A 60,948-nucleotide genomic window follows, 5' to 3' on the forward strand; every position below is an offset into this window, starting at 1 on the left:
GAAAAACAAGGTCCCCTGACGCAGGCACTTGCCAAAACACGGCCGGCCGTGCCAGGCCAACAATAAAATTTATAACTAGAGTGTGGCTCCAGTGACAACCTCTGCCTTTTGCTGTTTTTTTGTTGTTGCTAGTAGTCAGCATTTTTTTTAGCTGATGGCTGCCGCAGTTTCGTTTTATACCCAGATATTTAATGGCTGCCAGAAGTTAATCTGATTCTGGGTACTCAGACAGCTATCTGGGCAAGTTAAGGCAGCTAGTTTGCTGCTGAATTATCATTGACTGGGCCCAATGAGTACTAGTTACCCAGTTAACAAGTGCTGCTACTCAAATAATTAATTTTGTACCTGACAGTAACTCACCTTAAACTACTGAGACAGACATGAGCAGTGGCGTAGCCACAGGTGGGCTTGGGTGGGCCAGGGCCCACCCATTTATGGCTCAGGCCCACCCAACAGTAGCACGTTTAGTGGTAACTGGTGGGAATCCCAAGCTCCGCCAGCTGAAGATTTCCCCCTGATGGTAACAAAAACGCTACTCTCCACGACACCTGCGCATGCTCAGTTTTCAGTGCATTCCTGCTGCCAAGGTGGAAAGAAGCATTTTTCCACCAGCTGAGATTTTTTTTTTTTTTGGGAGGGGGGAAGAACACTTGGTGCCCACCCAATTCTTGCCTAGGCCCACCCAAAATCTGTTGTCTGGCTACGCCCCTGGACATGAGCAACTTGGCTGAAGTAGATAAGGCGATAGAACTAGAGGATACGAATTGAGGCCCCATTTTAGGTTGCCGGGCAGTAGACGGAGGAGTAACGTCAGGAAACATCTTTTTACAGAGAAGACAGTGGATGCCTGGAACGCCCTTCCAGGAGAGATGGTGGGGTAAAAAAAAAAAAAAAAAGTGAAGGAATTAAAAAATGCATGGGATAAACATAAGGGATACAGAAAACGAAAAAAGATGGCAACACAACATGGCTGTTGAGGGGTTATGTTGGGCAAGAGTAATGGGAACTAAGGCCAGTGCTGGACAGACTTCTATGGTCTGTGTCCCACAAATAGCTAAGACAGAGAAAGATTTGTCTGCGTATCATGTATCACTTTATTATCACATGCAACTCAAGGGGGAAGGGAACATGTTGAAATTAGCAAGTTAAATACTAGAACAATACTTTTACTTATAATACATATCGTCCCAGGACAGCATCATATTTAACTGTCTATATACGGTTGGCATGATAGCAAATTGGCAACCAGTGTTTAATCAGGAATTACTATAATCTGCACACACACCCACATTCTCTTCTTTTGTAGTAACAGTGTTAGTTTATACTATATAGTTTCCCAGGAAGAAATACATTCTATTGCCCTTTGTCTTCTTCTTGGGTGGGGAGGGTGATTATCTTTCTTGGTTTGTATGAATGCCATGGAACTAGTGTTATAAACCTTTTTTCCACGTGAGCTGAAGTCTGTGAACAGGATCAGAGGTGTACAGATGGTGCAAGACAAACCTGCGGAATATTTCACAGCTACATCATGGTCTACGATGACAAAATGCCTAAAACAAACTTGGAGATAGGTATGATCTAAATTTTTTATTGGACCACCAAAGTACAAAATACTGTTTTGGGATAAATACATCATATAAAAGCCAGAGCATTATTTGTGCGATTCACAAACATTCTAACATTCTTCTTGTGCTTAATCGCTCTGTACTCCCACTTCCACCCTGCCCTTCCAAAAATAATTTATTTGGTGGGGGATAGGGGATGGCAACAGTGGGAGTACATGCAGGGCCGGCCAGAAAGTATGTGATGTCCTAGGTGAATCTTCAACTCTGCGCTCTCTCCCCCCACCAAATCCATCATCTGTCCTTTCTTTTTCTACCCCTGCAAATATCCACATCTCCTCTTCTTTTCCCTTCCCCCCCCCCCTTCCAGGTATCCAATACCACTCCCCCTCTGTTCCTACCCATTGCTGCTGCAGTGGACTGCCGCTGCCATAGCCCACCAGCACTAAAGTGGAGGAGAGCGACTGCTATGGGGCCTTGAGCAAATGGAATACAGAAGATATTGAGTGTGGTGTCTCACCTCTGAATTTGAGAGGGGGAATGACATGGCAGGGTTTGCTCACTTTGTCAAAGGGTTGAACCTGAAGTGCTGCTGATTGCCATTCTGGTGCCAATGCCCGCAAGCCCTCAGATTTGAGCCACCCTAGGCATATGCCTAGCTGCCTAGTGGTACGTGGTATAAATTTCTTCCGAGTTGACTCCCCCAATATGGTACAGTCCTGTCCTTTTCCTACTCTGCTCCACGCCACCATCCCCACCCCATTTTAATATAATCTTTTCACTCTTCCTCCTCTTCTTCACATCTACTCGCTTCACACCCCCATCTCCTCCAGTTCCACACTCCTACCTGCAGCCCACCTTCCTCCCCCACCATATGCCTCTCACCTCTTTACCCCCAAGCCCTCACTCTCTCCTGCTCTGCTCCACTCCACCATCCCCGTTTAATGTAATCTTTTCAACTCTTCCTCACATCTGCTCCATCCATCCACCCCACTCTTCTCCAGTTCCACACTCCTACACGTAGCCCTCCTTCCTCCCCCACCATATTCCTCTCTCTTCACCACCAAGCCCTCGCTTTCTTCTCGCCCCCACAAGTCTCTCATTCTCTCTCCTTCCTCCCTCCACCCTCACAATCTCTTTTCAGACATCAGTGCTTCATCCTTTTTGTGGCCTGTCCTTTCCAGTGCCCCCCAATTGGGATATAGGAGCCCAAGCAGTGCAGGCAACAGCGGAACTTGGGAAAGGGTTGCTTTTGCCACCTCTCCTTCCTCCCACTACCACTCCCAGACCTGCCCACTTAAATGCACTCACCCTAGTATTTATTTCAAAACCTTGGTAATCCCTACGTAAAAATACACTTGTTTTAGCTCTTGCACCTTACAGTAATGGTGTGAATTCTGGCAGCAGGAACTTCAAGTCTCAGCTGTTAGGACGAGAGATTTATCAGTATCTCAGGCTATTCACCTCTCTCTCAGGCTCTGTGTTGGTGATGTAGTTGTTCATTAGATATGATCTCCTAGCATGGTCTATACTTAGATATTATTGTAGATCAAGCCTTAAGACCAGGTCCTGCCGATACAGGCCCCTGCTGAGATGACAGTTTCATTCTTTAGACATTGTACTTGTGAGGTGACCCAGTTCCTTCTGGAACTGACCCAGTGATATGACCTTTGGTCCAGTCAGGTAGCTTGTGGCTTATCAAAGTGGTTAGGAAAAAATAAGGAATCGGCAAAAGCGAGCTTCATTGTGGTTCAAGAGTTGAAGTACTCCAAGCACTAATTGGCTTAAGAGTTTAAAGAAAGTGTATGTAAACCTGTTCAGCGCTGTTTGATTTTTTTCCATTGCAAATATAGTTTTCCATCATCTCTTTCACAGTGATAAAACAATCCGTTGTTTTCAGATACTGTAGCATTACTTCCTTTTTCATATGGCCTTCCTTGTCTTTGAAATGAAGAAGGTGATCAACGAGGACTCCACGGATCTCTCTGGTTCTCTCTTGTACCCCATACACAATAATCAGTCCCTTGCAATTCGTACCTATGGAGGTGCAGAAGTCCTGCAGCTTCTCATAACGTCTCTTATTGGTTCCTTCCAGGTCTGTTATGGACTTCTCCATAATCCTTTCATAAGGATCCTGGTCCATTTCTCTGACTTTGTACGTGTCCCCCAGCTGCACTGTCTGCACAGCAATCTGGAAGAGGGTTTGTTTGTCCCCTCCAGTCAGATTCCAGATCCAGTCCACTCCCAGGAGGACCTCTTGCTGCTTGGTCATTTTGCTGGTGGAAATCCGATCCTCCATCCCTTTCTCTTTGCAGAAGTTGATGAAGCTCATCAGAAACACCTCATTTAAGGTCCTGGTGCTCACGTACAGCTTCTGCTGGGGGTCCTGGAATCCCAGATAACCTTTCACCTTCTCAGCAGCATACAGCAGGGTTTGGGTAAAAATCTCACACACCACGTCAGGCTTGTTATCCTGTGCCAAGAGCACAGTCTGATTTTGCCCCATCTTTCCAATATGAAAATATTGTTGAGTCTGAGCTGTTAACGTTGTCGTTTGATTATTCAGGCTCGAACGCTCTGGCAGTGACTTTGACTCTGGAGAAACAGAGGCTGCAGATAGTATTTTTATATCCACTTTGAGAAAAATAAATCACAATCAAAAGGTGCATCGAGTCACAACAGAACAGTCAACTCACTTGCTTATAAGCATCTATCCTTCTGAAAGTGTAATTAATTTACCTTTTGATACCAAATTTCCAAACTTATCTCAGAAACTAAAAGTTAGAACAAGCTAATACAAACGCTGGCTTTCTGTCTCTTGGCAGCTAATACGGGCCTTGCAAACAAAAATCCTTGGGATCTGCTTTCGCTGTGTTTCTTACCCGTGGTCAGTTCCATTTCCTGTTACTTGTTGGAGCTGGCAGCAAGTCTGGCTCAGCCTCTCCCCAGGTTGGTTTGTTCCTCTCTATGATGTCACATAGGAAATTGTTTAGAGAGGTTTGGCAGCCGTCAGCCGGACATCTGACACCTTCTCTTTCCACACAGTATTCAAAGTGGGTGAGTCTGCAGCTGGTGCATGCTGCTGGTTCAGTTAATACATAAGATAAGAAGCTCTGTAAAGGACGGTTCTGAATAGTGAGGCTGGTTGCATGTAGTTTTCCTCAGAACATATATTTTATCCAAAACCACCACTGTAAAGGTATGTCATTTGTTAAGCATAAATTAACAGGTTATATTTCAGAGATGTAGCTTCACCACCCCACTAAACTTCTGATCTAACAAGATGATAACATATCTAGATTAGAGAATGACAAAGGGACAAAGTTTGTCCCCATCCCCGTGGGTTCTGTCTCCGTCCCAGCCCCATCGCCATGGGCTCTATCCTCAGAAGCCTCAAACACTTATGATTTTATATTTAAATCTTTTTATTAAAGTATAAAATGGAATATGCTATGCAATTGTTTATAAATCACAAGTAGAAAACAATAACAAGCTATTATAATAACCCCACCACCACTACCCTCTACCCTTCTAAGCCCAACAATAGCTGACTTCTACTACCTCAAAAAATCCGAACCCACACTGTTAAAATGTCTAGGGGTGCAAAATACAACCCACTCCGTATACCCTAGCTGGGGAGAAATATGCCCTATGAAGCACTTATGATTTTCTTTTTAATTTGCAGATGAATAATAAGCCATCAACAATCTCAGGATTCAGTCTAGCTTTCCTATCAGCCACAATCCATCCTGCAATAGAAGATGCCTTCTTAGAAGATGTGCTGGTAGCAAGAATGTACAGCATCCCCCATGCAAAGTTTGCTAGTTGTGGCCAGCATATTTGCTTGTTTTTCCAAAAAATCAAAATATCTTGTCTGCATCACTCAAACATAAATACAGTCCAGGCTTCAAAGTAGAAAATGACACAGGGACAAAGTTTGTCCCTGTTCCCACGGGCTCTGTCCTCGCAGGATGTGTCCATCCCCACCCCACCCCCTGTGGGATCTGTCCCCGCCCCCGTGTCATTCTCTAGTTATGAGAAAAAAATGGCAGGCCAGGATTTTATTAGAGATGTCACCATTCTCTCTAGATTTACTATCATGAGCTGATATTTTGAGCCAATAACCCCTGGATTACAGGCCGAGGTTGCAATTTATTTTTACTCATAACCCTATCCTCCCTGTGCACACCCTTCACCTAGAGCAGCTGAATACCACACTTCTACACTAGAGAGCTTCGCGCAGTGATTAATCTGGGACGTGAAGAGAATTGGGAACACTAGGCACAGACTGTGGTTGCTCTGAGAAGGAGGCGAGACTAAACTGAAATCTGACAGTATACCAAGCCTGGAAGTACGGTTCATCTGTTTTGCAAAACTGGAGTGGTGGGGGGGGGGGGGGGGGGGGAAGGGGGAGTTGGATCCAGGGAGGGAAATACAAAAAATTGGAAAAACTTTGTCGTTATCTATATTGTTCTATTTTTCAATGCAATTTTTATCTCAATATAATCCCCCATTGTAATGAGGATTACTAAAATGGTGGAGACCCCTCCCTAGAGTCACTGGAGAGAGGAAAGTGGGTTGAAAAGGAAAAAGTGTGAAGCCCAGCCCCAAGGGGAGTGTTTATGGGAAAGTGCTGAGGGAAATGTTTCTGGTTGTTGAATGACAGGGCTGGAGTTTGGAGTTAATAAATGTTGTTGGGGAGAGTGAAAAAACCAACAAAAGTGGAGAAACTAGATCCGCTACAAGGGGAAAGATACAAAAAAGTAGGGTGATCAACACGACACTTCCAAAACACTGTGGAGGCGAGTTAGAGATAATCAACCTTTATTAAAAAAATGTTTAAAAAAAACTTAAAAGACTCGACACGGAGCCGTGTTTCGATGAAAAACGCCTGCTTCAGGAGTCTACAAATTAAAAGGAGTATACAATTACAATGCGTAGAAAATGACAATGCATAAAAATATATGCGACTTATTATAAGAATATGAAACGTAATGACTAATAAAACAAGGAGTTTTTTTTTTTTTTTTTTACAAAGACATAAAAGGCATATGCTAAAAAGAACACATAGTCTTTGGTTGCTTCTACCCCCCCTCGGACCCTTGTGAAGAGGGGGTTTCCTGGATGGGTTCAAGAAATTAAGGCAGAACAAAGAGGCACTTTCTGCCAGTATCAGCATTAACCGTGACATGGAGGAGTACTACAGGTAGGAAGTAGGGAAATCCAGCCTGGGAGCAAGAACAGGAATGAACCTATTTGGAGTCCAAGGTAGTAGCACAGAAAGGGGAGAGAGTGGGCAGACAGGGAGGTCTGATCCAGAGTGGAGATTGCTTACTGCACCAATGCTGCAGGCACAACCTCAGACCGTTTCACGCAGAAGGGATGGGTATGGACAGGAGGAGCTGTGCATATGTACATACTGTAGAATCCACTAAAATATATAAAGAATATCTAGGGTGTGGAAATATACAATCGTTAGATATTATCAAACTACATTGATTTCCACTGGATGAAAAAGAACGAGTCGGGATCGTAGAATTTCCTAAGTGCTGGCAGTTTGAAAGATAAGTGTTCTTTCGAACCCTATATATTCACTGTATTACTGTGTAGAGCAGTTTGTTAAGAGTGTAAACACCAAGAGTGAAACTTGAGATCAAGCAGTGCATTTGATCCTTGTGTAACTGTGTGAAGGATATTAAAACACCACACAAGGTTTTTTGGCCAATGATGAACAGAGGACCTGTACAGATCCGTTTAAGCTCCCATAGATGGTCATAGTCTAGGAGCTCTGTGAGGCCTTTTAAATCAATGTAGTTTGACAATATCTAACATACTGCAGAATCTACATATTGAACTAGAAGATTTACACCAAGTCCCCAAGTTGGCTTGTGATTAATTTGTGCAAAGATATCAAGTTGGAGTACACATTGACTTGTTTATTCCAGATGGATTTCAACTGCCTGTTGCAGTATTTTTCAGTAAAATTCCTGTTTCATAAAAACCTGGACTACAGTCTTTTCTTTGAGTGAGAGTAAAATTACTTTACTCCCGGGCGATCAAAGAAAAGTGACAAACAGTGAAAGACCAGGTTTTAACACCCTACAGCCTTCCAGAGTAAGTCCGGCCCTGGCCTGCGCCCAGCGGTTAAAAAGGAAGTTGGGAAATTGTGTTAGGAATTTTGTGGCCTAGGTCAAGGTTGCCCAATCCTGAGAGGTAGTCGGTGCCCAGGACACTGGTATGAGAATGAGACCTGGGTTATAGCATTAAAAAATATATAAGAAAACTGAAACCTGAAAATGTAGTCGCAAAATAAATAAGTATAACACATACACACCTCATCTACTCTAGAATTCTTTCACAAACCTACTGAACTTTTTTAATCCCAAAGGCAGATAGTAGTGATGTCACACTGATATCATAAAAGAACAATGTTTACATGGGACTGTCTGTGAAAAACCTGAGGGTCCCTGTCACAGGACTTAATGGTACAATGTGATTCAACTGCAAGACTGAGGGCCCGATGCGCAGGTGAGGGTCCAGTAAGTTAGCCAGTTTTGGCTGCGGGGCTGGCATGGCCTTCCTGGCAAAGATACAGAATCTCAGCTACCTACTGACTGGAGGGTACCTGGGCAGGATTGTCACTGCTAACAAAAACATTTCTCTCCCCCTCTCCCCTTTTAGGACTTTTCTTTATCGGTGTACCTTCTGCTTGCTGTTGCTCCTTTCCTTGCTCTTATTCACTTTAGTCTGCAACCCTTTATTCCCTTTATGGAGTGGAGGAGTGGCCTAGTGGTTAGGGTGGTGGACTTTGGTTCTGGGGAACTGAGGAACTGAGTTCGATTCCCACTTCAGGCACAGGCAGCTCCTTGTGACTCTGGGCAAGTCACTTAACCCTCCATTGCCCCATGTCAGCCGCATTGAGCCTGCCATGAGTGGGAAAGCGCGGGGTACAAATGAAACAAAAATAAAATAGATACTATTGGAGATTCTACATGGAATGTTGCTATTCCACTAGCAACATTTCATGTAGAAGGCTGCGCAGGCTTCTGTTTCTGTGCGTCTGACGTCCAGAAGCAGAAGCCTGCGCGGCCACATTAGTGATCTGCAAGGGCCGACTTCTACATGGAATGTTGCTAGTGGAATAGCAACATTCCATGTAGAATCTCAAATAGTAGCAACAGTGGAGGAGTGGCCTAGTGGTTAGAGTGGTGGACTTTGGTCCTGAGGAACTGAGTTTGATTCCCACTTCAGGCACAGGCAGCTCCTTGTGACTCTGGGCAAGTCACTTAACCCTCCATTGCCCCATGTAAGCCGCATTGAGCCTGCCATGAATGGGAAAGTGCGGGGTACAAATATAACAAACAAATAAAAAACCTTTATTCCCATCACTCTCTTCAGGACACCATCATGAGCAGTCACATTCCTCCCAGCTCTTAGGCTGTGTACATTTAAACCCCTTCTCTTGTGAACTCTCTCCTATGGAGCTCCAGCTAGTGCAGGCTTCTTGGACACGAAGCTGCTTGTATAATCTGTTGTGAAGTCTACAATGTTCTGATATGGAGGCTGAGTAGAGAAGCAAGATGCATTCTAATTGTTGAGATTTTGAACATAAGCTCAGCCACTCTGAGGCAGACTGATGGTCCATCTAGCCTAGTATCCTGCTTCTAGAAGCGACCAATCCAGGACACAAGTACCTGGCAGAATCCCAAATAATATCAAGATTCCATGCTACCACTCTCAGCAGCAGCATTCCCCATTTTTATCTCAATAGCAGTCTATAGACTTTTCCTCCAGGAACTTATGTTTGTACGTTTGGGAAGCTTGCCAGGTGCCCTTGGCCTGGACTGGCCGCTGGGCTCGATGGACCCTTGGTCTTTTCCCAGTGTGGCATTACTTATGTACTTAACTTGTCCAAACCTTTTTTAAAACCCAGATACTCTAACCACTGTTACCACATCCGCTGGTAACGAGTTCCAAAGCTTAACTATTTGTTCAGTGAAAATATTTCCTCCTGTTCATTTTAAAAGTATTACCATATACCATGGAAATGACACTGTCCAGAAATTTATTTTGTTTTCTTTTGGCACAGGATAGATTTTTAAAATATAGATGGCGATTGCAGCTGGTCAAACCTTTCACCTTATATTTTCCCATTTTGAATCACCATCATGAAGTGCCTTCATCCATAGGAAAGTTGGAAGCTATGCTGCATCTAGATTCTCTGCGCTTTGCCTCTAAAATCAGCTACCTTGCCTCCAAATCCTCTGCTTACACCACTGGTGAATTTTGTCACAGAGATGCCAAGAGTGGCCCATCTCAAAGAATGAGATTGAAGGTCAGTGACTGAAGTTTTCTAGCAATGCCTCTGGGGCAGTGTTTCCCAAACATGTTCTTGGAGGCACCCCAGCCAGTCAGGTTTTTGGGATATTCACAATGAATATTCATGAGAGAGATCTGCATGCGCTACCTCCACTGCATTCAAATCTCTCTCATGAATATTCATTGTGGATATCCCAAAAACCTGACTGGCTAGAGTGGCTCCAGGAGCAGGTTTGGGAACCACTGCGCTAGGGTATAAATTTGGAAAAAAAATCTGCCTGTTTTGCTTTCTAAATGCTGCTGAGGCTTTACAGCAGGGTTTCTCAACCCAGTTCTTGGGGAACCCCAAGCCAGTCTGGCTTTCAAGATATCCACAATGAATATGCATGAGATCAATCTGCAGGGTGCTTCATAACTGGTGCACTTTTCAGCTTGAACAGATAGGCGGTGTTGAAACAGTGGGTCGAAGCCGCGCTGCCGTGCACAGTGAAAGATGGTAAGATAATAGAACTGCTGAAATAAGATGTTACCAACAATCAAGATGAAAAAAGCACCAGTGCAGAGGGATAGCAGATAGTAAAAAGCCTTCCTCAGTCTTGGCATGCTTTTCAGCTTGAACAAGCAGGAAATGATGACACGGAATGGGTGGGGCCACGCCACACCGCTGGAGATACTGCTGTGCACAGTGAAAGATGGTAAGATAATGTCGCTGTTTTCTTGAGATGTCTGAAGCCAGTAACTCCTGGGAACTGGTTTTCTTACTGCAAGCACCACAAGGCTCTGAAACGCACAGAAAAAAAATAAGATAGGTGAGACACCAGAGTCTGCCTCATTCATGACTTTGTTTAAAGGAACGAGGCATTCTGAACAAAAAAGAACCAAGCCAGGAATTTACAAACTTAAAATACCACGTCCTGTTAGGCAGGCACACTCTGTTCCAGCTGGCTAAATGTAGCCTGTATCAGTTATATCTGCTACAGCAAACTGAGGCTAACCACAAAACCTTCCTACAAGTTGGTAAAGCTACATGGTGAGTGGCTCTAGCTGGAGACCCAGTGTGTCCTTGATGTCTCCTTACTGTAGTGGCGACAGATGTACCATGTGAATCTGTAACTTGGTAGGAGATTTTATACCAGTAAAGTTAAACATCCTTTAAACTTCTGTCAAATGTATAGTCAAATACGGTTCTGTGAAATATATTTTTTTCAAACCTCCAGTCACCTTTATTAACATTAAGAAGGAAGTCTGAGTGTAGATCTTGTTTAAGGTTTGTGTCTGTTGTAAAGCTAAATGCTCCTGGAACACAGTACTTTTTTGCTATTTGTTTGTTTTATTGCTGACATTTTATTTCTTCTTAATTTTCTGCCTTGGTCTTCCCTCCTAGTGTGGGCTTGATAGATGCTATTGAGATTTCTTTTTCGGTATTATACATAATTTTATTTATAATAACTTGTATCTTTAGGGAAGGGAAATAGGACTTGATATACCACCTTTCTGAGGTTTTTTGCAACTACATTCAAAGCGGTTTACATACATTCAGGTACTTATTTTGTACCAGGGGCAATGGAGGATTAAGTGACTTGCCCAGAGTCACAAGGAGCTGCAGTGGGAATCGAACTCAGTTCCCCAGGAACAAAGTCCACTGCACTAACCACTAGGCTACTCCTCACTAGCAACATTCCATGTAGAAGCCTGCCCTTGCAGATCAGCAACGCGGCCGTGCAGGCTTCTGCTTAAACAGAAGCCTGCGCGGCCGCATTGCTGATAGTAGCAACATTCCAGAATCCCAAATAGTAGCAACAGCAACATTCCATGTAGAATTTAGAATCTCAAATAGGGAAAGAGAGATGGGACTTGATATACCACCTTTCTGAGGTTTTTGCAACTACATTCAAAGCGGTTTACATATATTCAGGTACTTATTTTTGTACCAGGGGCAATGGAGGGTTAAGTGACTTGCCCAGAGTCACAAGGAGCTGCAGTGGGAATCGAACTCAGTTCCCCAGGATCAAAGTCCACTGCACTAACCACTAGGCTACTCCTCCACTAGCATTTCTGTACAAATGTATACTGTAATATGTAAATTGCATTTAAAAATAGAACAAAACATTGTCCACCTCCGACTGCGCTGGCATCTGTGGCAGGTATTCATGCATGTTCATCACTTCTACAATGTTTATCTTTTCACCACATTTCTCCCCCACCTTTTGTCAGCATATCTGCTGTTCTTGCTCATCAGTCAAGTTCACATTGACTACGAGTGCATCCCTTGAGTGATGGGGACCATCATCTGAGAAACACCAACAATTTTGTTTTTTTGTAGAACTCCAGGGATATCTGTCCTAGACTATCACTTCCATCTTCTTCAGTGCATCCTAGAAAAGAAAGGAAAATGAATATTAAAATTCAGACAGCAAAAATATAATAGAAATATATCAATATAGTACTTATAAACCACTAATTTCCCTAAAAGGGTTCATTGTGGTGTACAAAAAAATAATAAAAAAAACATAGCAACTTATTGTCCATTACATAGCCATAATATAAAATCTTCAACAACTAAACAACATCCTAAGGTCCCTCAAATAAAAAAGTTTTAATCTTTTTCTGAAATACTAAGGCGCTTTCTATTTGTGACATTTTTATCCCACATTATCCCAAACAAGTTTGAGTTCAATGTGGCTTACAATAAACAGTAACATAGAACATAACAAAGAATAATGCATAAGAAAGTAATTTGTTGTAAGAATCCAATTTTACAATACAGTATCATAAACATACTGGGGTAGCTATGGATGTTTAACATTTAGAAAATCTATTATGAATGAGAAATTGTACATGAAGCAAAGAGAAAGTTAATGATAAATAGAGTAATAACCAATTCGGGTAATAATTAATTGAGATATGCTTGTTCTTTGTGAGGGTTTGTTTGAATAGGAACAATTTGAGGATTTTGCAGAATCTAGTATGTTCCTGTATATTTCTTATTTTGGGTGGTAAGGAGTTCCACCATTTGGTTCCTAGGTAAGTTAAGTCTGCAGAGTGGACAGTTTTGTAGATCGCATTTTTGCAATTTGGGAGGTGTAGTCTCAGAGAGTTTCTTGCCTCCTAATTAGTGTTTCTTTGAGGTAAGTTTATTAATGGTACCATATAGTCTGGAGCTGTGTTATTTAGTATTTGAAAGATAAAGGTACATAATTTGAAGGTGATTCTCGCTTTGATGGGAAGCCAGTGTAATTTGATTAATAAACAAAGCTGTGCTAGCGTTTCCAGCTCACGGTAAAAATCAGTTCGTAAGCGCAAACACCCCCATAGGACTATGATGGGTGTCTCAGTATTTACCGCCAGCAGATTTTTACCACAAGCTAAAAACACTAGCGTGGCTTTGTAAAAGATTCCTTAGTATTTCAGGAAAAGATTAAAACTTGTTTATTTGAGGGACCTTTGTAAAAGACCCCCTAAATAATTCATTGCTGGATTTCCAGTAAACTATACAAATGACTACTAGATACCCAATTCAGCTTCCTTCTAAATGTTTGGCTTATGAATTTAAGCCGGTCATTATAGCTTGTCTACATAAAGGCTGAACAGTGCTTCTGCTACATTTTTATTATATTTTGACAAATGTTGAAGACATGTTGCATGAAAAAGACCCTCATCTAAGTGCTTCCATGGCCCTTTCCAATTTCTACTAGTTTACATTCTGTTTTGGATTTACTTAATGAGTATGTTTGCAAATGAAGTGTTATAATGGATTCCATGACCTGTTTGCACAGATGGGAAACTCTACTTTACCTTGAAATCTCCCACAGCCTCTCTTAGTGCTGTCAAGTTCATCAGAAGACGCTCACATAAGTAAACTCAAAGTCAAAATCCATGTCTTGTGTTTCCACTGTCCCAATGGAATACCCCAGTGCTCTGGAGGAGGAGGATGGTGGGTGAAGCAAAGTCAGCACTGTTGCCTCAATCTGGTGACTTTCCACTGACATCTCCAGCACTTCTGGACAATTCATCTTGATATTATGTACTGTAGGAACCTTCCCTCTTGACAAACCTGATCTGAAAATTAGAAAGAGTAAGAAACTCAATAAATATTAAAATAAACTGAATTCAGTGGCTTTTCATAAGCAAAGGATGGAACATCGGCACCTATCTACAATGATGCCTCTTTAACATTCTTGGGAAATTCTTACATTGATCTAATAAGAGATATTTCACTGCCTGCAAAGAACTGAACAGCAACAAATTTAAGAACACAACAAAAAGGCAAATCAGCCAAAAGAGATTTAAGGCCTGACCACTGTCTTAAAATGAGAGAGAGAGAAAAAAAAAAAAGCTTTAGTAAGCCAAACCAATGAACAAGCTAAGAGTAAAACAAATGGTAAAATTTATTCATACCTGTTAATTTCCTTTCCTAGAGTCCTACTAGACCAGTCCATACCAATGGGTTAATTCCCTTCCTGATCAGCAGGTGGAGGTACAGAAATCTGAACTATTCTCATAACATCACTAGTGTAAGGTCTGGTGCCTGCCAGAATCCTTCAGTATTTGCTTTGCTCAAGCAATATAGTATCCAGACCAAACTTTCCCTGTAAGGATAAGCCCTACAGAACATTATAATAACCATAATTCCCCGCTTCATGCAAAGAAGGAACAGAATGAAAATCCTGAACAATCCCTAATATAGCAGTCTACCAGGATAGGATTCATGGAAAGGAAATTAACAGGTATGAATAACATTTCACCTTATTTATTGTCCCATTAGACCACTCAACACCAATGGAATGTACAGGAGCAGTCCCGCAACAGTAGGAGGTAAGACAAGGCCCCCTGAATGAGTGCCCTACCAGGATGACTATTTTGTAATGCTTTACGAAGGAATGTAGCGAAGGTTGTCGCTCAGCAGGTATCTATTTGTGGAATGGCCCAAGCCTCTCCCCAGGATGCTGCCTGGGCTCAAGACAAGTGAGCTTGCAGGCCCCACCACAACAACTTTACATCTCACTATGTAGGTTGCATCAATGACCAGTTTAATCCGGCAAGCTATAGAGGCCTTGGATGCTGCCTCCCACTTGTGCAGCTCCTGAAACAGGGCAAAGAGCCTGTCTGACTTTTGAAAGGGACTAGTCACCTTCAAATAGCCTAGCATCCCTGTGTGCACATCCAGTTTATGGACCTTGTTGAAGAAGTCAGAACCATTGTTCTTCTTGAAGGCTGGCAGAACAACTGCCTGACTGAGATGAAAAGAAGAGATCACCTCGAGTAAAAAGGATGGAATAGTCCATATCGAAATAGTATGCTCCAAAAAGACAGGAATGGATCCTTACAGATGGCCAATCTGGCCGAACATAGCACCTCTAAGTAACACCATCTTCAGAGTAAGATCCTTCAGGGTAGCATGCTTCAAAGACTCAAAGGGGGGTGCAGGGGGGGGTCCACCTAGGACACTGAGGATAAAATAGGTCCCACTGAGAAGGAAGGCTGATACGTTTGACCCCCTGCAAGAATCTCACCACATCAGGATGAGCCCTGGACTTTCTCCTAGAAGCTAGAGAAGTCAGGAGTCCCACAAGGCTCTTCATTATCTGCCCTTTTATTTAATTTGTTTCTGGTTCTAGTATGTAAAACTGTTGAGAGGGTTGGGCAACAGTTATTGTTTATATGCTGATGACCATCAGTTTTATTTCCTGTTTCATCGCAAATTGGGGAAGGGGCCCAATTGATTGAATTTTATCTTAGAGCGATATCAATCTGGATGAATACCAATTCACTCTCTTTGAACATTGGCAAGACTCAAATTTTGTGGTTATCCCATTCTGGTGAAAGATGTCCGGTTTCCACTTTTCAGTTTGAAAACATATCCCTGTCTATATTAAGTTCAGTGAAAAGCTTAGGAGTGATTTTGGATACTGCTTTGTCGTTTAAGCAACAAATTTCTGCTGTTATTAAAGTTGTGTTTTTTGAAATACGCTTGGTAGCATGACAAAGGTTTGCTTTCTGTGGAAAATTTTCAGTTGGTAATGCAGAGTTATATTCTGCCCCATTTGGACTACAGCAACGCTGTTTTGTGAGCTTCCCAAAAATCTTTGACGGCATTGCAGGTAGCCCAAAACTCTGCTGATTGGTTAACTGGGGATATGAATAGGGTTGAACATATGACTCCCCAATTTCAAAAGCTTCACTGGTTGCCTATTTTTTGGTGCATCAAATTTTGTTGATGGTTTTTAAAGCCTAACAGAGTGAAGCTCCTTTAATCATGGCTCAGAGCCTTAAGGTTTATCAGCATTAAAGGAAATTGAGATCTCAGGGTTGTAATCTTTTGGATGTGCCTTCTGTTTATCAAGTTCGTCTTGCTGAAAATCATGCTCATATATTTCGGTTAGCAGGACCAGTTATGAGGAATGCACTTCCATTAGAAATGTGTCAGACTGTGTCATTACCAATGTTTTAAAAAAACAGTTAAAGACCTTTTTGTTTTGTGAGGCATTTTGCTGATTGTGCTAGTAAATTTATACTACATTTTGTTGTCAATATTGGGGATGTTGTATGTTCTCTGTTTTATTGTATAGTGTGTTTTAGTTTTGATGTTTGCTTTATTTTTATGAGTGTATGTTGTAACAAATTTAGATGTATTGGATAGGCAGGATATAAATTTGATAAATAAGCGAGCCGCCACCTGGACAAGGAGATAAAGGCCGATCTACCATTAGTGACCTGTAACATGTCAATATCATAATCCATGGTACCTGAAGATTGTAATAATTGATGTTATATTGGCCACCATCCAAGTGTTCCAAGAGTGATCCGGGAAATTACAGACCGGTACTGATGTCAGTCCCGGGCAAAAAGAATAAAATTAACAAACGCATAGACAGACATAGTTTAATGGGACAGAGACGACATGGATTGCGCAAAGGGAAATCTTGCCTCACCAATTTGCTACATTTCTTTGAAGATGTGAACAAACATGTGGGTAACAGTGAGCAGGTAATCTAGATTTTCAGAAAACTTTTGACTATGAGGCATATTTTCAAAGCACTTAGCCTTCCAAAGTTCCATAGAAACCTATGGAACTTTGGAAGGCTAAGTGCTTTGAAAATATGCCTCAAAGCCTCTCATGAGAGACTCCTGAGAAAATTAAAAAGTCATGGGCTAGGAGACAATTTGCTGTTGTGGACTGGGAACTGGCTAAAAGATAGAAAACAACGAGTAGTGTTAAGTGGCCATTTCTCTCAATGGAGGAAGGTGAACAGTGGAATACCTCAGGGGTCTGTACTGGGACTGGTGCTTTTTAACATATTTATAAATGGCCTGGAAACGGGGGGTTGCGGGGAGGGATATAGAGGTACGAATAAAAGAGAAATAGCTGGGAGTAGGGAGGGAGGAAGCTAAAGAGAAAAGTGATGGCTACCTCTATGATATGATTACAAGTTGTTCATTTGTTTCCTGATGTATCTTGAACATAGCGTATAAATATTGTATTGTTTGTGATAGGTCATCAATAAAATTATTTAAAACTAAATGGCCTGGAAACAGGAATAACGACTGAGGTGATCAAATTTACCGATGACTCAGTTATCCATAGTTAAATCACCAGATGGTTGTGAGAAATTGCAAGACCTTACAAAACTGGGCATCCAAATGGCAGATGAAATTTAATGTAGACAAATGCAAAGTGATGAACATTGGGAAGAATAATCCAAATCATAGTTACTTGATGCTAGGTTCCACCTTAGAAATTACCACCACAGCAGGCCAGGACTGGTACACGGCTTCTACAGAGAAGGTGTGCAATTGCACAGCTTAGAGAAAACATTGATGTGTACTTACACATACATAGCAACACTTTTTTTTTTTAATAAAAGTCATTTCCACGTGTGGAATACGACACACACAGAAAATGCTTTAAGAAATTACATTCAAAGTGGTTAAAAAGGGAAAATCCTGTTTTCAAAATTACAGTAACAGTAAAATAAAGCTACAGGCCATAGAAAGGTCATGCATTTTCATATTCCAAAGGCAGTTAATGTGAGAATGTAGAATGCGTGTGCAAGTCCGTGCATACGTGCATAACAAGAGCAATACAGGAGTCTAGGAGATGCCCTTTACTGGCCACACACACAAGACCTGCAGCTTGGGAACAGATAGGAGCTCTCTCCTTAGAACTATTCAAGGGCAGGTCCTGCGCTTTTTCTCCAGGCAACACCCAGACAACCCCAACACAGGGATTCAAGGAGGTTAAAGTTGTCTCCTAGGGGCCGATACTCAAAACTAATGCCAGCATTAAAAAGCTGTTAGTGCTTGATTTTCATGCACATTATTGAATGCAAATGAGGTCAACCAGTATTCCTTCCCAAAGCACAGAAGGAAATAATGGCCAATAATGCTGAAATTTTAGTGTAAAAGGTTTTCAGGAGAAGATTTCTTGTCAATATTAATTTGGAAGAATGCATGCTTAGTAAATGAGTCTCTGCCAGAGCCTCTAAAGTATTCTGTACATGTAAGGGTTCAATCTAATTCTTTGAACAATATATTGAATTTTTGCTCAATCTAATTGACTGCATTTTTCACTACATCAAAATATAGAAGTCTTCATGCAAGCAAGGCAGATCATATATAAAAAGAAAGAAAATTTATCAGAGAAAAGTGGAAGAAAATGTAAGTCATTGCATAATGCAACTGCTTAAGAACATACCACTACCAGAATGAACCACCAGAAAATAAGGGTTAATTTATCAAGAAGTGTTATGGCCTTAATGCACATTTTTTTTTATTTGCATTTAAAATTCAAAAATAACATCCAATGTTAATCAGAGAAAATAAAGATAAATAAATCCTTAATGCACATTAAGGGGAATTAGCATACAACGTATGGGCTTTTAGCACACGTTATTCCTTTAATGAGGGTTAAGGACATAACACTGCAGTTAGTATGCACTCTTGCCACCTGGATAGAACTATAATCCGAGTAGGACCAATAACTACAGCCAACAGAACCTGACACTGTCTTTGCCTTTATCAATTCATTTTACTATTATTATTTTATAAGTTATTTCTTTCTGCACCATTTTATGCTCATATTTAGTGGTTCTATTCATTTAAATTGCTACACTCATTATACATGGATAAACTGATAGGACTGCCAGCCAGTCTATTTTAAAGCATGCAAATAGATGTTAAAAAATAAAAAGAATAAAGTGATACCTTTTTTTTTTCAAATCAAACTAACAATCCATATAATCAGTAACTGTCACCATTCATGCCTATAAGGTAGACCTTTTATTTAGTTGGCTTGTTATATTCAGTAAGTAGCTTAATTTCTATGTTGCCGCCTAGTCTGCCAAAGGATGTAAAAAGAATTGAAGCGGTGCAAAGAAAAGCTACGAGAATGGTAAGGGATTTGCGTTACAAGACGAATGAGGGGAGACTTGATGACCTGAACATGTATACTCTGGAAGAAAGGAGAAACAGGGGTGATATGATACAGACGTTCAAATATTTGAAAAGTATTAATCCGCAAACGAACCTTTTCCGGAGGTGCGAAGGCAGTAGAACGAGAGGACATGAAATGAGATTGAAGGGGGGCAGACTCAAGAAAAATGTCAGGAAGTACTTTTTCACGGAGAGAGTAGTGGATGCTTGGAATGCCCTCCCGCGGGAGGTGGTGGAAATGAAAACGGTAACAGAATTCAAACACGCGTGGGATAAACATAAAGGAATCCTATTTAGAAGGAATGGATCCTAAGGAGCTTAGCTGAGATTGGGTGGCAGAGCCAGCCGGTGGTGGGAGGCGAGGATAGTGCTGGGCAGACTTATACGGTCTGTGCCCTGAAGAGGACAGGTACAAATCAAAGTAGGGTATACACAAAAAGTAGCACATATGAGTTTGTCTTGTTGGGCAGACTGGATGGACCATGCAGGTCTTTTTCTGCCGCCATTTACTATGTTACTATGTTAACTATCCAACCAGCATAAACTTAAAAACAAAAAAAGAATAAAACAACTCCTGGTGCATTATTTAACACTTACGGGTTTGATGGCAAACAGCACCTGTGCAACAAGTTCTCCCAATCCTCGCTCCAATAATTCCAATTCCAACCCAGCCGCACTTGCGCTCTCTGCTGCCCAAGAGGACGCAAGGACCAGCGACAGGCGCATGGGTGTGGCCACCTCCACGACAAGCGTAGCGATCTGGCGGCACGTCGTGGTGGAGGTGGCCAGTGCCACACGCTTGTGCCAGTAGATCAGGTGCCCTCTGGTGGTGCTGGGGCACATGGATGTGACATTGTGCTATACACTACTACTTAACATTTCTAGAGCGCCACTAGGGTTACGCAGCGCTATACAGTTTAACAAAGAAGGGCAGTCCCTGCTGGAAGCAGCTTACAATCTAAAGGACGAAATGTCAAGCTGGGGAAAAGCTCTTTTTGATTATAATCACATCAGCACACCGTACTGGTGAGTTTCAAGCGCTGAGTCATATCCTCAAATATTGAATAGTAAGATAGCCCTTTGGCAACATCCAACATTTCTTCCATTGCATTTAACTCAATCCATAATATTTCCACTAATCTGGCCACCCTAACCTAACGTCGATTGTATACTTTAGATTGTGCGCGAGCACTTACCATTTATATTAAGTCGCACGTGCCCAGGACGTTTCTTACGGGAGCGGCAGGTGCGTCAACCGGTCACAAAGCTTAATTTGTCGCAATGGACAGCGGCTTGTACTTTGTTTTTCTACTCTGAAAACGCAGATTCCTCAAGACACAAAAGCTCATCCCCTTCGGACTATGGCTACTAGTAAAAGCGCATCTTCACACGGAGCTTCCCCCATAGAGAGCTGTAAAACAGCCACCTGGGTATATCCTTCCTTGCACACTTTTACGGAGCCTTAACTGCACCAATGCTGCTTCGTTCGTCGTCAATGGACTGCAGTTTCAGAAGCCCGGCACGCACAGTGCTGCGCTCTGCTGCTCTGACGCAACTTCCTGTTTCCGGCGAGGCGGGCTGTAGAGGGAGAAAAAGGTTGTGTGATGTGTGTAGTGTATCGTAGGGGACGGTCACGGGGCACCGGAGAAGAAAAGCTGCGGGACTGCTAGTGGGCGACCTCAGAGTCAGGTAGGAGTTTGATCGGGGGGAGGTTGAGGGACAGGTGCCGTATCGCGGACAACGAGGAGAGGGGGAGAGAGATGATGCGGAGGGGAGGCCGATGCCCGGATGGGTGCCCGGCGTCCTCAGTCCAGCCGAATACGTGTGTCTTCTTGGTATCTTTGGGGTAGGCAGATTTGTGGTCACGCCTAATAGGTGTGGGTTGGTCTCTCTGTTGTCAGGGATCTTCCACAAACACTCCGTCATCTCGTGCACCTCTTCATTGGAAAGCGAATCTGTTTTACATCATTTTTTTTATTACAAAACAAATTCTTAAATATAATCTGGTAAGAACGGGTAGCATGAAGAAAATGATATCGAGTGGATTAGTGCATTCTTTTGGCCTAATTAGGTAGCATTGAGATTATTTGGTGAGATTTTTTTTAAATGGTGATGGATTTGATATGTACAACCAAAGCAGTTCACATATATTTTATGCAGGTACTTTCTCTAGTCCTAGTGGGCTCATAATCTGAGTCTTGTACTTGGGGCAATGGAGGATTCAGTGACTTGCCTAAGGTGACATGGAGGTGGAGTGGGAATCATCCCAGTTTCCCATGTTCTCAGCCCGTTCCACTAACCATTAGACCACTCTTCCACCCTTCTCCCGCCTTGAGATTTTTAAGTCTGTCCCCATACGCTTTATGATGAAGACCACTGATCATTTAAGTAGCCGCCCTCTGGATCAACTCCATTCTGTTTATATCTTTTTGAAGGTGCAGTCTTTAGAATTGTACACAATAATCTAAATGAGGTCTCACCAGTCTTATACAGGAGCATTATCACCTCCTTTTTCCTATTGACCGTTTTTCTATCTGTGCACCCAATCGTCCTTCCAGCTTTTGCCATCGCCTTTTCTACCTGTTTGGCCACCATAAGACCATCACATACGATCACACTCAAGTACCGCTTCTCTTCCCTGCACAAAAGTTCTTTACCTCCTAAACTGTACCATTCCTTCAGGTTTTTGCAGCCCAAATGCATGACCCTGCATTGTTTAGCATTAAATTTTAGCAGCTAAATTCCTGAGCATTCCTCTAGCTTAACTAAGTCCTTCCTCATGTTATCCACACCATCAGGGTTGTCAACCCTATTGAAGGTTTTGGTATTTTCTGCAAAGAGGCAAACCTGACCAGACAGCTGTTCAGCAATATCACTTTCAAACGTGTTAAAAAGTACTGACCCAAGAACCGAACCTTGTGGCATACCACTAATAACATCCTTTTCCTCAGAATGAGCTCCGTTTACCACTACCCTCTGTCCCCTTCCACAGAACCAGATCCCAACCCAGTTAGTTACTTTAGGGTCCATACCAAGGGCACTCCATTTTATTTCTGAGTTGTCTTTGCAGAACCATATCAAAGGCTTTGGTAAAAATGTAAATATACCTTATCTAATGCACGCTGGACACTCAGTCAAAGAAATTAATCAGATGTGCCTGACAACCTACCTCTAGTGAAACCATTTTGCTGTGGGTCCTGTAATCAATCCACTGGATTCCAAAAACTTTACTATTCTCTGTTTTAAAAGCATTTCCATTACCTTACTTACCACTGAAGTCGGACTTACCGTTCCTTACTTCCACTTTTGTGAAGAGGGCCTGCACCTGCTCTTCACCAGTCCTCCGAGACCACTCTCGACTAGAGAAGTATTGAAAAGTCAGCCAGTGGAACTGATAGAACGTCCCTAAGTTCCTTCAGTACCCTCAGGTGTATGCTATCCGGCCTCATCACTTTGCCCGCCTTTAGTTTAGCCAGCTCCTCACAAACAGTCCTGTGAAAATTGTTCAGGGATTATCACCCCTCCATTCCTATTTGTGTTTGTCTTCCTGTGTTCCTGCTGCTGACCCTTCAGCTGTGAACACAGAACAGAAATATTTGTTAAGCCATTCCACCTTATCTTTATCCTCTCCTTCACCTTTGAGTCTCACAATGCCATTTTTGCACTTTCTCCAATTATGAGCATATCTAAAATAAAATGTCTCCCCCCATTTTACAGTATTGGCTATTTTTTTTTCATCTATTTGCTTCTTTGCTTTCCTGACTACTCTACCAACTTCTCCTAGATTTTCCAGATGTTGTCACCTGTCTTCCTTTTTCTGCAATCTCTTGTAGTTTTTAAAGGTGAACCGCTTTTTCCTTACCTTTTCAGCTACTACTTTTGAGTGTAAAGCAGAATAAAATGACATCCAAGGGAATATAACACTAAAATACAGTGCCTTGCACTTAGAGAAAGAAAAAACCTTTTTTGTAAAGTCTCTTTTCTTGGCAGAACTCTAAGGCAGAGGCTTCTTAAGGAAAAAGAATACAGCTGAGTGAATGGCAGCTGGAAAAAAAAAAAGCTCCACTTTCTATAAAATAAACCATTTTCTCCTGATTAAATGTGGATACTGCTGTGCATCATTGGAGCATTTTTATTTGTATTTTTGTTACATTTGTACCCCGCACTTTCCCACTCATGGCAGACTCAATGCGGCAGGCAATGGAGGGTTAAGTGACTTGCCCAGAGTCACAAGGAGCTGCCTGTGCCGGGAATCAAACTCAGTTCCTCAGTTCCCCAGGACCAAAGTCCACCACTCTAACCTCTAAGCCACTCCTCCACTGTTGCTACTATTTGAGATTCTACATGGAATGTTGCTATTCCACTAGCAACATTCCATGTAGAAGTCGGCCCTTGCAGATCACCAATGTGGCCGTGCAGGACGTCAGACTCACAGAAGCAGAAGCCTGCGCAGTCTTCTACGTGGAATGTTGCTAGTGGAATAGCAACATTCCATGTAGAATCTCCAATAGTATCTATTTTATTTTTGTTACATTTGTACCCCGTGCTTTGCCACTCATGGCAGGCTCAATGCGGCTTACATGGGGCAATGGAGGGTTAAGTGACTTGCCCAGAGTCACAAGGAGCTGCCTGTGCCGGGAATCGAACTCAGTTCCTCAGTTCCCCAGGACCAAAGTCCACCACCCTAACCACTAGGCCACTCCTCCACTCTCATGTCAACTAGGTTGAAGTCTTCCAAAATAACGGGTGTGTAATGTGGTCTGCTAATTAGATTAGCCAAGAATGTTGCCACTGGGTGACCAGCTTCTTTTTGAAAGGAGAATAAGACTCATATTTGTAATAGAGGGTTACATGAGCATGTTTGTTAAGGTACTATTAAGAAACTGTTTAGAATCAACAGCCTTTGCTTCTTCCTGAATAAAATTAATTGCTACAATTTTTTTAAAATTCTTTAGTCTGCTAAGTATAAAGTGAAAGCATAGCTGCAAATGTCCTTTCAAAAACTTGTTTCGGAGCAGATGCAACCTTGCTCTGCCCATTTTCTTGGCCGCATACTTTACATTTCTGTCTGTATGAAACTGCTTGATTTGGTTTACATTTAGTGCTTGGAAGAGTTTTGCAATGGTTCCAACATTAGGCTGGCATTTGCTGAATATTTGGGTAACTGCACTTGCTGGTCACCACTACAGGCTTTCACCTCATTCCAGACCAGTAATATCTGGGGAATCTCAGCTTTGCTTAATTTGCATTTACTAGGAATGTGTGAGGCTGTGGGGAGTGTGAGATACTGGGCTGACATTATTATCCAAGAAAGCCAGTTGCCTTATTTGGATTAGAAAGCAGAGCCAGGAGACATTCTGTGTCCAACATTGTGAGGCCTGTCCGGGTTTCCGCCTGCTGAGAGATTCCAGTTTGTTTTACAATATATGGATCTTAGTATCCTTCCTTTCATGAGTTGATCTCAAAAGGCCTAAATTATGTTTGGAAGTGTCCTTCTTTGTTAAATTGTACAGCGCTGCGTAACCCTAGTAGCGCTTTAGAAATGTTAAGTAGTAGTAGTAGTATTACATATAGCAGTGATTTAACCAGAGCTGAGATTGTGATGTCATAATGCCTCATTCCACCAATGCCTAAGAGCCAACCTCATCAGTGATGTCACAATGGCTTGATTGTCCTATATTTGTCTCACTCTTATCTATTAGATTGTAAGCTCTTTGAGCAGGAACTGTCTTTCTTTGTTAAATTGTACAGCGCTGCGTAACCCTAGTAGCGCTTTAGAAATGTTAAGTAGTAGTAGTAGTAGTTATTGATCAGTTAACTGCATGGCATTTACTTTGACTGGATATCCAGCCCCCTTTAACCTTCCCTCCCCCCCCCCCCCACACACCCAAGAAAACATTCCTGGTTGCCCAAGTGGGCTGCCAAAGTAACCCCCCACCCGACCTGGTGGTCTAGTGGCCAACCTGCCCCCCCCCCCCCCATACCTCTGCGTTGGTAGGGAAGCCCCGCCCAGTGCATCACCATTTTGAAGGCGGCGCTGGAAGAAGATGAAGTGCCCTCCTCCAGCATAAGAGTTGTCCTACTGGGTCAGACCAAGGATCCATTTAGCCCAGTATCCTGTTGCTAACCGAGATTTCATGAGGCTCTTTTGCTAAAACACGAATGCTAAGAAGCCCACTGATATAAAATGGGCTTCTTAACATTGATCGCGCGCTAAATTTTAGTAAAAGGGCCTCCATGTTAATTAACCTCAGAGATAAGCAGTGGCTTTCCTCTGGTCTACCTTAATAACTGTCAGTGGACTTTTCTTCCAGAAATTTGTGCAGACTTATTTTTAAACATAGCTACAGTAACTGCTTTTACCACTTGCTCCAGCAGTGAGTTCCAGACCTTAAATATATGGTGAATATCTAAGGTGGCCGCACTAACCTGACGTGCTGTTAGTGGCTCCATTTGTGTACTCAGTGTTTTTTCCGAAGCAACAAGGCAGACCGGCTGCCAGAGTCTCCCAGCGTGTTGCTTCCTCGAACATCGGTCCCATGGATGTCTTTGCATGGAGCTCGGGGGTTACAGGAACACCAGGAGGTAGCCTGCTTGATTCGCCTGGCCAAAGAGGGGAGCCCGTTGTATCTCCCGGACTGGAATGCATCCTTAGCCCCGACAGAAGAGTTCTTCTTCCACATGTTCTGCCCTCGACGTCATCACGTGTGACGCGAGGGCGGGGCATGGAGACATGGTGAGTGTTCTGGCTTCACCCACCATGAACTTACGAACCAGTGTCTGAGTGCCTGCATTGACGTCAGTGTCCTCAGAACGTTGAGGGTGCGTTTTATTATAGTAGATACCTAAATAATGACCCCCACCTGCGCTCCATTCAAACTTCTCCTCTGAGCTTGCCTACTTTTAAAGTTGCATAGAAGTATCCCCCTATTGCACAGTGCATATACACGTGAGTTAATTTTAGATCAGGCCTTTTTAAAATGCATATATTAGTATATATGCACAAAACATCCTTTCTATAATAACCTTTAAAATGTCTCAAAAGCAGCTGTTTTCTGCCCTTACGTAGGTCTGGAGACGAAGGCAGTTCCTAATGGGTTAAAGCAAAGAGGACTAATTTGAGGACTACAAAGTGGTCTGGTTTTCAGGGAGGTCATATTTATTTGAATTACTTAGTATACACTAATAACTCACCAATCTGAGGAAACCTTTTCACTTGTGCCTAGATTAATTGTATATAAATATCACATGAATATTTATTGTGATATACTGAAAATCATACTTTGTAGTTCTCAAGAACCAACATACAAGGTGTATCTAGATTTTCACTACACTAACTACCTTACCTTTATCCACTTGTTTACTTACACTTGTTGCTAATTTGTACAGGGTGAGGGGAAAAAAGTAACTCCTTAGTTTCTTTTTCTTGTTTTTTTTTTCATCAACCACTTTGAAATTCAATGAGAACTTTTACATACATATTTAGTCATCATACTTACGTATTATTATTAAACAACATTTAATTATCTTAAGCTGTTGATGTTACTGGCATTTTATTCTATTCTATCTGGTTCTTATATACTGACCATTTCAGTGTTGGATTTACAGAAGAGAGGATCACGCCATATGAGGGAAGAGTTACAGAAAGCTTAGAATCTCAGTGCAAGCACGAGGTTAACTAGCGCTACTACCTAGCGATATTTGCACATTAAATGTGTTTGAGCTAAAACACAGTAAAATCATTCAAAGGATACAATTAACAATGTGTCCGAATTGCACAGTCACTGTGAATGCTCAGAGTGTCTACGCCCAGCTTTAACACAAGCCTTCAGTCGCTTTGGGAAGTTCTTAACAACGTTGTCGATTGGTCCCTGTGTCAGGCTGTCCCAGATCATCTGCAGCGCTTCCTTGAGTTCAGTAATTGTTTGCGTCTTTGGGTGGGGCTTGTAATAGGCTTCCAGCATTGCTCCCCAGACAAAAGTCCATGCTACTATGATGTTATTAACAGTAAGGTAGTACCCTGTTTTTTTTGTGTGTTTGGTTTTTTTTATTTTTTATTTTTTTCAAATCATGGTAGTTTTACAGTGCAAACACTGGATGGTCAAGTTAAAAAGTCTGTAACTTTGCCATGTTTAAAGGTAATCTTCATTCCACTCAGCACATAAATGTAGATCAGTGTTTTCCAAGTCTAATCCTGGAGTACCCCTTGGCAGTCAGGTTTTCAGGATATCCACAATTAATATGCATTAAAGAGATTTGCATATAATGGATGCAGTGTAAGCTCATCTCTTTCATGCATATTGATTGTGGCTTTCCTGAAAACCTGACTGGCAAGAGGTACTCCAGAACTGGACTTGGGAAATGCTGTAAAATTTCACGTTGAAATTCCAAGTAGTTGCTGAGAAAATGGCAAAAAAAACTCTAGGGGGTTAACCTTTTTTTTTTTTTTCTTCAGCCACATAACTTTATGTGCTTACCTTCCTCTTGAAATTATTATTATTATTATTAACATTTGTTTAGCGCTACCAGATGCACGCAGCACTGAACACCTGGCACAGAGAGACAGTCCCTGTTCGATAGAGCTTACAATCTAAAAAATACAGACAGACAAGACAATTAAGGGCGAGGAAAGTACTGGGTGAGAAGGAACAAGGATAGGGGAATTGAGTAGTGGTTAGGAGCCAAAAGCAGTAGTGAAAAGGTAGGTTTTCAGCATAGATTTGAAAACAGGTAGAGATGGAGCTAGGCGTACAGGCTCAGGAAGTTCATTCCAGGCATAAGGTGCCGCGAGGGAAAAGGAACGAAGCCTGGAATTATTTGTCTTAATGCGGTTTTCCTAGACCACAAATTTAAAAAGTAAATTTAAAAATAATGACAGCTGCAAATAGTAGTGACATGCTTTGGGGCATATGTTTTAATAAGTGAAACACTTAAGAAACTGAAGTTAATTAGTTTTTAGCACTGTTCCTTCTGGAGGAGTAGCCTAGTGGTTAGTGCAGTGGACTTTGATCCTGTAGAACTGAGTTCGATTCCCACTGCAGCTCCTTGTGACTCTGGGCAAGTCACTTAGCCCTCCATTGCCCCTGGTACAAAATAAGTACCTGAATATATGTAAACCGCTTTGAATGTAGTTGCAAAAACCTCAGAAAGGCGGTATATCAAGTCTCATTTCCCTTTCCCTCTACTTATACATATATTTTATTTTTGTTACATTTGTACCCCGCACTTTCCCACTCATGGCAGGCTCATTGCGGCTTACATGGGGCAATGGAGGGTTAAGTGGCTTGCCCAGAGTCACAAGGAGCTGCCTGTGCCTGAAGTGGGAATCGAACTCAGTTCTCCAGGACCAAAGTCCACCACCCTAACCACTAGGCCACTCCTCCACTCTCTTATAGTACATATAAATGAAAAAGGACCTTAATCAAGCTCAGAAAAGGGGCAAGCGACACGAAATCCTTTTCTAAATGACTTTTCTAGTCCAGCAGAGGAAGTGGTTAGTGTTTAGCACAGTGAGCTGAGAAGCAGGAAATCCAGAGTTAAAATCCCACTGCTGCTACTGACACTTCTGTGACCTTGGATAAGTCATCTTGGACAGAATTCAGTAAATGGCGCCAGGATGATCTGTGTTAAGCTAGTATTCTGTAAAGGGCAGTTAGGTGTGCAAATGACAATATTCTATAACATGGTGTCTAAATTTTGGAAACGCTCCTGACCCGCCCATGCCTCTCTCGTGGCCATGTCCCTTTAGGAGTTGCACACTATGGAAATTAGGCACACGTGTTATAGAATAGGGCTCAGGGCAAAGCCACGGATAAATCCTAATTACTGCCAATTAGCACCAATAATTGATTATTGCTTGATTAGCTAATTTAGCTTATGCATGGATCTGGCATCCACGCCCAAAATTGAGCACCTAACTTTGTGAAACCTATATAGAATCTGGTGGTTTATCTTCCATTGCCTCTGATATATATACACTTAGATTGTAAATTGTTTGGGACAGGAATATATTGTACCTGAGTATGTCACCAGTTTACAGTGCTATATACAATCAATTGTGCTATTAATCTTATTAAAATTAGAGTAATTAATATGATGATGAAACAGTGACAGCACTAGGCAGATGACATGCAAAGTGATGCATGTAGGAAAGAGGAATCCAAATTATAGCTACACGATGCAAGGTTCCACATTAGGAGTCACCGTCCAGGAAAATGATCTAGGTGTCATTGCTGAAGATAGGGTGACACCCTCTGCTCACTGTGCAGCGGTGTCTAAGAAAACAAATAGAATTTTAGGAATTATTAGGAAAGGAGTGGAAAACAAAACTGACCACACCTCGAATACTGTGTGCAATTCTGGTCACCACATCTCAAAAATAGATATAGTGGAATTAGAAAAGGTACCGAGAAGGGCAACGAAAACGATAAAGAGGATGAAACGACTTCCCTATGAGGAAACGCTGAAGTGACTAGGGCTCTTCAGCTTGCAGAAAAGACGGCTGAGGGGAGATATACAGGTCTTTAAAATACTGAGGCAAGTGAATCGTTTGTTTATCCTTTCTAAAAATACTAGGACTAGGGGCCACGCAATCAAGCTACTAAGTAGTAAATTTAAAACAAATTGGAGAAATTGTTTCTGCACTCAACGTGTAATTAAACTCTGGAATTTGTTGCTGGAGAATGTGGTAAAAACAGTTCCATATCATCAAGCTGATCAATCCATAGACTGGTGGGTTGTGTCCATCTACCAGCAGGTGGAGATAGAGAGCAAACTTTTGCCTCCCTATATGTGGTCATGTGCTGCCGGAAACTCCTCAGTATGTTCTCTATCTCAGCAGGTGGTGGCCTTCCTTCCTGCCCAAGATTGTTTCTCGCTTCCATGTGAATCAGCAGCTCTGTCTCCCTTCCTTTCGTAGGGAGGACTACCCAGAGGAGTACTCTGCTCTTAAATATCTGGATGTGAGACGAGTCATCATCAGATACTTGGAAGTGACCAATGATTTCCGGAAATCGGATCATCTGTTTGTCCTGTTTGCAGGTCCTCATAAGGGTCTGCAGGCTGCTAAGCCTACAGTGGCAAGATGGGTCAAGGAAGCCATTGCAGCGGCTTATGTGGCCGCGGGGAAGGTGCCGCCTATCCAGCTGAAGGCTCACTCCACGAGAGCTCAGGCGGCCTCGATGGCAGAGGCCGGATCCGTCTCCTTGGAAGAGATATGCAAGGCGGCAACTTGGGCTTCGGCTCATACATTCTCCAAGCATTACCGTTTGACTGTGGCTGCACGGGCGGAGGCCCGGTTTGGAGCTTCAGTGTTGAGGTCAGGGATTTCAATGTCCCGCCCTGGGTGAGTACTGCTTCGGTACATCCCACCAGTCTATGGATTGATCAGCTTGATGATATGGAAGGTAAAATTATGTATAATCATACCTGATAATTTTCTTTCCATTAATCATAGCTGATCAATCCATAGCCCCTCCCAGATATCTGTACTGTTTTTATTCTGGTTGCATTTCAGGTTCAAGTTTAGTCTTCAGTTACTTCAGAAAGACTTCGTGTTCAAGTTTTTTCACTTGGATTCTTCAAGAGTTAAGACGAGTTTGTGTTACAGTGAGCTGCTGCATTCCTCTCCCCTCCGTTTTACGGGGCTGGATTGAGACTTAAAATTCTGCTGGCACTCCCTCCCGCTTCGTGCGGCTGTAGGGCAGCTTTGTACCCCTCCCGCTTCGGCGGTGTTAGGGTCAGTCAGCTCCTCCCGCGGTTGCGGTTGCAGGATAAGCCAGATCCCCCCGCATCGGCGGGTGTGGTGTCCCTCCCCCGCTCCGCGGGGATGAGCTGGACGGATTCCCCTCCCCCACTTGTGTGGGGATGAGCTGGGTTAATTCCCCTCCCCCGTTTCGGCGGTGGTGAGCTGGGCAGAGTGTCCCTTCGTGGGTGTAATTCTCTAAGTGCTGAGTCCTGCGGATGGAGCTTTGATATCGACATACTGAGGAGTTTCCGGCAGCACATGACCACATATAGGGAGGCAAAAGTTTGCTCTCTATCTCCACCTGCTGGTAGATGGACACAACCCACCAGTCTATGGATTGATCAGCTATGATTAATGGAAAGAAAATTATCAGGTATGATTATACATAATTTTACCTTAGCTTAGAGGGTTTTAAAAAAGGTTTGGATAATTTCCTAAAAGGAAAGTCCATAAGCCATTATAACTTGGGAAAGTCCATTACTTATTCTAGGATAAGCAGCATAAAATCTGTTTTACTCTTTTGGGGTTTTGCCAGGTACTTTGACCTGGATTGGCCACCGTTGGTAGCCCTCATCAATTAGAAAAACAGTTAAAGATTCCAGGTTTCATTTTCGATGAGAATTTAACACTCTAATATCAAATTGATTCACTAATAATGAAAGCTTTCAACACCTTGAGGAGATTAAGAAGGGTTAGGTTCTTTTTTTTAACCAGTCAGCATGTAGGCTATTGGTACAATCTTTAGTCTTGTCACATCTGGACTACTACAGCGTTCTGTATGTCGGTTTAAACGAGGTTCTTCTCAGAAGACTTCAAACACTACAGAAAACTGCAGCATGCCTAATGTATCGGTCATCCAGGTATGTGTCTACTTTTGAGGAAGCTACACTGGTTTCCCGTAAGATCTCGCATATTGTTTAAACTATGTTCCATGACTTTTCTAATAATTCATGGTTATGCTCCTTTATATTTAGTAAACTTAATCCATCTTTCTGTCAGAAATTCAGCATTAGGTAGTCGGTTACCTATGCTGCTACAATGCCCTAATCCAAGAGGTGTGATTTATAACACTTCGTTCAACGGCACATTCTCTTATCAATCACTCGATTGGTGGAACTCGATGCCATTGAATATTCAGGAAATTTTTCAATACTCTGTATTTTAAAAAAGCGCTAAAAACCTATTGTTATGACTTTCATTAAAAACCTTCCTGATTGTTCTCTATCTGGAAATTTCAAACTGATGTATTTCCAGGAGTTTGTCCTGCCTCTTTAATTTTGTGCATCGCATAGAACTCCTATGGGACATTGCGATATAGAAGCGTAAAATGTAATGTAAAAAGGATACTGGACTTGATGGACCTTTGGTCTGTCCCAGTATGGCAATGCTTATGTTCTTATGGCTTTCTGGGGTGATTATTTTTTTGTAGGAGCCGTATGGAAAATTGCTCCAGAATGCTGTATGACTAACTTTGGTTCATCTGTTGCCTTCCAAACTTCAAGCTCCTTCCTCCCAGCAGCATAAAAACAACCAAAAGTAAGATAGGGCTGACACAGTGACAGTGCACCTACCATGTGGAAGACCTGGGTTCAGTTTTCTCATCAGTTCGGACATTTCCTGGATCAGCTAGGGCAGGTTGTGCTGCAGAGGCAGCGTTTGCAACCCTTGGAGGGAAGAAGTCCTAGCCATTGCTCAACAGTGGCACTTGCTGGTCAGATTCAGGGGCCTTGGCCAAAAGCTGTCAGCGTAGTGGATGGTTTAGTTGGGAGGAGGGAAGGATTTATAAAATTAAGGAAAGCATGGATAGTTGAATAGAAGATCAGTTCCATCTGTTTTGAAAAGTTGCTTGTTTTCAGTTACTCCTTTGCCTTCCCCACCCCACCCTTATTTTTTATTTTTTTAGAGTCAGAGCAGCAGTAAGAAGTAGAAAGCTGATGTACACAGATTTAAAGAATCTACCTTGTGTACAGCAGAACCAAGGGCCTTACATTGATCTACTAGGCTGGCCCAGCTCCAGTATATTGTTCTGGAGCAGAGTGTGTATGGGAAAGAAAGGTGTGTTGTGTAGGGTTTATTTTGAATTTTGTTGCCTGCTAAGGAGGAAAGAGGTAGGTTTTATAGTTCACCCACTGGTATTAGTCACCAGATTTCATGTTGTGCTGTGATGTATCATCATAGGTGCTTTGAGCTTGATTAGCCACACCTGAACAGAGGAAGGGAAGGAAGTTTGGATTTAGCTCATGCGTTTCAGGTAAGAAAAGATTGGGTGTAACTAACAAAAATAGAAGTAATAGCTGGTGTGGCTTAAATTTGCTGTGCAGTGGAAATCTTTAAAGATTTGCTAAGTGTAGGAATTATGCATTTGTGAGCCTGCTTTTCTTGTTCTCTCGTTGACAGAAATCCTTTAAAGCTTGAGGGCTGATTGGCCATTACTGATGTAAATTGGTAGCCATTTGCTGTCAAGCTATTCTGGTAAAATATCATTAAAATCGCACGGTTAAAAAAATAAAACAGTGGGCTATGAAAATCTGAAACCACTGAGTGTACTTTATTTCAGGGTTGCCTAGTGTAGGGCCAACATGAGATTTTTAGCAAAATAAACTTTTACCTAATTAGCTAGCACACATGATTTTGAAACATTGCTGAGCTATTTGGTGGTTATGTAGTCAGGATTTCAGAAGAGATTCACAAAGTTTGTCAGTAGAAATTGTACTGTAAGGGGCTAATGTATTCATTAGTCCATAAACTCATGAATTTCTGAAAAAACTGGAATACCTCTGCTTGACATATATATAGGTCCCAATTCTGTGGGTGTAGAGAGTGAGCATCCCCAAGTATATATATATGATAAACTCATTACATAGTAACATAGTAGATGACGGCAGAAAAAGACCTGCACGGTCCATCCAGTGTGCCCAAGAAGATAAATTCATATGTGCTACTTTTTTATTTGTACTGTCCTCTTCAGGGCACAGACCGTATAAGTCTGGCCAGCCCTATCCCCGCCTCCCAACCACCAACCCCGCCTCCCACCACCAGCTCTGGCACAGACCGTATAAGTCTGCCCAGCACTATCCCTGCCTCCCACCACCGGCTCTGGCACAGACCGTATAAGTCTGCCCAGCACTAGCCCCGCCTCCCAACCACCATGGTACGAAGTGATATATCTTGTTGGGCAGACTAGATGGACCGTACAGGTCTTTATCTGCCGTCTACTACTACTATGTTATTATTTGAAGTGTAAGCTTGTACCAGAGATGGGGGGGGGGGGATTTTATAAGAACAAGGGACATAAGTGGGATTAGATCCTAGGACTGCAGGGTTCTCGGGCAATTACTGTAGCCACCAAAGCAACTGATGTGATAACTGGAGCAGAGGGGAGGGGACACAGCCTTCAACAGTGACACAAGAACAACGCTGGAGTTAGAGCAGTTCGTTCCAAACACCAATGCTCTGAGGCTGCCTTGGTGAGGAAGAGGCGGACTTGGGGCTTTTTAGACCAATCCGTGTGAGAGAGAGCACCAGCACCCTCAGTCAGTTAGGTGTCACTGATGGCTGTTTCTGGCACTGTAGTTATGATTGATGCCTGCCAAGGGGTGTCCTCAGGGCACTTAGGAAAACTCAGTGTTGCGAAGTGTGCTAGCATCAGCTAATGTATTTATTTGGGCTATGAGCACAATGCCAATTGCAGTATTGTCGAGGCAAGGTTGGCAGCATTCCCCATAGAAGGTACAGGAGGCAAGAGTGCTGGGGGAATTGCCTTTGGTAATGTGAAGGGTGTTCATCAGTGTTGACCATCTTGCAGAGTAGACACTAAGGCGGCATTCCAGTGGCACAATTAAGGGCAGTCCATGCTGATACACTGGTGCTGAGATGGCTGTCATGAGAAGAGAGCAGAGCTGGAGCTCTCGGCTGAGTTGGTGCCAAGCATGGCATTATGTCAGAGGACTCGTGGCTGAGAGCCTATTGGAACTGGCTCTCATAGTAGGAGCATTGCTGCTCATGGTGGCCTCCTTGGTGTGGTAAGAAGTGCTGGAAATGGAGCCTGTGAGGAGTTGTGGTGCTCCAAAGAATCTCTTCCAGGGTGGCTGGTCAGGCCTGAAGGATAGAACGATCAGCGCCCAACAGCAAGGACTCTGCAGGCTGATTTTTTTTTTTTTTTTGCATCAGTGCCAGTCTCTTAGAATTATCATTACTCATGAGGAAGCACCTTTGCAGGCATGTTATGCTGAGACCCTGTAGGACACAGCCAGTACCGATGTGAAGGGTGAAGTTCTAGTAGTGGAGGATGCACCGTGTTGAATTCGGTGCTCCACTGTTATTAGGCTGCCTGGAGTCCACAAGTCCTTGGACTACGCAACATGCTCAGCCAGGAGAAGATCCTTCAAGGCGAAGTCATGCCTTTCAGCAGGAGAGAGATGGCTCAAGACAGCAGTTCTGCTTCAGTTCTCAATAGGGTTGTACCCAGGGTGAGCTGCTAAGGAAGATCCCCCACCAGCAAGCATTATTGGAGCGGGGCCTCTTCCAATCTTGAGGTTTAGCGACAGAAAGGTATTTAGGAAAAAAGAAAATAGTACGGAGGATTGGAGAATTTGAAAAGGAAAATGTAGACTAAAGAAGAAATTAGAGGAGAGAAAGATCTGCCTGGCTGGGTGAGTAGAACAGACTGGAGGAAATGGATGGGCACTGTGGTAGGGGATGGGCCTACACATGGTCAGAAAGGCCTTAATCAGTCATTTCTGAGCTCTAGGAGAGCTTATCCATCCATGGTGCTGTCATCAAATTCATCCTGCTTGTCCATGGAGAACAGCGCATAGGCATGGACTGTCCAGAAGAACATTTGCTATTTTACACACACAATTTGAGTGTACATTTCTGATTCACCTAGAATGGTAGGTAGTGGGGACAGGAACCTTTCTAAATAAATAAGTGACTTGAGCTTGTGGAACAACACTTTAATTGTAGTACAGGCTCAAGTAGGTGTTTATAAAATTGCCTTGGGAGGGATACACACTCTGACACAGGTGCTCCCATGGGTGGAGAATGAGTAGAGCAGAAGCAGGATCGGCACTTAAGCAAACATTTTATACAGTACACACACTTCCGCTGATTTCTACAAGTACATTTATGCACAAGCATACTCTTGCCTTGGAGCAGGTGTAATATTGTGCAGGAGTTTTCAGAGACTGTTTTATAAAACCACATTGAAGCAGATGTTTGCCTTTATTAAATTTAAAAAAAAAAGCGTTCAGGGAAACAAGGCCTGGCAACGGGGATAAATGATTTATCGGAAGGAAAGGCTTGTCTGGACTTGCATTGGTTGGTACAAATGCTTAATTAGTTCCGGGACGGGTGTTCTTCATGTAAATATGATATCCCTATGGATTTGCTATTATATGGTACTAGTGATGGTTATTAGTTAAATTCTATTTGCATGTGGTTTTGGCCTTTATTAAGTAGTAATCATGTGTCTATCTCTGCCTATTATAAAATTACCTTCTTAGTGTTGTTAACAGTGATTGCCTCCATTGACAAAATAGTTCATAATTTCCTCACGCTTGGCGTAAAGAATATGTTGCTCAGAAGGGGTTTAATCTGTTTTTCCTTATCCTTGGTGAGATTCCTCTGTGGTATATCTTTTGCATAATCTATTTAAGCTGCTCCTCAGACATCTGTTTTTTGTTGTTGTTTTTTTTTGTTTGTTTTGGTTTTGTTTTGGGGGTTTTTTTTCAAGTTAATACTTCCACTGCTATGAAACATTTATATAGCACTACAAGATGTATGTACCATTTTACAGACACATTTAGGGGTCCTTTTACTAAGGTACGCTGAAAAGTGGCCTGTGCTGGTGTAGATGCTTGTATTGGACGCACGCAGGTTCATTTTTCAGCACACCTGCAAAAAAGGCATTTTGGGGGGGGGGGGGGGGGGGGAATGGACATGCAGCAAAATGAAAATTGGCGCGCATCCATTTTGGGCCTGAGACCTTACTGCTACCCATTGACTTAGCAGTAAGGTCTCATGTGTTAACCGGGCGGTAATCGTCGGCATGTGTACAGTGCCAATTACCAGAAAATTTCCAGAGCGTCTAATGGATGCGCGTACAAAATGAAATTACCGCCCGGGCCACGCAGTAGCCGGGCGGTTGTTCCAAATTGGCGCAGGTTGGGCTCACGTAGGTGCTTTCGTAGCGTAGTAAAAGGGCCCCTGAAGAAGCCGCCTCTGCTCGTTGAAGCTTACAGTCCATTCAGTTGACGGACACTGAGGACAGATGAGCAATAAGAAGGAAACAGATCTTGAAGTGTAGTCAGGTGTTGGACCAGGAGCTCTTTCCTCTCCTCTTCTGTTTCACCCCGTACCAGTACGACAATGACTACCCCGATTACGAAAGATGAGCACCACCATAGGAAACACTCTTCAGTTTGGGCAAGACGCACCAACTGTGGCAGCTGTAGAAATATGGCAACGATAGGGAGAAGCAGGTTAGGAACTGAGGGACTGATGCTCTAAAGTACCACCAACCTGCGGTTAATGCTGGCTTTGTGTCCATCTTGTGCACCGAATGCTCTAATGGTTTCAGTGCAGACAGCATTTAAATCCAAGTTAATGCGGTCATTATCCACCCAGCAGCCATACTTTAAAAAAAAAAAGTTTGTCATGCTTGTTTAGCACAAGAAATTTTTCACCAGGTCTGGAGCAGCTCTAGAATGGTTGATTGAGAGGAGAAGTGTCAAGCAGCACCTCTTCTCTCCCTCCGACCTGACCTCCCTGCCCTGGAATGCTTCCCCTAATAAAAAACAAAAAAATCCTGTTGGTCTAATGCGCCCCCCCCCCCTCCCCTCCTCCCAACCCGACAGTTTTCTGAATCAGCCCTGACCTGACAACCCAAAACCTTCTTTTTTTTTTTTTTAATGCCTTTGTGGTCCAGTGGCCCACCAGGTCCCCCCAGTCACAAATTGTTCCCATGGTTTAGAGGAAATCTCCCCCCCCCCCATACCTATACCTCATAGGGGGCAGGAGCAATGCCCACTTGCTCCTGCTTCTCCTAGTGCCATCTTCACAATGGCAAACCAAACACCTAAATATAATTCCCAACTATTTCCCTGGTAAAAATTATACAATAAATTCCAAAACAAACCAGAGTTACTATCCTATAGAGAATAATGGGAAGACAGACCTCAAAGAATATAAACAAAATGTAAGAAAAAATAATAAAATATTTATAAGTGAAGGAGAGGTTCTCAGAGTGTTAACTCACCCAAGCGAAGCAGTGCTCAAAGGCAAATTCTGCTTCTGAGGGTGGACAAGTTTCTCGATCATTGAACGTCTGTCTCCCAAAGAAAAATTTTTTGAGTATAACATGAGAAAACAAAACCAGTGCTCTCAAATGTATCGTGATGAACCCTTATCGTGATGAACCCTTAACCCAAAGGAAATATCTAAGTTATAAACTCCGAGTTCTCAATGAACCTCATACACACTACTCTCTTTCCTCTACTTGCATATATCACCAGTCCTAGGAATATATGTACTACACTAGGCTCCTCTCTTCTAGTCTGTAAATCTAGGAGTCAGCCTGAAAACACCCTTAAATCTTATTTGTTTTAAACATTATCAGAGCTATTTGTTAATGTGGATATCAAATGTTTTCCTACTTATGCGCCTGTGCGTTCATATTATATCACATGTAGATCTAAATATAAATCTTGGTCTTATCTCCATACAGGCGACTATCCTTAAAGTTTTATCCCATGATTATACACTAATATAATCTCACAATATGTACTCCCAAACTGTGATATTTGCACTCCGAATGTACTAAACATTCTAAATGAACATTACATTATATTACATTACTTAATCAAGTAAAGGCAAAAGGCGCACTTAATACTGCCGGGTGTGTGCACCGCACCCTGCGGATTCAAACGTTTCTCAGCATTTCTCAGTGTCCAAGCTTTTTTTTGCCTGAGTCATAACGAGTTCTACTCTGCAGGGTTTCAAATAATCTTCCTGAGGAACTCGAAATGTTGTATTCTAAAGATTCACAAAAAAAAAAGAAATAAAAGTGCCCCTATTCTTATAGTGCCACAATGGCAGCAGCAGCAACACCCCACCCCACACTGTGCATCCTAGGATCTGCTGGGCGGGACCTACCATGTAAGGGAGTTAACAAGAAAGTTGACATTTTGCTGAGCAACAAGATTACCACTGTGATTTTAATGTGGCATTAATTTGCATGCTCATTACTTTGAGCATGCCATGGCAATTTTTCAGCACTAGTTTCAAGGTAGAATTTCACTCTATTGCGAACTTTTGAGCATCGACCCCTGAAAGTGATATCAAAGATGTGGCATTTTAGGCACACCCTAGATCAAGCATGCATCATAATTTCCAATTCACATTTGAAATTTAACATCTGGTTATTTAAGAACTTAAGAATAGCCATACTGGGTCAGACCAATGGTCCATCTAGCTCAGTATCCTGCTTCCAACAGTGGCCAGTCCCGGTCACAAGTACCTGGCCGAAACCCAATTAGTAGCAACATTCCATGCTACCAATCCCTGGGCAAGAATGGCTTCCCATTTGTCTATCTCAATAACAGACTACAGACTTTTCCTCCAGGAACTTATCCAAACCTTCTTTAAACCAGATACACTAACCGCTGTCACTACATCCTCCAGCAGCAAGTTCCAGAGTTGGAACTATTCTTTGAGTGAGAGAATATTTCCTCCTATTTGTTTTAAGAGTATTTCCATGTAACTTCATTGAGTGTCCCCTAGTCTTTTTACTTTTTCAAAGAGTATAAAATTGATTCACTTCTACTAATTCTACACCACTCAGGATTCTGTAGACCCTGTTCAATTTCAACTGCAGTTCCTTGTGACTCTAAGTAAGTCACTTAACCCTTCATTGCGCCAGGTACAAAATAAGTACCTGTATATAATATGTAAACCACTTTGATATGTATACCACAGAAAGGCGGTATATCAAATCCCGCCCCCTTTCCCTTTCCATTTACAAGCAAGTACAAGTAGAGACACTAGTTGGTTAAAAGCTTGAGATATTCCACCACCCTGAAAGTGTTGACAGAAACAACTTGAGCTAAGGCTAGTTATAAACTGAGATGCCAAGGCTTCAGTAGTGCTGTCGGATTCACTGCAAAGGAGCAGTTAGAGGGCATGATGAAAACGTTAGTGGTCAGGGGATGATATAGAAACACAGAACATAATGGCAGATAAGGACCCTAAGGTCTGCCTAATCTACATCCCATTACAATGCCATAGAGCCCAGTTGATCTCATGCTTACCTCTTTGCCACTAGGGATATTCTGTGCTTTTTCCATACTTTCTTGTATTTTGTTGTTGTGCTTTTATTTATTTATTTACCGCCTTCCCTTTGAGGCCATTCCATGCAATATAGCTTTTGGTTTAGATCTGCACTGTTCTGGTAGGCCTTTCTTTAGGCTGTCTCTAGCCTATCCATATCCTTTTGGAGATATGGCCTCAAGAACTGGACACAGCACTACTGGTGAGATCTCGCCAGTGCTCTGTACAGAAACCGTATTGCCTTTTTAGGTGTATTTCACAAAATCAGGAGTACTTGTTGTGAAGGGTTAGTCAGTCTGTCTATCCATGTACAGACGTAAGAGGCGCACAGAAGCAGGAACAGTGAGCATCGGTAGAGTGAAGGAACCAGTGAAAAAAAGAAGCAGCCAGTGCTGGAGAGAACAAAGGAGACACTAGCAACACAATGAAGTGAAGAGTTGGGGAGGTTCCCACTTTTCACAGGCTGAAAATACAACTGACTACTCAGCACAGAAAAGTAAGCAGCTGGCAAAGTTTCCATTCCTGGATATAACAAAAGAGAGGGAACAAAGTACAAACTAAAGTCCAAACAAAAAAAACAGCACCACGGGCCTTTAAAAATGGAACACAGTTCTTTAATGAATGAGCCTTGACAAAAAGACCCGACACGGGCCGTGTTTCGGTGACTAGCACCTGCGTCAGGGGTCTACATAGAATACAAAACATAGAAATAATATATTTTTAAAAAAAATTTTTAAATATAATGAGTAAAACCAAAGATTAATATTTAGACTCATCAAGCATGCATATATAAGCCTATATAAACACCTAAAGCATTTAATATTTTAACATTACATTTAATATTTTAACATTCTCATATATTATTATATAGTAATTTGAAAATAAATGGATAATTAATCAAAACAAAAATGGTAACTCACCACAGTGATGACGTGGAAAACTTGGGGAATAACTCGAATATATTCCTCTACAATATATTATTCCTTACTTTTGGACAAAAATTTTTTCATATATTAATATTATATGTTTAAAACGCTTATTTTAATTTTTTATAATATAGTTTATAAAAGGTCATATTATATAATACTGGCTATAACTAAATTTCATATTCATAAAAGCTTAAACTAACAGGTCAAAAATAATTTTTTAAAACATTTTAAAATATACAATAAATTTCAAACATTACACTGGTTTATGATATTATCAGTGTAATGTTTGAAATTTATTGTATATTTTAAAATGTTTTAAAAAATTATTTTTGACCTGTTAGTTTAAGCTTTTATGAATATGAAATTTAGTTATAGCCAGTATTATATAATATGACCTTTTTATAAACTATATTATAAAAAATTAAAATAAGCGTTTTAAACATATAATATTAATATATGAAAACTTTTTGGCCAAAAGTAAGGAATAATATATTGTAGAGAAATATATTCGAGTTATTCCCCAAGTTTTCCACGTCATCACTGTGGTGAGTTACCATTTTTGTTTTGATTAATTATCCATTTATTTTCAAATTACTATATAATAATATATGAGAATGTTAAAATATTAAATGTAATGTTAAAATATTAAATGCTTTAGGTGTTTATATAGGCTTATATATGCATGCTTGATGAGTCTAAATATTAATCTTTGGTTTTACTCATTATATTTAAAAAAAAATTTTAAAAATATATTATTTCTATGTTTTGTATTCTATGTAGACCCCTGACGCAGGTGCTAGTCACCGAAACACGGCCCGTGTCGGGTCTTTTTGTCAAGGCTCATTCATTAAAGAACTGTGTTCCATTTTTAAAGGCCCGTGGTGCTGTTTTTTTTGTTTAAAGTTTCCATTCCTTGCATATTGAAGATACCCAAAGGGTTGGAATGTAGAGAAGTGAAGAGCTGGTGAGGGGTGGGAACCTCATTAGTGCAGTAAAGAAGTGGCCAAAGGGAGGGGGGGTGGAGAAGCAGGCAAGAAAAGACAGATTCATGCTATCCCCAAGCTTGCCTACCTACACACAACCCTCCACCTGCAGTCACCCCATCATGCTACCACTTAAACAATTTGAATTCACACCTACATACCGAACCCATCCTTCCAACTTGTTTGACTGCCTATCCCCAGCATCCCTCTGGCTCTGGCCACTGTCTTATCACACTCTTTCAGTATTATGAAGTGTCTCCTGCTCAGTGTACATTGCCTTCTAACACCCTAACCCCCCCCAAAAAAATCACATACTGCTTCCTTGGATTTTTGCCTCCCAGATATGTATCCATGTATTAATGTAAACTGCCTATATTTGCCTTCAAGCTATTCAGGAAAATATCTTTAAATATATTTTAGCACTAGTGCAGCGGGTGGGTGAATTTTGCCCTGCAGGGTGGTGTAACAATCAATTGTGATACACAAGACACAAACTGTATACAAACGCCTAATTTTTGGCTGTATATGCATTTTTTCTTTTCGTTATTGTCATCTGAATATTCTCAAGTACAAGGAATAGGTAAGTATTGGTTTTAATTTTAGACAACCTTTATAAAATTATGGAAAAATATACAAAAATGTTAAGTGCAAATGCGACATGGGTTCAACCTTGTTGAAAGGAGGGGCAGATGTTGATTTTTCAAGGTCATACAGATTATAACCAGGCAAAGGATAATAGAGTTTATCTGGTGGGTAACATAGTAGGTGACAGCAGAAAAAGACCTGCATGGTCCATCCAGTCTGCCCAACAAGATAACTCATATGTGCTAATTTTTGTGTATACCCTATTTTGATTTGTACCTGTGTTCTTCAGGGCACAGACTGTATAAGTCTGCCCCGCCTCCCAACCACCGGCTCTGGCACAGACCGTATAAGTCTGCCCAGCACTATCCCCGCCTCCCACCACCGGCTCTGGCACAGACCGTATAAGTCTGCCCAGCACTATCCCCGCCTCCCACCACTGGCTCTGGCTCAGACCGTTTTAAGTCTGCCCAGCACTATCCCCGCCTCCCACCACTGGCTCTGGCTCAGACCGTATAAGTCTGCCCAGCACTATCCCCGCCTCCCAACCACCAGCCCCGCCTCCCAACCACTGGTTCTGGCACAGACCGTATAAGTCTGCCCAGCACTATCCCTGCCTCCCAACCACCAGTCCCGCCTCCCACCACCGGCTCTGGCACAGACCGTATAAGTCTGCCCAGCACTATCCCCGCCTCCCACCACCGGCTCTGGCACAGACCGTATAAGTCTGCCCAGCACTATCCCTGCCTCCCAACCACCAGTCCCGCCTCCCACCACCGGCTCTGGCACAGACCATATAAGTCTGTCCAGCACTATCCTCACCTCCCAACCACCAGCTCTGGCACAGACCGTATAAGTCTGCCCAGCACTATCCCCGCCTCCCAGCCACCAGCCCCGCCTCCTGATCTTGACTAAGCTCCTGAGGATCCATTCCTTCTGCACAGGATTCCTTTATGCTTATCCCACGCATGTTTGAATTCCATTACCGTTTTCATTTCCACCACCTCCCGTGGGAGAGCATTCCAAGCATCCACTACTCTCTCCGTGAAAAGATACTTCCAAACATTTTTCTTGAGTGGGGTGTGCAGCTTGAATATTTTTCCATTGTGTAATTTCCAGTGTCGTTTCTGAGAATTTATGATTTGGGGGGGGGGGGGCATTTTTTCATTATGGAAACAGTGCACACCGTGAAAGTACACACTCTTCTGATGTGCACTGTTAATGAGACAAAACAATTTCAAAGGTTTTCAAACAAATGCGCATTCCTACTGTTGTGCACATATCCTTATAGGCAAAATTGTGCTCTCTGCCTCCATCTGCTGGCAAGGTAACATAACCTGTATATTGGGACTGGTCTAGCAGAATGATGATGAATTATTTGCATGCTTTATTTAAGTTGTTTTATGTCCTTTTGTCAGTGTATTACGCAGTGTGAGGTTAAAGGGGGAAGTCTTTCAGATGTATGGATAGCATGGAAGTTTCCAGCATTTTCATTTGTCCTTTTATTCCTTCATGTAGCACCTGTGAGATCGTGCGGGGAGTATATGAAACGCTAACAGCTCTCAGTGCCCAGAATCCCTTTGTATGACCCCCGGTCTGACACTCGGGCGGACGCTGCTGGGTTTGTGGGCACTGACCAAATGTCTTCCCGGAAAGGATCAGCAGCTGGCCAAGACAGTGGGCTTTCGAACAACAGCAGAGCGGAGGTAGATGATGTGGAACTAACAGAATTGGGACCCCTGCTACAAGTGAAGCGAGACCATCGAGGAACTGCTGTTACAGCTAGTGTAAGTAACTCCAGTCCACTGCTGCAGTCTGAGGGCTTTTCAACCTATCTGGGGGCATATAGGGTGCCCTCACATATAGGTTGCGTTCCTACTTTGCTTCTCCAGTTATTATGTTCATGTATAGGTCACCCTGTCTATCCACGGGTCCAGCATCTTCCCTTCCCCATTCGGTCACTTTATTTCATACCTTGTCCCGGAACTCCAAACTCTTTCTGAGCCAGCACAGGACGTTCCCATAAAGACTAAAGCTTAGGCATGCTGTTGTGTCCTGCCCTTTGCCTGTCAGGAAATACATCAGGGGAGCTCCAGTGATGAAGTTCCTGTGAGGCTGAGGGCAGGATGCAGCAGGGCACCTGAACGCGGGCCTATACAGAGACGCCCCATGCCAGCACAGATGGAGCTCTGAGACAAGGTATGAGGGAAAGTGGCCACATGGGGAACAGCTGGGGAGACTGTGTCAGCAATCTTTGCCTGTGGGACCGAGGGAAACTCCAAGGAAGATAGTGGGATGGAAGGGAAATGCTGGAACGAGCATGGGTGGTTAGGGAAGGGAAGGAAAATGCTGGTAGACTCTCCCGCATATAGGTTGTGCTCCTCCCCCCCCTCGACTTTTTGACCTTAAAAATGGTCAAACATTTATTATTTATTTGGGTTTTGCTCACATGTTTTTCAGTAGTAGCTCAAGGTGAGTTTCATTCAGGTACACTAGGTAGTTGTAATCTATATGCGAGTATATATGGTCTGTTAATAGGCACCAAACCAGCTTGTGAATATTTCATGGAAATGGAGTTCCCTTAATACTAAATGACATGATGCTTCCCTCATTCCCAAGAATAGATCCAGAAAATACCTCAGACTTAAACCCAGATGCACAAAACTTACCAAGCCAGCAATGTGCTTTTTTCACTGGTTCTAGCCAGTTTAGTGAGCGTGGAGTTCAGCGAGACATGCACAAAGGGATTCTGTGGGCTCTTTTCCTATCATGGTAGCAGCCAACAAGAATTGTATGCAAAGTTTATTTTAATTTTTTTAAATGAGCTGATTACTATTCAAATGTGCATACCGAGCAATGCACAGAAAGGACCGCTCATCTTTAGGATGAAATTTGTATGGGTGGGCAGGAGCTGTCGTTGCTGTCGTTTCACGATGGCTGCTTCTTGGTGGTGCAATCAACTCCTCGTTGCAGGTCTGTGACTATTGTACAATCTTTGTGTCAACAACTTCTGCCCCTAATAGTGCTCTGGCACCCTTGCTTTTTGAGAGGGTCCATCAAGCTTTGGGTAAAACCCGGGAAAATCTCCCTTGTGATACTGGTGCCCGTTTTGACAAGGAGAAGATTTTGATCCAAGACCCGGCAGGCTTCTGCTTTGCTTTACCATAATGCTAAGATCTCTTGTTTATCAAATGCTCTCCCAGGGAGTTAAAGTCCGATGCTTCAGTGCGTCCAAACGTTCCATGTTACAAAGGTACCACAGCTTGGCTATCCATTGAACCAAGGAAGGAGCTAGGCGTTGGTTCCAATGGCGTGGGTGGGGTTGGGGGGTCGATCTGTTTTAATGAAGGGTGGGAGGGGATACTTTTTCAAATTCCAAAAAGAAAAGAAGTATTATATTTTGTCTTTTTGATGGATTTTCCTGACACCGTTGTATTTGCATTGCTGATGCTTTTTGACTGGTTTGAGTTTCTGTGCTTTAGTTTGGTGCTTATTTTACTCTTTTGTGTTTGGATTTTCAATTAACTACAGATTTTTTAAAAAGTTAACCTACTATTTTGTGCAATAACGCACAATATTCGGCACTGACTGGCTAAGTTTAGCGGGCAAATCGGACCACATAAATAGCAGTTCTGTCTTGCCTGCTATTAACTTAACTGGTCAGTGCTGAACCTTCACTTAGCTGGTTAGGTTAGCGCTGGCCAAAAAGACCCAGATAATCAATGCAGGTTACCAGAAACGGCCCACATTGAATATCTGGGGTCAGCCCCATGGAGTTTTATCTCTAGCAATAAAACTCCATGGGGCTGACCCCAGATATTCAATGTGGGCCGTTTCTGGTAACCTGCATTGATTATCTGGGTCTTTTTGGCCAGCGCTAACCTAACCAGCTAAGTGAAGGTTCAGCACTGACCAGTTTGAAGCACTCCTCTGCCAAGCTTCTGATGAAATGGAGCTTAAGAACCCTGTGGTCTGAGAAGCCTTTAATGAACTGAGATCGATTATTTACAGACCTATATACTCATTTGGTCTTTGGCGTGAAGTTTGAAAGCATCTCTTTGACTTAAAGTGCAGAAGAGTGAAAACAACCTGGAGCAAGTTCAAAGGCAATTGTCGCCTTTTGAAATCTCTGTTCTTGCTCTTCCATCTCAGTTAAGAGGTTCATGTTGGACAGATTGTCCTTCATACTAGTTACTTATATTCAACTAGTAAAAAAGGCCCGTTTCTGACACAAATGAAACGGGCGCTAGCAAGGTTTTCCTCGGAGTGTGTATGTTTGGGAGAGTGTATGTGAGAGTGACTGTTTGAGAGTCAGGGTGAAAGTGTGAGTGTGTGAGAGAGAGAGTGAGTCTGGGTGTGAGTGTGTTTGTGAGAGAGTGTGTGTGTGAGAATGAGAGTGTGTGCAAGTGTGTATGTGAGACACAGTGTGAGAGAGAGTGTGTGTGTGTGGGCGAGAGAGAGAGTGTGTGTGAGACACAGATTCTCTGTTTGAGTGAGTGTATGAGACCAAGCGAGTGTGTGAGTGACTGTGTGGCACATAGAGAGTGAATGTGATACAGTGTGAGACAGAGTGTGTGAGAGTGAGAGTCAGAAAGACATTGTATATCAGAGAGAGAGTGTGAGCCGTGCCCTCCCAATCCATGGCCATCTGTCCCCTGGCCCCTCCATTCATCCTTTTCCAGCAATTCCCCTCTCTCCCTGAGCCCTGCCCTCCCAATCAATGCCCATCCATGCTCCTCTGTCCCCTGCCCCCTCCATTCATCCCTTTCCAGCAATTTCCCTCTCTCCCTGAGCCCTGCCCTCCCAATCCATGGCCATCCATGTTTCTCTGTCACCTGCCCCCTCCATTCATCCCTATCCAGCATTTTCCCTCTCTGCCTGAGGCCTGCCCTGCAATCCATATCCATCCATGCCCATCTGTTCCCTCCATTCATCCCTATCCAGCATTTCCCCTCTCCCTGAGTCCTGCCCTTCCAATCCATGCCCATCCATGCTCCTTTGTCACCTGGCCCCTCCATTCATCCCTATCCAGCAATTGCCCTCTCTCCCTGAGGCCTGCCCTGCAATCCATATCCATCCATGCCCATCTGTCCTCTCTATTCATCCCTAGCCAGCAATTTCCCTCTCTCCCTGAGTCCTGCCCTCCCAATCCATGGCCATCCATGCTCCTCTGTCCCCTGCCCCCTCCATTCATCCCTATCCAGCATTTTCCCTCTCTGCCTGAGGCCTGCCCTGCAATCCATATCCATCCATGCCCATCTGTTCCCTCCATTCATCCCTATCCAGCATTTCCCCTCTCCCTGAGTCCTGCCCTTCCAATCCATGCCCATCCATGCTCCTCTGTCCCCTGCCCCCTCCATTCATCCATTTCCAGCAATTCCCCTCTCTCCCTGAGCCCTGCCCTCGCAATCCATGCCCATCCATGCTCCTCTGTCCCCTGCCGCCTCCATTCATCCTTTTCCAGCAAGTCCCCTCTCTCCCTTCCATGACCCCCCCCCCCTCGCATCCATGCTCCTCTCTATCCCATGTCCCAGCCTGGCCCGCCCTCTTCTCCTCCCCCCCTTCGCATCCATGTCCCCCCCCCCCCCTTCGCATCCATGCATCGTTTTGTTTTTTTTTTTCTTCTTTTTCAATTTACCTCCGTGGCGTTTCCGGCAGCGAAGCGTCAGGGAAGGAGGCGGCGCTCCCGACGTCTAGCTTTCCCTTCGCTGTGTTCCGCCTTATTTTGAAGGCGAAGGGAAGGCTAGACGTTGGGAGCGCCGCCTCCTTCCCTGACGTTTCGCTTCCGGATTTGTTTGTTTTGTCACGAGGGCGGGGCAGAGACGGCTGGCTGGCTGGCTTGAAGGGAGGCTTCACACCACGAATCCACGAACCCTTCAGCCTCAGCCTGGGAGTGACGTCAGATGGCTTCATAGAACGTTGTCCTCATTAGAACGTTCACGGTGCGTTTTATTATATTAGATTTTGATGTTCATGTACTTAGGACAATTATAGTGAGTCTATTAGACAAATGAGAACAATACGTATTAGTAATACAATCCAGTAAGCGCAAGATTGATTACAGTGTACAGAATTATAATAGAGCATCCAGAGTAGGAAGGTGTCAATCTGGAACCTATTAAGGATGCTAGGACTAACTGCAATTTTCCCATCACACATTTCTTTTATTATGCCCCTTCATACAATGGATATAGCACAGGCAGCGACAGTATAAGCTTCCAAAACACACTGCTCCACCATAAAACAGGTCCAGCACAGGCAGCAGGAGTGCAAACTGTACATGCACATACAATAGAGAGCAGTACTGCAAGTCACACGCACACAACAGAGCAGGTACGAACCGCACATAACCTTGGCCACCATCGTACACTCAGTCCTTCCCATAAACATACAGGGCAAACATTTTCCTTCAGACTTTTGTCTTTTATGCTTCTTGTACTTAAATACAACAAAAAAAAATATGATAAGGGGGAGGAAGTGACATCACAGGGTGAAATGGCCACATAAACCGTTTGATCCACAGTCCCTGAAGGTAATTTGGCAATCTCTTCTGGTAATCCAACCTGTATTCTGGTGCTGTCTCGGTAGCAAATCAGCCGTTTACTCAGAGAAGAGGTTGTAATGGGTTCCAAGCGCCATACCATCGATCTACAAGAATTCTCCAGTGTGGCAGCTGCACAAGGCCAGCAGGAGGGCCATATTATGGCTATGATGGCCTTATGCTCCTACGCAAAGATGTACGGAGAACTGGCGCCAGCAGGTGCTGTTAACAGTAAATCGGATGAGGCAATGTCTGAACTATGAAAATGGCTCCAGGATATGAAGTCCAACATTAAGGCTATCCCGGATGAGCTCTCAGTACTTGGTACTGAATTGAGAACTAACATTGCTAAGGGCCACCATCTGGAAAAAGCAGAGTGGAGCTGATGAGCATGAGAGGCCCTGATGGGTGTGGAAAAGCAGATGGAGGAGCTCCAGCGGACCAACAAGTAGCTGGTAACAAAAATGGAAGATTTAGAGAACAAGAGCAGGAAATGTAATCTCCGGTTCAGAGGTGTGCCTGAAACTATGGACTATATTGATGTATTCTTGTGGTGCAGAGCATAGTGTTCACCCTCATGTTTGGGGGGGGGGGGGGGGGGAGAAGTTCAGTTTGACTGACTCAGCACAGGGATAATAGAGTGGGCCCACTGGGTACTGGGAGAGCAAGCTAAACTGAAAGACATTATTTCTTAACCTCCGTAGCTATTGTGTGAAAGAGGCAGTGGCTGCTAAGAACTATGAAATTGGGCTTTTTCAAGAACTCCTCAACTGCTACATTGCGAAGGTGCCAGGAACTTATGGATATTGCTGCAAAGCGAAGAGAGAGAGAGACACCTCAAATGTTGGTGACTGTATCCTTTTGGGTTGGCCTTCACAGCAGAGAAGACAACATAGAAGCTCAGGAATAGAGAGGAGGCTGCTGTGATGCTGACAGAATCTGGGATTACTAACCTGGAGATACTAGTAGAGAAGAGAATGGAGGTTTCCTAGACGCAACCCCTGCTGAAAAGAGTCATGAGTGGCAGAGGCAGATTGTGTTGGTGGAAAAGTCTGTCCAGGCACCAAAGAAGAACTGGATTTGTTCAAAACTGCACTTCTCGCCTTATTTCTACTTAAGTTTCTTTATGTATGTCATTTTCCCCATGCCAGAAGTGGTTGAAGGGAGTTTATTTATAGGTGCCACACACAAAGGAAGGAATCACAAGTATGTTCGTTCTACCAAATTTCTCCTGTCCCTCTTGTTTCCCAAGGCAAGCCACAAGTCCTCCGCCAAATCCCTTCCTGCTGCAGCTGGTTGATATCATCAGAACACTGAGGCAGGCCTATTTTAGTAGTTTCATGGTTCTTATTGAAAAAATGCTATTGCTCCTACATGGGTATTTTTATTGAGGTTTTCAGATAGAACTGAGTAGAGAGGTGTGGTAGCCGTGTTAGTCCACTTTTAAAGTTAATCAATAGAAATAAAACAAAATAAAACATGGAAAAGAAAATAAGATGATACCTTTTTTTATTGGACATAACTTAATACATTTCTTGATTAGCTTTCGAAGGTTGCCCTTCTTCATCAGATCGGAAATAAGCAAATGTTGGTAGATGACAGTATATATGAGTGAAACATCAAAGCATTTCAGTGACAGTCTAACAGGATGGGGGTGGATAGGTGAGAGTCAGGGAGACAGGAATGTGACAGAGCAATACAATTTACAAAGCAATACAATTTTATGCTTTATAATGGGCTAGAAAACCCAGTCCTGTATTGTTTTAAAGTTCCCTTTCAGCTAATTAGAAGTAAGCTCCCAACACAGACTCAAAAAGAAAAGAATGGCACACATCCTTGCAATATTTCCAGCTGCAAACTATGCCAAAATATCTCACAGGACCCCACGGTCATTCACAAAAGAAAAATATTTAACATTAAGGAATCTTTCACATGCTCATCTTCCAATGTGGTATATGTCATCCAGTGTAGAAAATGTGACAAAGGGTGCTATATTGGAGAAACAAGTCAGATGCTAAAGAAGAGATTTAATTTACATAGACATCATATGAAAAATGCCAGTACCAACAAAGATGTTACGTCTGTGGAACAGCACTTTACAAAACCAGAACACTGTACCAGTGATTTTATGGTAAGGATCCTGAAAGGCAACTTTAAAACAATACAGGAACGTAAGACCTTTGAAGTCAGAATGATCAAATATTTTGACACCCACCAGGCAGGACTTAAAGATCTGGGTTTTCTAGCCCATTATAAAGCATAAAATTGTATTGCTTTGTAAATTGTATTGCTCTGTCACATTCCTGTCTCCCTGACTCTCACCTATCCACCCCCATCCTGATAGACTGTCACTGAAATGCTTTGATGTTTCACTCATAAATACTGTCATCTACCAACATTTGCTTATTTCCGATCTGCCGAAGAAGGGCAACCTTCTAAAGCTAATCAAGAAATGTATTAAGTTATGTCCCATAAAAAAGGTATCATCTTATTTTCTTTTCCATGTTTTGTTTTATTTCTATTGATTACAGATAGAACTGAAAATCAGAAGCCCTAATTTAGATGTAGCTCTGATGGGGATTATTGTTAATTTGATTGTGCACTTTCATTGCAACAGATTGAATCAGTGGTGTACCCTGGAAGGGGGGGCAAGGCCTTCAGGCAGCAGCCTGAAGGGGGGGGTGTGCTGGAGGAAGATCTGGAATGTCAAAAGCAAAATCATGGGGCCTTTGTGATGTGGTATGTGTAGGGGGGAAGGCACAAATGTAGATATTGGCCCATGGGAACTAGAGACCCTTGTACATCACTGGATTGTAATTTAATGCTGTGGAATTATGGCTAATATAGGAGGTTAAATGCTACCACTTTTATTTAAGTAAAACAAATTTGGATTTTCAGATTTAATTACCATTTCCTAATCTTACTTAAGGCCAGTTACAGTCAAGTACACAAGTTTATGGCCCTGCTCAAGTGGACTTTTAACCTAAGTTGTAGAGAGTGACGTGACTTGCCCAGGGTCGAAGTGTCAGTGGGAAAAGTAGGATTTGAACCCTAGCTGCCTAAGTTCTTATCCTGCTGTTCTAACCACTAGGCCATTCCTCCACTGTGTCTACATTTGTTTATTATTCTCTGAGCAGCAGCTGTCAGTGCCTGGAGTGTAAACTTCTGTGTTTTTCTGCAGAGTGATGAAGACCAGGCATGTTCTACAGCACAGGAGGAAGAAGAGGAAGAGGAAGTTCGGGTGCTGACACTCCCCCTGCAGGCTCATCATGCCATGGAGAAGATGGAAGAGTTTGTCTACAAGGTATGTAATGCTGAATTCCCACAGTTATTATTGTCTTTTAAGTTTAATTCAGTTTAGCAACAAAGGATGGACAGTTAATGAAAAGTACAGGAAATTAAAGTGAGGAGCTAAGAGGGGCTATTGGAAAGCAAAAGCCAAAAAAGGATTTGCTATTTTGGTGCCTTGAAATGCCATGGAGGAGACATAGCAGTTTTATTACCTCTTACTAAAAAAGGAATCCAAAAAGATCATTTTCCATTGCCCAGGTGCTAAGACTTGTTGGGAATAAAAAGCTTAACACAAGAAGTTTTCCATAATTAAACCTTTCATGGGATCATTTTTTTTTTCATTAATGTGGGGCAGCAGCTGTATTTGCAGGACTGCAAGCACAACTTCAAAAATCAAGTCAACTGCATACTATCGAGTACTTAGTGCTTATGCGTTCCTGTAGAAAAGTACGTGCAGGGCTTTCAAAATGAATTTACAGTGTGTGTTGCAGCCGGCTGTGATGGAGTTGATATAAGCCAGCCATCAAGGTACGGGAAGACATAATGACCTTCTCTAAGTGCTGCAGCCACCATCACAAGACATTTTGTCAAATCTCAGGGTGCCATAGACAGACTGAAAAGAAGTACTTTGTACAGGAAATGATGATTTAGGAAGGTGAATCTTAAGAATTGCCAATGGATGAATTGGAATGTGGATGTAGGCATCCTTGAAATTGAGTGTGGCAGTAGAGGGATTGTAATAAAGGAATTCATCTTGAATTTTACATTTTTGATGAAGATATTGAGATCCCGGGGCCCAAAATGGGTCTTAGACCTCACAACTCTTTTGGAATCAGGAAGAATCATGCAACTGAGGCAGTAATTGTTTTATGACATTTGCTTCCAAGAGCAGATTGATCTCGTCTGCTAGTATCTTGCGGTATGGCTGAATTGAATCTCTTGCAGGACCCCAGTGAGATGGTTTTTTTGACCCAAACAGAATGGGGATAGCCATTAGCAAACACTATTTCCAGTTAGCTAGCAGATTGCATCTCCTTCACTTATGCCAGGCTGGGCTGACTCTTGAGGGTCATGTCAAAGCTCATAATGTCGGAACCATGGCAACATTGGTAGCCCATTTGAGGTCAGCCTCTATTGAGGAGATTTACAAGGCTGCAACCCGGTCTTCGGTCCACACATTCACATCTCACTACTGCCTTGAGCAGGATATCCAACGTGACAGATGGTTTGGTCAGATAGTACTTCAGAATTTCTTTGGTGTCTAGAATCCAACTCCTCCCTCCCACGCCCAGATTTGTTCTGTTCCAGGCTGCATCTCCACAACTAGATTGTATATAGTGTAAGGTTGATTGACTTCAAGGCCTCGACGTTTTGCATCCCTATTGTCCTCACATTGTTGTTTTTGGTGAGCCTAGTAGCTATGAATTCCCAGATGTGAGAATTCTAATGGCCTGCTTGTCCCCAGAGAAAGCAAAGTTACTCACGTGTAACAGGTGTTCTCTGAGAACAGCAGGCCAAGTATTTTCACATACCCTCCCACCTCTCCTAGGAGTTGTATTCCTTCAGCTATATTAGTCTACTGAGGAACCTGTGCTCAGGCGTTGGGCGAGAAGACATGCGCAGTATATACGTTAGGCATCATTCGCACTGGGCTCTGTCGGATAACGTCACCCAGTTGTGAGAATACTTGGCCTGCTGTCATTGGAGAACACCTGCTACAGGTGAGTAACTTCACTATTCTGCATCTCTGGGAGTCGCACACTTTTATTTGATTGCAATCATGGGTTATGGACACAAAAAGATTGATAAGCATTGCCTTAGAGTGTGCTTATATTCACCTTCTCTGCAAAGAAATTTGGGTACAGGCCCTCTTTTTGATGGGATTCTGGTGTGTCCGCTGCAGAAGCACCAACAGCCAAAGAGAGAGAACCTCAAGCGGGCGTGTGGGGGGAGGGAATTGAGAGAACCTTGTAGGGAGGGGAGGGAGGGAATTGAGAGAGAATTGCAGGCAGGAGCAATTTAAGAAAGAACCTTGGACAGACGGGGGAGAGGGAATTGAGAGAGAACCTCGGGCGGACGGGAAGAGGGAGGGAATTGGAACCACGGGCAGGTCCAATAGGCGAGGTGAGTGATGCTGGACTGAACGTGGGGGGGAGGGAGAAATAGGGAGAGATGCTAAATTGAGGGAGAGAAAGGTGGAGGGAGAAAGAGAGATGTTGGACTCAGAGGGAGGGAGAGACAGATAATGGACCTTGGGTGGAGGGAAGGAAGAAAAAGAGAGCGTTGGACTGGGGGAGGCAGGGGGTTGGGAGATAAGAGATAATGGACCTTGGGGGTAAAGAAGAGGAAGGGAGAGTTGGACCTGGAGGCAGGAGAAAGGAAGATACTGGGCCTAATCAGTGGCATAGCCACAGGGGAGAGGAGGGGCCTTGGAGCCCTAGGCTCCCTCCAAAGCTGCAGTACCTGTTTAATGGCTGGTGGGGTAGCTGAAGCCCCACCAGCTGAAGAAATCCACTGCCAAAGTGGCCCCCTTCTTCCTCGTACTGCCTCAGGAGCAAGGAAGTCGTCAGAGTGCCTCCAGCTGACGATGCCAGCACTCCCCATGCATGAACTGAGCATGCTTAGGGAATGCCAGCATTGGCGGCTGGAGGCACCAGCTGACTTCGCTTCCGAGGGAGTAAAGTGGGGGGGCATCTTTAACTGGATTTTTTTTTCAACTGGCAGGGCTCTGGCATCCCCTTCAGTAAAGAAATTATATCTAATGTGGGAGGGGGGGAGAGGAAATGCATGCCTCCCTCCCTTGTAGACTACTGGCTATGCCCCGCCTTTAAATGCAGCCCTAGTAATGTAAAAATCATGTTAATTCAATCTGTCAAATTATCAAAAACCATTTAAACACATACTAAATATATATTTTGTCAAGATTTTCTATTTTTTATATTATCCTTTTTTCCTTTCTTAATCTGCTCGTGCTAAATTACCGTGGAGAAATCAACAATAAATTTTTAAATGAGATCAATCTGCTCGCCATATATGAAATTTCACATAGCTTTTTTTTTTCTTTTTTTTTTTGCTCTATCAGCATATGAACATGAAAAGAGGAAAAACTGAGCTCAGTTTGAATCCTGGCACTAAACTAAGTCATATAAACATCATTCGTGCTCTTAATGGATCCACAATATTGTCAACCTCGCTCACAACAAAAAACCTCTTATGTAAATCAGATAATGAAAAAATAATCATAATAATGCTCTGGTACTTAACTGAAGCATAGTCTCCGTAGAAACAAGTAGTAGCAGTAGATTGGATCACAAGTAGGTTTTAATTTAACAAAACATCTAAACCTTGTTCAGTACAGCTTCCTTCTAGTTTGGCAGCACCAAAATGAAGTTGTGTTGATAGATGCATCAATCCCAACATATCAAAGCACAGGATTAATTTGGTATCATTTTCCATTCTACTGGTGTTTTTATGTTTTATGTCTTTCAGGTATGGGAAGGACGCTGGAGAGTCATTCCATATGATGTTCTTCCTGATTGGCTGAAGGACAATGATTACCTTCTTCATGGCCATCGGCCGCCAATGCCGTCTTTCAGAGCCTGCTTTAAAAGCATCTTCAGAATACATACGGAGACGGGCAACATCTGGACCCACTTATTAGGTGATTGACCTCAGATGGGTGACAGTTGCAGTCAGCCACTAGGACTCGTGCTGTTCATTGGTTGGCTTGATCTCAGATTTTAATTTGAAGGCGTGCATGCAGTGTGTCCTTACAGTACTCCCTCCGGCTAGGTACTCTGATAAGCTGTTTTCTGTAGGCCCAGATAACTGTATCCTTAAATATCTGTTATCCAACTCTTTTATTGATATTAACTAGGCATTATATGTCTAGTCTGCTCAACTTGACATTTCGTTCTTTAGATTGTAAGCTCCTTTGAGCAGGGACCGTCCTTCTTTGTTTATTTTGTACAGCGCTGCGTAACCCTAGTAGCGCTCTAGAAATGTTAAGTAGTAGTAGTAGTAGTATTATATAAATACATAAAATAATAAAGAAAATTTAGCAAAAATCAGATGTTGATAAAGATAGCAAATGAAGCTCAATAGTTCTTTCACTGCAGACCCCGTCACCTTGCCAGGAAATGCCTGGATTATAATTAGGGTTTTCTGATTTTAGATTTTAATTGATAAACTCCAGTAAAACATGCCTTATGTAAAATTTTAAAACTGCAATAGGTGTTTATTGGATAAACATCAGAAAAACACAAATTCTCCTAGTCCTCTCAAACCTTCCCTAGTTTATCTTGCATCCTTCATTCAGTTTTTGTGCCTTTTCTGCACTGATGAGTTTTGGGTGACACAAATATGCATATTTAATTTCACCTGTAAAGGTGCTTAGCAATAGTACCCTTGCAATGAAAACATTTTTTGTACCATCAAAGAACCCCCTAATTAGGAAAAAAGTCTAAATTTACAACTCATAAACACTTAAGAACAGAAGCCCTAATTGTAAAAGGGATCCCCCCACCCCACCCATTAAATACCTGGAAAGAAACATTGTATCACTAGTATGTCCAGACTCTGTTGTATTTTTAGAAGCAGGCATTTTTGAGCTTGGCTGTTGCCTGATAAGGCCAGCTGGGGTCCAGTGCACTACACAGGCCCCCAGTGCTCAATCCTAGAACAGGAAGGAAAGGGGCTACTGTGCTATCCAGTGCCAGCTGAAAATGTGGTGCTGAGGGTAAGTCTTAAGACATTTTGGAGGAGTCATCTTAGTATGCTTTCTAGGGTGAATGATTAAAAAAAGAAATGAATGTGTGTGTATCCTTGACTCTCAGCTGTTTTTGGAGCAGGTTTCGTGTTGTTTCTGTTCCTCGGTGTTCTGACCATGCTGAGGCCGAATATATACTTCATGGCCCCCCTGCAGGAGAAGGTGGTCTTTGGCATGTTCTTCCTGGGTGCCGTTCTCTGCCTCAGCTTCTCCTGGCTTTTCCATACCGTTTACTGCCATTCAGAAAAAGTCTCCAGGACTTTTTCAAAGTAAGTGGCTCCTGGATATAACTACTGTGTGCAGTTTAATCATCAGGTAGTGTTCATTTGAACAGCAGTTCATGCTTCATAAATCCATTCAGACATTTGGTTGATTTAATTTCAGTGTAATTTAAATGTACTGCAAGGTTTCCTGCTCTTGTTGAACCTTGATACATCATGACAGGTAGATCTCTTGCTGTAGATATTTTAGGAGCAGATCCATAGATTATTTTGCAGATAGATTATTCTGGGCCATCCTTGCTGGTTATAGAGAGATAATACAAAGAACCTTAGGTTTCATGTCTGTGATTGCCTGAAGTGGAATTATTCTGGGTAACTCAGTTACCTGTAGGGAGACAGCAGCAATGCACTAATTTTGAATCTTGTATTCCTTGTGTGCAATTGCAATACAGGTTGGATTATTCCGGAATAGCTCTGCTGATTATGGGGAGCTTTGTCCCCTGGTTGTATTATTCATTCTACTGCTCTCCCCAACCCCGGCTGATCTACCTCTCCATTGTGTGTGTGCTCGGGATCACTGCTATCGTCGTAGCCCAGTGGGATAGGTTTGCAACACCTAAACACCGTCCAACAAGAGCAGGTAATTTCTATTTGTTTGTACGCAAAAACAAAGAAAATATATTGGGGTCTGGCTCACTTTGGGAAGCCTGGGGTCCATTCCTGGAAAAGGAAAACAGTCATTGAAACAAGTTATGTGTGTCCAAGGTTTAAAGTACTTTTATTTTTATTTTTTTATTTTTTGCTATTTATGTGTCAATGGAAAACTGTTCTCTCAAATTTTACTGGACTGAGCTTTGTTCATTAAGCCCTGGTACTTAGTAGAACAAAGTCAATGATGGCTTATAAGAATGCTCAGTGTGTTTTGGCAATTGTATTGAGGCATTAAGGTTAAAGAGAGAGAGAGATCTTGTGATAGGTGATGCTAGAGTAAACATAAATAAAGGATGTTAGGCACATCCCAAAATAGCATATCACTACCAAAAAGGAATATCTGGATTGGGATGCTATTTTAGGGATTGTGAACTTTGAACCCATCTGTTTAATGATAAATCTGTTATAAAGTGCCATTTGCATTATATCAAACTATAGGGGCTGTGTTTTTTTTATTCTTTTCTCCGACAGGTGTGTTTCTAGGGCTAGGCCTAAGCGGTATTGTCCCCACCCTTCACTTCACTATTGCAGAAGGATTTGTAAAAGCCACCACTGTGGGGCAGATGGGCTGGTTCTTTCTGATGGCAGTCATGTACATCACAGGTGCTGGCCTGTATGCGGCTCGCATCCCAGAACGCTTCTTTCCTGGAAAATTCGACATCTGGGTGAGCACTGACTTATGTTCTCACATCCTAAAGCTCTCTTACACAATGTCTGAGTGTATTTTGTTTGATGGTCCATCAAAAAAAAAAAAAAAACTAGCAAATGTCTTCCCTCTTTCTGTCAGGCACATTGCTAGGTGACATGCAGAAAATGACAGTAAATAGGCAAATGCCGAGCAGTCTCGGGGACTCCAGAGTGCTAGGAAGGACCTTGAGACTTTGCAGTGTAGGTTCTAGTGCCTGGTGAAATTGTTGAATTTTGAACTAGACTCGAGTTATTTGCCTCCCTGGAGAATAATCTCTTTGATGCCTCTGGGAAAGAACAGAAGGAAAAAAGAGGTTCCAGGACCATTTTAAAGAACTCAAACCTTTTTTTTTTCTTTTCTTTTTTTTAATTTTAAAATAGCATCTTTTAACAAGACATAGCAGTATGCAGCTTATTCTCTTTTGGACGCAGCTGTATTTTTCCTCCTTAATTAAACCGTTCATATATTTTCAGTTCACATTTTAAGGTCTCTCTCTTTCTCTCCCTTTGAATTTCTTAGTTTCAGTCACATCAGATTTTCCACGTGCTGGTGGTGGCTGCTGCTTTCATCCATTTCTATGGCGTGTCAAACTTACAGGAGTTTCGATATGGACTAGAAGGAGGTTGCACCGATGACACCCTTCTGTAAGGCCTTGCTAGCACCTACTGCCCAAGTGCTGGTCCGGCTATGCACGACAGACCCAACTCAGCAGGAAACTTCTGAACCATATGGGAAGAACAGTTTTGTTTTGGGTTTTTTTTTTTTTAAATCAGACTTGCAGAATGACCAAATTCTTGGGCTGTGGTTCCTAAGAGATTCTTTTTTTCTTATTTGTTTGGATTGTGGGGAGGGACACATACCAAGGAAGATGCCTTCTGGCTATTGAATCTTTTCACTGGGAGTCAGAAATAATCCTGCACATACCCTTTTAAACAAAACAAAAAAATCATTCAGTTTGGATTTCATGGACTATTAGGATACCAGCGAACCAGGCATAGAGCAGAAGGTGAATGCACAAGAACTTAGCTTCATGACTACTGATTTACTAGATAGATAAATTTCAGGTCACCACCGTTTTTAGCACATTTCTGAACAAATTGTATATATGTTTCTGTGTGTGTGTATTATCAGTCACAAGCTCTGGGGCATTCTGCTGTATCGCTAAGAGGAGTAACGTAAATGGCAAGATACAAAGGTTTGTGTAATTTAACATTTTAGTTATATCTTATGTTTTATTTTTCCTTTTCACTTGGCAAGGTAATATAAAATAAAATGAGAGAATATTTAATATTTAATACTTAGCTTTAAAAAAAAAAAAAGAAAGAAAACAACCCTGCTCCTGTTACAGTGTATCTCAATTCAAAGACTTTATTACGAGAATAACATCCAGTTTTCAGTGTTTTAGAGGAATTTAGGGCATTTACAAGCAGTCGCACTACTGATGCCCAATAAACATGTTCCTATACCATCAGTGTCCACAAGTTTGTTTGTGATGCATAAGTTACATTGCTGATACACTCCTAGATTTTTAATTTAAAATTTCTTTTTTAAATAATATGGTTTTATGAACCCCCAAGTGGAGCACAGACATGCAAGCTTGAGCGTGATGGGGATTCCTTCTTTATAAGGATGAAAACGGTGCCACTCTAGCTGAGCCCACACCTTTTTTTTCACATCCTTTACTAGACTTGGGCTTCCCTATCCTTCTCCCCCATTTTCTTTCATTTTTTACTGGAATAATGTACCACCTCTTGAAGGAATTCACTTAAGGCGGTATATTACCTTAGCACTCTGCCCAACTGCATTACACAGAATTCAAGGTGATAAACTCGGCTGAGCTCAAGTTGG

At 42.6% G+C, this 60,948-nt stretch overlaps 2 protein-coding genes and 1 pseudogene across 2 annotated transcripts; 1 reads left to right on the forward strand and 2 right to left on the reverse strand.

Moving 5' to 3' along the window:
- Positions 1 to 2,652: 2,652 nt before the first annotated feature.
- LOC115481889 (rab15 effector protein-like) lies at positions 2,653 to 4,915 on the reverse strand. Its single transcript, XM_030221334.1, has 2 exons — positions 4,445 to 4,915; positions 2,653 to 4,157 (listed from the first exon to the last, which is right to left on the reverse strand). The coding sequence occupies exons 1-2, from the start codon at positions 4,458 to 4,460 to the stop codon at positions 3,355 to 3,357; spliced, it is 819 nt and encodes a 272-aa protein (XP_030077194.1). The 5' UTR covers positions 4,461 to 4,915; the 3' UTR covers positions 2,653 to 3,354.
- Positions 4,916 to 11,961: 7,046 nt separating this feature from the next.
- LOC115481683 lies at positions 11,962 to 20,788 on the reverse strand (annotated as a pseudogene).
- A 114-nt stretch (positions 20,789 to 20,902) lies between these two features.
- ADIPOR1 (adiponectin receptor 1) lies at positions 20,903 to 60,388 on the forward strand. Its single transcript, XM_030221004.1, has 8 exons — positions 20,903 to 21,002; positions 44,399 to 44,667; positions 52,603 to 52,725; positions 56,202 to 56,373; positions 57,563 to 57,749; positions 58,154 to 58,341; positions 58,884 to 59,077; positions 59,620 to 60,388. Exons 2-8 carry the CDS (start codon positions 44,521 to 44,523, stop codon positions 59,746 to 59,748), a joined length of 1,140 nt encoding a protein of 379 aa, XP_030076864.1. The 5' UTR covers positions 20,903 to 21,002; positions 44,399 to 44,520; the 3' UTR covers positions 59,749 to 60,388.
- The last annotated feature ends 560 nt before the right edge of the window (positions 60,389 to 60,948 follow it).

The sequence above is a fragment of the Microcaecilia unicolor genome, chromosome 12 (assembly GCF_901765095.1).
Source record: "Microcaecilia unicolor chromosome 12, aMicUni1.1, whole genome shotgun sequence".
NCBI lineage: Eukaryota > Metazoa > Chordata > Amphibia > Gymnophiona > Siphonopidae > Microcaecilia > Microcaecilia unicolor.

What these genes read in the sequence shown, in the direction of transcription:
- ADIPOR1 (XM_030221004.1), top strand. Translation starts at nt 44,521, where the DNA reads ATGTCTTCCCGGAAAGGATCAGCAGCTGGCCAAGACAGTGGGCTTTCG. An exon ending in GTCTCCAGGACTTTTTCAAA is followed by an intron (nt 57,750 to 58,153) that starts GTAAGTGGCTCC and finishes ATTGCAATACAG; the next exon opens with GTTGGATTATTCCGGAATAG. An exon ending in ACACCGTCCAACAAGAGCAG is followed by an intron (nt 58,342 to 58,883) that starts GTAATTTCTATT and finishes TTTCTCCGACAG; the next exon opens with GTGTGTTTCTAGGGCTAGGC.